The sequence below is a fragment of the Juglans microcarpa x Juglans regia genome, chromosome 8D, assembly GCF_004785595.1.
Source record: "Juglans microcarpa x Juglans regia isolate MS1-56 chromosome 8D, Jm3101_v1.0, whole genome shotgun sequence".
NCBI lineage: Eukaryota > Viridiplantae > Streptophyta > Magnoliopsida > Fagales > Juglandaceae > Juglans > Juglans microcarpa x Juglans regia.
In genome coordinates this window covers 12,813,000-12,883,602 of record NC_054608.1, presented here as the reverse complement: position 1 = coordinate 12,883,602, position 70,603 = coordinate 12,813,000, and the positions used below count along the sequence as shown (strand labels likewise).

The following is a 70,603-nucleotide window of genomic DNA, read 5'->3' as shown; positions in this document are numbered from 1 at the left end:
TTTTTTTTTTTTGAAATTTTAGTCAATTTAAGAGCATTTAAGTCAACCCAAATCTAAACTCTTAAGATCAACTTCTTTAAATAAGTGACAACAAATTATGTAGTTAGACAATTTCATGTCATTTGAAATGTTTATCTCTAAGTAAAAATACACTCTTCCAACCAGGAGTTTTCGGGGATCTGTCTCCGCCCTCCTCAATGTCTTTGCCTTTTTTTAGAGACAAATTTGAGGGTAAAAGTCTAAGAAAAATGATATTTTCAAAATAATTATACGGCTCTTAAATACTTCGTAACTATATATATTATTGCTCAGAGCCTAAAAGTCCCTAAAGAGGAAAAGAATTGCCAACCGGTGGCCAGTTAGAAGCAGAAGACCTAAAAAGGAGGTTAAGATCTAATTGGGATGGCAGCACGTGGTGGGCATGCGTACCGAAGAGGGTGTGTGGAGACGATGTGCTAGACAAAAGGGGTAGCTGGTCATGGTGGATTGATGAAGAAGGGGCGGCACACCAATGGCAAGGTGGTATAGTGATTTGGTGGGTCAAAAGCTCAAGATCTGGCCTTTAATAGCTTAAAATTGAGACTTTAAAGAATAAGAGAAAAAACAATTAAAACTAAGATAAAAAACAAGAAAAAAAGACAAAAGAATGAAGGAACTGAGAGGATCATTAGAAGGAGATGAAAGGTGAACGGGAACAGGGGTTATAAGGGTTTGAAGGGAAGGGCGGGAGAGAGTGCAACGGAGGTCTAACCACTATTTTAAATACTGTACCGTACCGGCCGGAATATGCCATACTGGTCGGTATGACTAGAATATGCCGTACCGGCCACTGGTCCGATATAGGTATTATATATATTTCGTATCGCTCAAATACCAGCCTATATTTCAACTTGTACTGACCTGTATTTCAGTTTGTACCGGCCAATATTTCAGCTTTTAATTTTTTTTTAATTTTTTTAAACTACAATCTCATTTTTTGACCATAAATTCAGACTAGATTATTTATAATTTATATAAATGTATTTATATATAATTTATTCATATATAGACTATTATTTTAGAATATAATTTTTATATATTTTTATATATAATTTATTCATATATCGACTATTCCGAAACGGTACACGAAACGGTATCGGTATCGAAATATTTTGTTCCAGTACTTTGACCGGTAAGACATCCAGTACGGTATTCAAAACATTGGGTCTAACCGCTCACATCGATCCCATGCATTTACCATACAAATGAACTACACGTGCCGAACAGAGTAATTAGGTATCTTTCAAAACAAAGAAAGAAAAAGACTTTTGGGATTGATTTTGATTGAAAGTGGTTTATAAAAATGCACATGTGAACTACGTGCTTGATATATTCATTAATATCCTAATTTTGTATGAATGCAATTGCTTTTATAAAAGGAAGTGTTGTATAGTGGAATTTCATGTATTGGAATCAATGATTGTAAAGTTGTTTGTGTATCTTTCGAGACATAATAGATGTTGGATAAAGAACATGATAGACGAAAAATGGATAGAAGTATATTAGAATAAAAAATAGGAAAATTTTATTTATTATCATTTACTCGATATTTCTTGACATGGCATCAAATGATTAGTTTAATAATAAAACATAATAAATAGTGTCTAATCTTTTTTTATTTAAATCAACATCATAACATTTCATTCATAAAATAGGATCCATACAAAGTTTGTCCTTAATTACATCATTACAAATACAATCTAGTCCTTCCTCCATCCATATCTTCTCTGCATCATCAAGCAGTGCATATTTTGCCAATTTGTAAGCAATCATGTTAGCTTCTCTATATACAAATTAGACTTTCCATGTTGTATTGCAGCAAAGAATCCTTCTTATATCTTCATAAACCAGTCCATTCTAAGCCCAGCTCTTATCTATTGTAGTTACAGCTTTAACTACAGCTTGTGCATCACCTTCATAAAGTACATTTCTGAAAACCAACTTAGCACACACTTCCATAGCTCTTCAAGCGCCATAGCCTCTACTATAACAGCCTCTAAAACATGCTCCAACCTTGCAACAAAGACACATGAATTTCCCCTTCGAAATCCCTAGCCATAACTCCAATCCCAATTCTTTTAGATTGTGAATCCATAGCTGCATCCTAGTTAACCTTGATTACATGCTCCTCTGGTCTACACCAACTGCTAATACTTCTGTTAGTTCTTTGTACCATCTGGTCTCCTGAGATGTTAACTTGTGCATTCTTAAAGTCTTCTAGTCCTTGTTGAGCAGTAGAGAACACTTGCTAAGGTGCTTCAAATTTATTCCCAAAGAGAAACACATGTCTTCTATACTAGATTATCTTCATAACAGCAACCATCAAATCCAATTGGTCATCTTGCAAGCTAATTAACAGTTTCTTCCATAACTCTAGGAAGTCACTGAAATGCCCAGACCACTTATGCACATGACTTTGATTTACAAACCACACATCAACGGTTGCTAGGCAGTTCCATAGCACATGACAAACTGTCTCTTCCTCCAACTCACATATGGGGCATAATTGTGAAGTGATAATCTGTTTCTTCATCAAATTCCATCTAGTAGGAAGGTTCTCTTAACAGGCTTTCCACATGAACATTTTAGCACTACCCAAGACATGTAAGCTCCACACTTTATTCCAACAGTTCTCTCCATCTGGTGGATCTGAAGTTTCACCTCTACATGATCTCTTTGTTGAGTGAGACAAATGATATACACTCTTAACTAAAACCCCAAACCATCTTATCCTCCACTCCCATTTTACTAATAGGAATGCTAAATATGGCTTCTGCTTCCCTTTGTGTGAACACCTCTTCAATGACAGATCTGTTCCAGCGGCTCCTATCCTCTTGTATTATCTTCTACTCTTGCCTCACTGCCTAACCTCTTAACAAGTGATTGGATTTTGTAAGTAGATGGGATTGGTATCCATCTATCTTTCCACATCTTGATCTTCTTTCCATCACCTACCCTCCAAAGTAACCCTTTCTTCAACAATTTCATAACAGACCAAATGCTTTTCCATATTTGAGATGCCCCAAATCCTATCTTGGAATCCAAAAACTCAAAAACTCAAAAAATCTATAATATTTATCTTTCATAACTTGAGCAACCATGGAGGATGGATTATAGAGAAGCCTCCAAGCCTGTTTAGCTAACATAGCTTTGTTAAAGCATTCGAGGTCTCTAAAACCCAGGCCCCCATTTTGTTTAGCAACTCCCATTTTGTACCAACTCCTCCACTGAATATTGGCTTCCTTTTGCTTATAGCCCTATCAGAGTTTACCCATTAGGGCTAAGATTTCCTTACACAACTTTCGTAGAAGCAAAAATACACTCATTGTAAATGTAGAAATAGCCTGAATAAAAGCCTTTAACAGCACCTCTTTCCCTACTTGTAATAAGAACTTGTTCTTCCAACTGTTAATTTTAACCCAAACCTTCTCTTTGATGCCTCTAAATGTGTAACGCCAGTCCTTGTGGTAGGTCTTTTTATAAAATATTTTGAGAAAGGACAACGGAAATTACCATCCAAATTAAAACTTTTTGCTTTCTTCCCAGGGTGTAAGACTCTACATTTATAAAATAAAAATGTGTTTTTACAATAAAAAAGGTTTACAGCCGAAAACATCAATTTTAATAATAAAAGACCTCTCTTACATTTAAATGCTCGTGCCTAGACTTCCGTGCTCTTCCCCATGGGCCGTGTCCATCCCGTGCTTCATTTCCTTCCCTGTGGGGGGAGGGACATGCATAAAAACTAAAATGAGTCGAAGACTCGTAAGCATTACTTCATGCAGTTAAAATATAATAACGTAGGTTTTTATTCATGCATTCATCATTCGTATATACTATACATACATGCATGTGTGCATACGTGCATTCGTTTGAAAGCGTCACTGGACGGGATTTTCCTTTTTTTTCGTAAAACGTGTCACCCGTCAGTGCCTTCATTTCTTAAAGTGCGTTTGTGCATGCGTACATACGTACATACATACATTCTTTCTTTTCACTTTCATAGGCCGGTACACACTGTTACGCCTCGTGTGTTAGGATTAGCGACCCTTTGACCTGGATTCCGCCCGTGGGCACAGGTTGGAAATCCCTTTTCATAGGGGGCAGCACTAGGTGCACTACCAGTACTACTTACTCGGCATTGCAATCTGCCCATTCATTGGTACCCTTTCATTTATTCATATGGCCGTTACATATCTTCATACATTTCATGCTTTCATTCATTCTTTCATTTCATTCTTTCATTCTTTCATTCTTTCATGCTAGCTCTGAAGAGCTGGAGCTTTCATTTAGTTCTTTCTTTCATTTAACATGAGAAAACATTTCTTTTCATGAGAAAACATCATTTTGTGAGCATGGGCTCGAACGTCCTCTTTCATGACGTCCACGAGCATCACCTCGCGGCATTCACAAAAGTATCAGTTCGCACCGTCCATAAAACATAAAGCACAAGCTCAAACTTCGCCTTCCGCGGCATCCGCAAGCATCACCTCGCGGCGCTCGCGACAGCGTCGGTCCGTCGGATCCACGAAGGCGTCGGCTCAAGCTCATCTTTCGTGCATTTACATCAGTTCGTTTTCTTTGAAAATACGTACAATAGATACATCTTATAGTCATCCATTCGCATGCGTACAATTAATAACTTTGGGTGCGTAAAAAGGGGCTTTCATGGAGGGGTCGTACGTACATATACGTTTAAAAGCATGGCATCTTCTTTCATAAACGTAATTTCTAGAAAACTCTAGAAGGGCATGAACGTAATACTTACCTGGACTCCATGTTATTTGCATATCATGCAGTCCATTCATGCGCTTGTCAGCTGGCAACCTACATGCATACATAACCTTAACATCATTCTCTATCTAGTGCATAAGCAACTTAAACTAGAAACAGAACTATACATTACTTAGAACACTCTCCTTCTATCCCGTGCACTTACGTGCCCTTCACTACGTTAAAACCTTCAGGGATCACTTACGGTCACCACATCTTCCAACTCAGGTCTTGCCTCGAGTGCTCATTCACTAAAGTGAACCCATGATTCACCTTAGGATTAAGACACTAAGACCTTTGTCTCATTCTTCTCATTAACCACGTTCTGACGCATGACTCAGACCAACTAAGTCACGCATCCCTTCCTTAGACAATACACTCGTCACTATTGCATCTTAGCCCATACTAATCCTCATTCCCATCCATACAAGATACACGGTTCTACGCCAACTCAGAGGCTTAAGCACCGTGTAACTATACTGTGGACAAATTACCCATTACATATGGTGAATCCGTCCGGCACATGTGTCTAACCAGATTACACATGTACCCTACCCCTCACCTAAGATCAACATATAACATGTTGATCATCTGCTCGTAGGGATGAGGGCCATACTCCGATACCAACATTCTCTTAACCCGGCCAGCACGACTCTTCATGCTAGCCGTCCCTTCGACAGTTCATCCCAACACTTAATATGACAAGGCTCCATTCACCATTACACCTTATGTCACGTCACATAGCTCGAGACTACTCTCAAGCTACAACGTGACCTTGTCACGTCACCTGATATCCTGTTACGTCACTTTTACGCCAACTTCTAACTCATCACGAGTATGGTTCCTCACGTACTCCCTTCACATTGTGACATCTCGTCACGTTCCCGTTACGCCATTTCTACAATAACTCTTCACCCATCATAAGCACGACTGTAAGTAACCACGTCACTCCGTGACGTTGCCCAATCATGCTTCCGCTGCGCACTCTTACACTTATTTTGCTACTACACCCATACTCTTAGCCATAAGTCCATCACGATGACACTTGCCACCATAGACTACAGGCTACACCATAACTATTTCGGGACATTGTTCCACAATTCCCGACACTATTCACCACGTTCTACGCCCATCAACTGCACAACCATCCTTATCTTTGCGACACACCACACAGATTGTCGCTGCCTCGTGGAGTACACTCTACGTATACTCCTTTTCCACACGCTACAACCTATCATCAATATAGCATACCCGCCATACGATGCATCATTCTACCATATGGAATACAACTCCCTTCACATGCACTACGCCACATCACCCTTATGATATATTTGCCATATGGTGCATCAATCCACCATATTGAGTACATTTCACAAGTACTCCCTTCATACCCATCACGCCACATCACCATTATGGCATATCCGCCACATGGTGCATTACTCCACCATATGGAGTACATTCCACATGTACTCCCTTCATACACATTACTCCACATCACCATTATAGCATATCTGCCACATGGTGCATTACTCCACCATATGGAGTACATTCCACATGTACTCCCTTCATACACATCACTCCACATCACCATTATGGCATATCCGCCACATGGTGCATTACTCTACCATTTAGAGTACACTTCACATGTACTCCATTCACACACCACGCCATACAGAGTACACTTTACGTGTACTCTTCCCAATCTACAATACACCAAGAAAGTATATTTCTACATACACTCTCTTTATGTCACACTACACCACACACAAAGTACACTCAGCGTGTACTGTTCCCACTCCACACAACGTCACCAATACAGCACATGCCCCATAACTACATTACACGACACAACCACGCCATAATTACAGCACAAACTCCACAATCATACTTCACCGCACACTTCACAACACAGAATGCCCAACACTTCACAACGCACTACACAATAAGCCCAACACTTCATATACACGGCACATCACATCACCACACTACACAGATATGCCCAACACTTCACATACACGGTACATCACATCACCACACTACACAGATATGCCCAACACTTCACAGTGCACTACATAGCGTATCTCAATACAACCTAGTCATTCCCCTAATACTAACAGCACAGTCTACAACCTAATCAACTAATCAATATCTAACATAATTAACGAGGGATAGAGAGTTATACCATAGACGGGATAACCCATGTGTTGCTCGCTGATCGTCACAGCCGATGACGTCGGAGAGGTCGTGCGTGGCGGCTAACCCATGTACGTTGATTGTTTGGGCGTTTGGATAGCTAAGTGTGGTCTTGGAAGGGCTCGTGAAGGCCTCGTGATGGTGGCTATTAAGGGCAGTACACAGCGTACCTAACCGTGTACAGTGGCAGTTAGTCACATGCAGTGACTGTCCATCACGTGCCGTGATTACCCACCACGTAAAGTGATGGTTTGGACCTAGGGCTTGGCTAAGGAAATGCGATGGATCTGGTGATGGCGTCGAGGTGGTGCCACGGTGACTCACGGCGGCGGATCTAGCTGCACAGTGGAGGAGAAGTCGTAGGAGAGTGAGAGAGAGTGTGCGTGCATGGATGACAGATCGGGGCTGTGGGTGGTTGGCTTGGCTTGGTGGTGGCCTGAGGAGGTTGAAGGTGGCGGTCATCTGCCGTGGGTGGCGGTGCACGGCGGTGGAGGAGTGCAAGGTCGTGCGTGCGTGAGGAGTGTCCGTGCATGGAGGAGAGGCTATGTGCCTCGGGTCCAAGGGAGGAGGAAGGGGGAGGTAAGGGGAGGTTCACGGTGGCCGTGGGTGGCCGTGGGAGTCACGCACGGCAGCGCTAAAGGTCGTGCACGGTGAAGCCGTGCGTGGGTCTCTTGTGCGTGCATGCTACAGGGAAGGTGGCTGCATGGGAGGTGCTGGTTTTGCTGGAGGGTGGTGGCCGGTGGCAGAGGAAGCTGACGTGGGAGTGGTGGCGCCGTTGGGCGGTGCACGGCGGCGTTACGTGCATCAAGCCCATTCGAGCTTTGCACTTCCAGCAGAAAGGAAGAGAGAGCGTCAGGGAGAGGGGTTGTCGTGGATGGACTCGCCGGAGGGAGAGGAGTACGACGGTGCCTGCAGTGAGAGCTGTCAACGCACGGCGGTGCCGGGCTGAGGCATGGAGTAGTTCGGGCGTAGGAGCTGCGTACAGCGTACGCCAAAGGAGAGAGGGAGGAGAGAGAGAGGGCTGGGGAAAAGTGAGGGAAAGAGATAGGGGTCTGGGTATTTAACCCAGTCCTTTCGTCTGGGGATCCTCAAAATGATCTAACGTTGAGATATTAAACTACTGATTTGAAAATGCATAAACGTTAACTTAATTAAAAGCACTCAGAGGAATTAAGGTAAATATTATTTTAAACTAACTTTAGTTTATAAAATAATATTTCTTCATCATTAATAAATGATGAAGTCTTATTTAATATATTTAAGAGAATAAAATCATTAAATTAATTAAAGCTTTCAACATAATTTAATCCCTTAATATTTCAAATAACGGGAATCATTTTAATAATTAATATTAAAATGATCTCTGACAATTATAATATTTTGGAGCTCTTCAAAATATTATAATTGTCTCATTTAAAAACAAGTTTAACTCAACGATACTGGAAATACCTCATATAAATATTTTCAGTACATTTAAAACACTGGGCATACCTTAAAAGTCACATAATATCTCGAGAGGCACGTCTCATGGTTCGGCACACATGATGATACTCGCAGTCGCCAGAAAGAATGGTAGACTGTTGCATAATTCCGTCATCGAAATTTGCTTACGTCAGAAAGGAGGAGCCTTACGTAAGAAAGAGAGAAGTTTACGTAAGAAGAAATGAGCGGGGGTTACAGAATGTGTTGTACTTGAATCTGCCCACAAAGGTGGGCAACCCCAAGTATTTCTCACAGTTGCTACTTGGATTTACACCAGCTTCTTGTACAATCAGGTCCTTGTCTCTTTGTGTAGTATTAGAGCTGAAGAAAATGGATTTTTTTGCTTGTTAAGACATTGTCCTAAGACTGCCTCATATGTGTCCAGTAATTTTTGCACATGTCTCCACTCCTGGATTGTAGCTCTACATAAAAGAATACAGTCATCAGTAAAAAGTAAATGGCTAATCCTCAGTCCCCCTCTCACTACTACCACCTCTTTGGTTTCTCCTTTCTTGTTTGATTCTTCCATTAGAGCACTTAAACCCTCTACATAGATGATAAATAGATAAGAAGATAGTGGATCCCCTTATCTAATTCCCCTCAAGGGCAAGATTTTTTACCTGGTTGTCCATTACATTAACAAGGACAACATACTGGACTGTTTCTACACATTCCATCACCATTCTTATCCATCTCTCAGCAAACCCCAACTTTCTCATAATAGTTTCTAAGAAGGGCAACTTAATCCTGTGATAAGCCTTAGCCATGTCCAACTTCAATTTCATGCTCCCATATTTAGCTTTCTGTCTAATCCTCATTGAGTGAAGTAATTCATAAGCTACCATCACATTGTCTGTGAGGAGCCTGCCTGAGATTAAGACACTTTGGTTACAAGAAATGATGACAGGTAGAACTCTCTTTAGCCTATTTGCAAGCACTTTAGAAACAATTTTATAAAGCACATCACAAAGACTAATAGGTCTATAATCACTTCCATACTTTGGGCCTTTGACTTTTGGGATCAATGAGATGTTAGTAAAATTCAGAAATGGGTCTAAACCATCACATGTTAGCACACTAAGCACTGCACTACACACATCTTGCCCTACTATATTCCACTGATTTTGAAAAAAATTAGCCCCATATCCATCTAGCCCGGGAGATTTAAGGGGGGCCATTTGGTTCAAGGCCTCCTCAACTTCTACACTTGTAAACTCCTTCAACAGTCCATCATTCATCTCAGTTGTCACTCGAGTATCTACAACTACCAAGCATGCCTCTATATCTTCTTTAGCTGGTTGGGAAGTGCTAAAAATATTCTTAAAATAACTCCAGAAATCTGATTCAATATCATTAGGTTCCCTAAAAAGATCACCTTCATTATCTACAATCTGTGAGATTCTATTCTTCCTCCTCCTCCTCTGAGAAGCACATGCATAAAAATATTGCATATTTCTATCACCCCACTAATATCAATTAGTTTTTGCCCTTTGCTTCCATTTTATGTCTTCTTGGTCCAGCAACTAATTCAATTCTTCTTGCATCTGCTTAATCTCAGCAACATTATAACTATTTTCATTTGCTTGCATGATTTTCAACCTAGCAGCCCTTTCAGCTATGGCCTTTTCCCACACTAAATTCTGGTATGACTCCATTTGGTTAAAGCCCCACCGCACACCTTTAGGTTCTCTTGTATTCCTTTCATAGAATTTTGAGGATCTAAACTTGCACTCCATACTCTTTTGATAACCTTTTCACATTTCTCATCTGCCTCATATCTAAACATTTTCCTTCTAAATATGTTTTTGTGAATAGATCTATCCACCCTCATCAACAGAGGCTTATGATCAGAACATCTAGCAGCTAGCACATCAATTATAGCCTCTATGAAAATTGAAATCCAAACTGCATTAGCCACTACCCTATGCAATCTCTCCTTGGTAAACGTATCATCTTCATGTTTATTACTCCAAGTGTATTTGTCACCTCTCCACCCTAAGTCAAAAAGGTCATTTTCCTCCAGCACCTGTCTAAAACTACTCATATGAGACCCAGCTCTTGGTTGTCCTCCTAACTTCTCATCATGATAGAATATCTCATTAAAGTCTCCAATTATACACCAAGGTTTATACTCCTTAGGTTTTAATGCTGAAATGATCCCCCTTACTTCTTTTCGTTTACACAATTTAGTATGACCATAGAAGCCAGTGAATTATAAACCAAGGCTTATCCTTCATAGCACGTTATGCAGCGATAGGAGGATGACAGTAAAAAAGATGGTGAATAATATTAATCTAAAAGATATTCCAATGGTGGAGCAAGGATTTCAAAACTAAAGGAAGTGAAAACTTGATATATTACCATCTAAAATCTAAATTTTTCACCTCAAACAAACAAATCATTCCAAGAGTACAAAAGTCTCTATCCAATATTTTTAAAATAGACATTTAGATAATGAAGCAAAATGCTTGCATTAATTGATTGTAAAATAAATTATACAACATTTGTGATAAAATTGCATATGTATCATTTCCCTTTTATCAAATTATTTAACGGTGATCGATTTTCTTCTTCTTAGGTGCATCGGCACAGTCAAAATATCTTAATTTTATTTTAACAAATGTCTTGTATATTCATTATTTTCACTTCAATCTCTTTTTAGCTAGTAAACTTGCTTAAACCTTACTTCTTGTCTCTTTTTCTCGATCGCATTGTTTTATACAAGACTCGTACTTGTTGCACTGGTACTACGTTTTGAGTGTTGCAAATTAACCTAGTGGAAGCTCTGGGACAATTTGAGGATGAAAGTTGTTCAACTATAATTAGTACCAACCTCTTTTTCCTTGGATGCCCCTTCTTCAAAGTCCTTTTGAAATGGGTAAAAATATCTCAAGCCCAGCATGACATTCCAAGCCGAGTCCAAGGGAGGAGTATCATCAAAAAGGAAGAGAGAAATAGAAAAGGAAATGAGGGGACACAAGTTGAGGAAGGAAAAATGTATCGGGGGAAAATAGATGAAATGATGGGGAAATGGGGGAAAAGAGAGGAAATGAAAGTTAGGCACGCAAAGGGGACAACGAAGTGACATAAAACAACCACTGACAGGAGAATAAAAGGGATCTAAGATCAAAGACTTTGGGACCGAGAGCTTCTTCTTCTCCTTCCAGACTTCGAGGCGACTAGAGAGAGAGAGAGAGAGCTTTTTCAACCTCCAAACGGGAAACTTCATATCTGTCATTTGTACTGTGAGCCAGGGGAGTCCATGAGAAACAGTAAAATACTCTCATTTATAGTGAATTTGCACCCCCAAACGACTCGTGCACGTAGTCCCTATGCTGAACCACGTAAATCTGTATATCTTACTCTCCATTTATATTTGATATATTTAGCTTCTATTTACTGCAATGGATGTACGTACAAACACCATACCGCAACTCCGGACCACTATCGTGGGCCCCAAGCCACACCGATCAAGCTCCAAACCGTCACCGTGGACCAAAGATTACTCTTTCTCCCTCTTCAACTTGTTCTTAAAAAACAGGCTTCAACACCTTTATCATTTATACAAGGTCTCAAGTTTGTGTATCAAGGCTTAGTCACATCTATCAGCTGCCCTTTCTACTTAGATATATATAATTTTTGGGACTCTCGAAAGAATATTTGAAGAGTAGGCAGTTCTTGGTAGCTTTGAAGTGTTTTATGTTACATTAACTTCCCATTCCACTAAATTACATTTAGTTGCGTTCTAGATGTGCAATTCTCTAGTTGGAAATGAGGTTCTTCTATCTAGGAAGGTGCATGAGGCAAGGTGGATGCTCAATCAAAAGAAAGGGCTAGACTTGCTCGGTTAATGGCAAGGTACATGTTTGGCAACACTTGCTCCACTAAAGGACGAGGTGGGCAACCTGCTTGGGAGGAGATGCTCTTTAAGGACTTCCTCATCAAAGAGGTTAAGTACTTGCTCATTTTCAGAATAAGTCACTCCAATGAGACCCTCGATGAGGTTAAAGGTTTCGTTTGGGAACACAACTATTCTTTTTAGAATATTTCACTACTATTCACTATTATTTCATTACTATTTTTAAATTATTTCACTACTATTCACAAACTGTTTCATTATTGGTCACAAATATTATGAGATATTCTTAATATCCAAACGAGCCCTAAATATCTCCATCGGTGCTCATAGAAGATGATTGGAGTGGGAATACAAGAAGCTAATCTTTATCATCTCATTTATAGATCTATTTGCCCAAGTTATGGTGTATCTTTCCTAGTACTTTTATATAGATTTTCTCAGCCATTTCAATCTAATTTTATAGAGTCCTCTTTTCATGAAGACTATTGATTTTGCTTTTATTACCTTTTTAATTCGCATCAGATGATAATTTTAGATTTTGCTTCTTTGTGTCACATCTACCTCTTTTGTGTTAAAGGAAAACTTGATGGGAGATTCTTTTACAAGGGCATAGCAAGGATGGGTTATATCCCATTTACTTGAAGCATCTCTTATCAAATAAAGCATCTCCAAAATCATTCACTGCCATTGTTGGAGTCAAGTCCCCCTTTCAAGTTTGGCATCAATGATTGAGTTATTCATTGATTACGCTTAAACTATTATGCGGTGTTATAGTATAGTTTAAGGTGTCAATTCATAAGGAGACGAAAGAAACAATACAAGACGCAAGCTTAAAGGAAAAGATCAAATGACAAGATGACAAGAACCTGAAAAGTATTTTCAATTCTACCTAGAACACATAATTAAAATGAGATTAGGGCACAGATAAAAAGGCAATTAAAGTTTCGAGTTTCCATCAACCGGATCCAACACTTTGACTTTTCTAATCCAAACTATACACACAATTAAGAATTATAACACCAAATTTCTAATTGGAAGATATGACAATACGCTCATCTAATTTCACAAATTTTACTCTAGAATCTTTTCTCCCATTTACAAACCACAATTTTTATGTATAAAAATGAATATCAGATCTAAAAATGACACTATGTTCACAAATAATAGTGTAGTAAAAGATCACATCAATAGCATAAAAAACCTATTCAAGTCGCAATCATATATTCATAATCCAATACCTCAACAAAATCAAGTCATAGCAAGATTTAATATAATTATCTCCAACTTATAATATCTAAAACAAATAGAGAATTCAATCACAGAATGTTAAACAATAAAGCTTAATTTATGAATTGAAATATAGCTAAAGCATTTTCACCAATCAATTTCTACCCTAGGCTTTACCTAAGTTTTCATTCTCCATGGGAGCACCAAAAAAATACATTATTTTTTTACTCTTTTAGTCATGTACGTCCTCCCTTCAAAACCCTCCTATCTTATTTGAAAAGTTGTCCATTTAACTTGGCTGAGAATCTACTTGTTGAAAAGTCTATCCGTTGGTTTGAAAAGCTTCCTCACCGTTTGCAATTGAAGAGTCCTAATTAAGTAAAATTCTCTCACATTTATCTACCAACCAACCTCAAAAACTGATTAGTCCAAGTTGAAAATGATGATCACCTACCAACCCATCATATTTGTAAAGTCCCTTGTACGTCCCCACCAATTACCAACCTACCCATATCTCTATACTTGCAAAGTTATCCTTTGTTTGACATTTTCCAAAAAAACTTTCACCCGAACAATCCTCACCTACCACCTTATTTGGAGTTATCATTTATTTGATATTTTGGAAAGTTATCACAACGTTGAAGTCTTCTCATGTTGAAGTATCATTGCTTTGCTGAAAGTTCACACATCTATCTACATTGAAAGTTAGCCCACATTGAAAATGAAGAGTCCTTATTATTTGAAAGTCTTGCTCAATTCAAAAGTCATACCTCGTTGAAAACTATTGGGAATTATTTCAATTCAAAAACTCCTTTGAATTTGACTGGGTTTTAGCTCTCTCTTTTATGGATTATGAAATTGAATATAAAAATGTGTTAGAAATAACTAAAATAAATAGAACTTAAGTTCAAAAATACAAATTAATTTCTATGATTTCTATTAATATTTTAGCATTTTAGTCCAATAACAGGGTATTTACAGTTTACTTTCGTACACTCATCACACCTCCCCCCAACTTGCTTATTACTAGTCCCTAGCAATTTCTATACAAAATATATGAAAGAGACTAAATTACTAAAATAGGCCACCAATTAATACTTTCCAGATTCACATATCAAACAATCTAAGAAATCCAATAATCCATCAAGATCAATCCCCCTATAGCAATTCACAGAGTGTGTGTGTTCTCCAAGCCATAACCATCTTACCACTAACCTTAACACATGAAACATTAAGAACGTCTCAAGCAAAAGGTTCAACTTCATAACTCACGGGTATAATAATGTTTCGTGTAAAGGCTCTCTCTATGGAGTTGACAAGTGGTGTACACATAATCAGATGGAGATTTAGGTAATTATGAATAAGCAACAAGCAAGTATTAATCTTATAATAAAAACACTAACAAATGAGAATTCAATCATTCTTTCCACAAACTTACTTGGGATCAGATCGGTCAAAAAAAAAGGTTGCAATGTGGCTTAGGTTAGGCTATATGAAAAAGGAGGAAGAAAGAAAATGATTCAAAAATTTCAAGTACATACCTAAGGAATCTTATTAAACATCTCAATAAACCATATTTCTCACTTGATGTGCTCTTCAGCCTTTCAAATCACTGAATAATGCTTCCCTTGTTTCTTTTTCAACAATTTCATGAACAAGTATATGTCACTCTAGTATTCTGCTATTTCTACCCAGCCTTGGTATTTCTGTCTTTGAAGCTAACTCACTTGAACAACTAGTAACTTATATTCTTCCCTTTGCTTTTATTCTTTGCAAAGAAAAAAATTTCATCTAGTACACACTTGGAAGTAAAAAAGATAGGAAAAATCAGTGTACAAGTTATATTCTAATGTGGAGAGGTATTGATAATGTAAGTATATGAAAAAAAAAAAACTATATGTTTCTTGGCTCAAAATTGGCTACTAGGGGTCTATAATTGAAAGGGTTGCTCAAACGTTAATCATAAGTTGACATTCATCATATCCAAAGTATATTCATCATCACACCAAAAAATATGCAATGATATTCTCAAAAGAAGTGCCCAATTGAAAAAAAAAAAATCAATGAATGTTTATCACAATTTTCAACATTTGTTGGCTCTCAATCCTCTCCAAAACGCACACATAAAGTCTTAAGTAAAAGAGTTATCTAGATACATGTGTCAAACCACCATCTTACCACAAAACTTGAATGAGTGCATTAGATATCCTATGAACACCTTAACATAATGATCAAGATGGGTTTGTTGAATTCACTAAGATAGTTATGTATGAGAATGAGCAGACATGTGAAAGGATATAAGTGTGATGCTAATTAAAAAAAAAAATTATATCACATGTAAAAGTGCAACAGAGTTTCAACAAGTATTTGTAAATGCATAATTTGCATCACCTCCCAACTTAAACGAAACATTGTCCTCAATGTTTAAGTATCAAAACTGAATGGATAGTAACTGAAGATGTAGAATACACCTGATGTGTGACGTAGCCAACCCAGTAAGCATAAGAGATGGCAAACTGAAATGGCAAAATGAAACTATCTTGCAAACAGAAAACAAAGAAAACAACAACAAACAAAAAGAAAGAAAATGAACAGAAAGAAAAAAAAAATTAAAATGCATGGTGGGTCAAGGTTGATAGACCGGGTCTGCAAGTAGAATGCCTTCCACTTCAGAAACTTGTCTATCAATAAGTATTTTTAAGTGTTAACCATTTACTTTAAAGACCCAATCATCCTTAGGGTGCTCTATTTCTACCGCCCCATTTTCAAAAACATATTTAACTACAAAGGGGTCAGTCCACCTAGACCAAAGGTTTTCTGGGTGCTTGTGAAGTCCAGAATCATATAAGTATACTCGGTCATTAGGCTTAAACGTCTTCTTAATAATATTTTTATCATGAAACGCTTTCATTTTGGCCTTATAGATTTTAGAGTTCTCATAAGCATCATTTCTTAATTCCTCTAACTCGGTCAACTGAAATTTTCTAAACTTATCCACCTCTCTTAGACCAAAATTAAAATGTTTGATGACCCAATAAACTCGATACTCGAGCTCTACAGATAGGTGTCAAGACTTTCTAAAAACAATCCTATAAGGTGGCATACTTTAGGGAGTTTTGAAAGTTGTAAGGTAGGCCCAAAGTGCATCAACTAGTCTTAAAGATCATTATTTGCGATAAGAATTTATTGTTTTCTCTAGGATTTGCTTGATTTTTCTATTGACAAGTTCTACTTGTCCACTTATCTAAGGATAATAGGCAATAAAAATTTTATGAACAACCTCATATTTTTTCATTAAAGGCTCAAATGAACAATTGCAAAAATGTGTGTCCCGGTCACTAATGATAGCACGTGGTGTACCAAACCGAGACAACACATTTTTTTTTAGAAATTTGATTACTGTCTTATTATCATTGCTCCTACAAGCTGCTACCACATAATCTACTGTCACAATAGTATATTGGTATCCGAAAAAGGAGGGAACAACCCCATGAAATCAATACCCAGCAATAAAAAATTTCAATCACTAAGATCGAGTTTAAGGGCATCATATTATGACCCTATCTTTTGACTCCTTTCGCATGAGCGACAATAGCTGTTTGCATCCTTAAACAAAGTGAGCCAATAAAATTCACACTGCATAATTTTTGCTATAGTTTTTTTCATTGAAAAATTACCCCCACAAGCTTGCTTATAACGAAATTTTAAGACACCAACAATCTCCTCATTAGGGATACAATGCCTTATAATTTGATCAGGACAATATTTGAAAAGAAAAAATCCATCCCAATAGAAATTACGTACCTCAGCCATGAACTTCCTCTTGTCTTGCGCTCCAATCTGTCGGTATCTCATCTGCAACCAAATAATTCACAATATAAGCAAACCATGGTAAAGAGGAAATAGACAATAAATGCTTATCTAAAAAATCATCCCTAATTGGCATATGGTCGGTAGTATCCTCAAATGTGAGCCTCGAGAGATGGTCAGCCACTACATTTTTAGCTCATTTTTTATCTTTGATGGTAATGTCAAATTCCTGCAAAAGTAAAATCCACCGTATTAATCGTGTTTTAGCATCCTTCTTTTTTAGAAGATATTTAAGAGTTGCATGATCTGTGAAAATTGTAATTGGAAAACCAATCAAGTAAGCATAAAACTTGTTCAAAGCAAAAACTACAACTAGCAACTCTTTTTCAGTGGTTAAGTATTTTATTTGATCATTATTTAGAGTTCTACTAGCATAGTAAATGACACAGAACTTTCCTTCCCTTCGCTGTTCAAAGACAGCACCTACAGCATAATCACTAGAATCCCAGATAATCTCAAAAGATAAAGCCCAATCAAGTGGTTACATTATGGATGCTGAAGGAAGTTTGCCAATCAGTGTTTTAAAGACCTCTTGACAGGCTTGTGTCCACACAAATGGGGTATCTTTAGCTAGAAGGTTGCATAGCGGTCTATATATGGCAAAAAAATTATGTATGAATCTCTTATAAAAACCCGTATGACAAAGAAAGGATCTAACATCCTTTACTGTCTTAGGTGTAGGTAATTTAGAAATTAATTCAATTTTAGATTGATCAACCTCTATCCCCTTGGAAGAAACAATATGTCCTAGGATAATACCTAGAGGTATCATAAAGTGGTATTTTTTTCAATTCAAAACCAGTTCTTTTTTCTTACAACAAATCAACACTCTCTTTAAATTCAGCAAGCATACAAAAAAAAAATGTTCCAAAAATAGTTTAATTATCCATAAAAACTTCCATGTAATTTTCAATCATATTACTAAAAATGATCATCATGTAGCATTGAAAAATAGCAGGAGTATTACACAATCCAAATGACAATTTACGGAAAGTATAAGTATCAAAAAGGCAAGTGAAAGTAGTTTTATCCTTGTCTTCTATTGCAATTTCAATTTGATAATAACCAAAATAACCATCCAAAAAATAATAAAATGGGTGACCAGCCACACACTCAAAGATTTGATCAATAAAATGGAAGGAAAAATGGTCTTTTCGGGTGGCGACATTCAATTTTCTGTAATCAATACACATTCACCACCCAGTCACAAGCTTTGTAGGTACTAAATCTCCCAATTCATTCTTCACCATAGTAACGCCTGACTTCTTGGAGACAACTTGCTTAGGAATAACCCATTTACTGTCAGCAATAGAATGTATAATTCTAGCATCTGCAATAGGATATATAATTCCTACATCTAACAGTTTTAACACTTCATTTTTTACCATTTCTTTCATGGTAGAATTAAGTTTGCATTGAGAGTCTCTACGAGGACTAGTTCCTTTCTCTAAATTAATTTTATGAAAGCAGACTAAGGAGCTAACACCTTTGATATCTGCAATGCTCCAACCTATGGCTGACTTGTGCTCATTTAAGGTTCGAAGTAATTGCTCACCATGAGACTTAGACAATTTAGATGAGACAATAACATGAAAGTATCATCTGGACCAAGGAAATCATATTTTAAACCCTTAGGCAAAGGTTTCAATTCAACTATTAGTGCTTCCATACTTGAAGGAATCTGTTTTTCACTTTTCTTAGGCAACTTTTCAAATTTTGGTTACCAAACCCATGTGCCATGATCCTGTGTTTCATAAAAAATAGCACAAATATCAACAACATCAAATGAATCACTAATAGTATCAAATTCAGAATTAATAAGTAAATAATATTCAAGTGGATCAAAATCATGAGTTGTGTGAACTCTCTTGTCTATAAGTGTGTCAATCATATACGTTTGGTAGCACTTGTTATCCTCTTTTGGTTGTTTTCTAATATGAAAAATATTCACCTCGAGAGTTATATTCCTAAAAAAGAGTTTCATTAGACCATTCCTGCAATTAATAAGAGCATTAGCAGTAGCAATGAAAGATCTACCTAAAATTAAAGAGATTTTAGAACTAGAGTCAACAACAAAACTAATGTCAAGGATTAAGAAATCAATAAGATAATAAAACTTATTAATTTGAATCAAAACATCCTCTACCACACCCCATAGAATTTTGACTAAACGGTCAGCCAATTGTAATACCACAGTAGTTGGTTTGATTTCTCTCAACCCTAACTGCAAATAAATGGAATAAGGTATCAAATTTACACTAGCTCCTAAATCAAGCAACTTTTGCCCAAACTCATGATTTCTAATATTACATTCAATGGTTGGACAACCATAATCCTTGTACTTAGAAGGAATTGGCTACTCAATTAGAGCACTAACTTGCTCTGTCAAGAATATTGTCTTCTTAGCATGATGTTTCCTCTTAACTGTACACAAATATTTGAGAACTTTTTTATAAGTAGAAACTTATTTAATAACATGCAACAGAGGGAAGTTAATTTTTACCTACTTAAGGTTCTCCAGGATTCCATTGCTAGGAGCTAAAGTTCACATATTCAATTTTAAAGCTTGAGAAAATGGTACCTTAACTGGACTTTTTATTACCTCAACTTCCTTGGGCAATTTGACACCACTATTACTTTGATCCTCTTCAACATCCTCTGACTTATGAGTTGTTGGGATGTGTAAGGATTTACCACTTCGTGTCACAATAGCATTGACATCTTTCAAATTTTATTGTGTCATATGTTGACCATGGGATGTGGATTGAACTTGAGAATGGAACTTGCCACGCTCATTCGCACTCAAGGAGCTCTTCAACTTGGATACATGGCTCTTTATCTCCTTGTTTCTTTAACAACCTGAGTAATCAAAGGCTCAAACTTTTGATTGGTTTTACTTTGTGCCTCAATAAAAGTATGTAAAGTATCTTCTAAAGGGTTCCTAGAAGAAGAAGAAGAAGAAGATGCATGATACGATGCAATGTAAGCTCTAGGTGGCTATGCAGGCTGCTGGTTTTCAAATTTTCAGTTAAAATTGGGGTGATTACAGCACCTCGAATTGTAGGTATCGAAGAAAGGTGCAAAAGGTTTATTGTACATACCTAGGGCATTACATTGTTCCTCATATATTCCTCTCATTTCAGCAAATGTGGGGCACTCTTGAGCTTGGTAATCTACCCCACCATGCACAAAATACAGTCCAAAGGACTCTACACAAGTAACCATGTGTGTTGGCTTTAAATTCTTACTTTTTAACACCTCTAACTCCCTAATAAGCATCTCAACTTTAACTTTTAGGTTATCATCTTCCCTAAAATGGTAAATTCCACCACCATTTAGATTTCCAGCAGGCCGTGACCTATATGTATTCTCAGTAGTACTAGGTCTAGTCCAAGTATGAGCTTTTTCAGCAAGCTCATTGAGATATTTTATAGCCTCATCTGAATTTTTCTGTAAAAATTCACTATTACACATCATCTTTATGATTTAGCGCTCTCAGCAACTCCTTAAACCTCTCCCAACTCCTTAAATCTCTATGGAAAGTCACAACTACTTCCTCAAACTCCCTAATGTACAAATAAGGATTTTCATTCTCTAAACCATGAAAGGTGGGAAGTAATTGTATCATACTTGGTTTAAAATCAAGTTGGTGAGTGTTGGCTGGAAACATGATGCATAATAGTATGGGTGTACGTGTAGGATGGAGGTAATCCTGAAAAATTTCAGTAGGTTGATCTTTGTGTTCACTAATTTTTTTTAGACTAGATAGATTGTCAAATAAAGGATTAAAAAAATTGATTATAACTCTAGCACAGACCTACGAGCAAACCTACATAAGACGTCTCTATATATATACATGCAAAGTAAAGAAAAAATAAAAACTAAAAAAAATACTACGAAAATAAAACGAAAAAAAAAAATAATGCAGCAAGCTAAAACAAAGAATGAAGTCACTGCCTTTACACGCTGCTAGAGTAAATTATACCTTGTATCGATTCTTGCACCGTACTCCTCGGCAACGGCGTCAAAATTTTATTATGCCTAAACTACTACACGATGTTATAGTATAGTTCAAGATGTCGATTCACAGCGAGACGAAATAAACACTATAAGATGCAACCTTAAAGGAAAAGATCAAATGACAAGATGACAAGAATCTAAAAAGTATTTTGAATTCTACCAAGAACACGTAATTAAAATGAGATTAGGGCACGGATAAAAAAACAAGTAAAACTTTGGGTTTCCATCAATCGAATCCAACATTTTGACTTTTCCAATCCAAACTATACACATAATTAAGAATTATAACGCTAAATTCTTAATTGGAAGATATGATGATACGTAACAAATTTTACTCTAAAATTCGTTCCCCTGTTTCGAACCACAATTTTCATGTATAAAAATGAATATCAAATCTAAAGACGACACTATATTCACAAACAATAGTATAGTAAAAGATCACATCAATGGCATGAAAAACCTGTTTAAGTCACAATCATATATTCATAATCCTATAACTCAACAAAATCAAATCATAGTAAGATTTAATATAATTGTCTCAAACTTATAATATCCAAAAAAAATAGAGAATTCAATTCTAGAATCTTAAACAAGAAAGCTTAATCTATGAATTGAAATATGGTCAAATTATTTTCACTAATCAATTTATGTCCTAGGTTTTTCTTAAGGTTTAGTTCTCTATTGGAGCACCAAAAACATATATTAATCTTTCCTCCTCCATCCTTGTATGTCCTCCCTTCAAAACTCTCATATCTTATTTGAAAAGTTGCATGTTTAACCTGGTTGAAAATCTGCTTGTTGAAAAGTCTATCTGTTGGTTTGAAAAACTTCCTCACCGTTTGCAATTGAAGAGTCCTAATTCAGTAAAATTATATCCCATTTATCTACCAACCAACCTCAAAACCTACTGATCATCTACCAACCCATCATATTTATAAAGTCCCTTGTACGTCCCCACCAACCAACCTATCCATATCTCTATACTTGCAAAGTTATCATTTATTTGACATTTTCCAAAAATAACTATCACCCGGACAATCCTCACGTACCACCTTATTTGAAGTTATCCTATATTTGATATTTTGGAAAGTTATCTCAACGTTGAAATCTTCTCATGTTAAAACATCATTGTTTTGCTGAAAGTCCACACTTCTATCCACATTACAAGTCAGCCCACGTTGAAAATGAAGAGTCTCTATTATTTGAAAGTCTTGCTCAATTCAAAAGTCATGTTTCGTTAAAAACTCTTGAGAATTATTCCAATTCAAAAATTCCTTTGAATTTGACTGGGATTTAGTTATCTCTTTTATGGATTCTGAAATTGAATATAAAAATGTGCTAGAAATATCTAAAATAAATAGAGCCTAAGTTCAAAAATACAAATTAATTTATATGATTTTTATTCACATTTTAGCATTTTTAGTCTAATAATAGGGTATTTACAATGCACTTTCATACACTCATCATTCATCTTCTTCCATTGTTCAGTTGATGTTCAAAAATATTAAGATTCTCATGACTGGTTCTATTGATCAAACATTTGTTCATGAATGTTGTCAAGTATCCAAAAATAAACAACTTCTCTTTATTGAGTGTTCTAGTGTGTCCACTTGTCTCCTTGAATTTGTCCACATTAATGTATGGTGCTCTCCTTTTTCTTACATTAGTGGATGTATCTATTACATAACATTTGTGAATGATTATTCAAGATTTTGTTAGCTATTTCCATTACGTGCAAAATCTGAATTTTTTTTTTCTATCTTTGTTAAATTTACTTATCTTGTTTAAAATTAACTCTCTTGCTAGATTAAGATATTGCAATCTGGTGGTAGGGCAAATACACCTCCAATTAGCTTAAGAGTTTTCTTTCTCAAAAATGTATTTTTTATAGAATCTCTTGTCCCCATTATGAGGATCACGCTAGCGCAAGGGGACATACTACTAATAAAGTATGAGTGGAAGGAAAAGATGAGAAGCCACTTCATTGGTATGGTGGAAAATAGTTGTGGGTGTAGCAAAGTACAGCTAGTCTAGCATATGAGTGAGCAACACTATGTAGAAACCCTAACTGACATGTCCGGATGCAAGGTGACAAAGTACTTTTCACTTTATGGTAGGCGAGCTAGAAAAGCTATCCAACATACAAAGACAAAGAACGAGCTTAAGACAAGCAATGGTCAAGGACAATACCCTTACTAATACATACGAGCTTTTCAGGATTTCACACAAGCGCTCATAAGGTGGTAGTGTCGTACAAAGAAACCCATACTCCATCTGAAGAGTCACATCCAAAGTGGGTCTATGGAAAGGATTATGATTTGGAAGATCATATCGTCTGAACCCAGAGGTATGACCTAACACTACATGGGAGACCCTCACTCGAAGAGAGACTGAGGATTGGACTCAAGGTAGGCCGTAAAGATATACGAACCATGTCCTGCCAATCTGTCTCCACCATCCTGCAGTGGAACGATCGAGACTAAATGACTCCTATCTAAGCACGTTTGAATTTAGAAGGAGTAAGAAGGACACTTGATGAAGCTGTTCTATAAAATGCTTGAGGTAAAAGTCAAAATCTCACTTTTGAGATTGTAAACACGAGAGCCATTGGAGTCAGATTCTTTGAAGAAAATAAGTAACTTCAAATGAGACAAAAAAAATGAGCAGCATAGCGCCACCGTAACTCTAAAGCAGTGAGATAGGTTAATTTCTAAGATAATACCGAGGAATGAGGGTAAATGTTGTGTGAGGATGTTATGCAATTTTGGAATATGCATACTCTGTAATCTCTCCCTTTTTTATCTTGAAATAATAAATATTTTTGCCATTATGTTTACGAGTATTGTTACTTCGTGATTTATAATATTTGAATGCATTTGTTTTCGGTAATTTTTCTGTGTGAGTATTTGTATCTCTGTGTGACTAAGTGTAGCGTGTACCGATCATCATGGGACGAGACGGAGAATTCCCCGGATGTGTCACATGTTGGTGTCTTCCAGTTGGTTGGCCTAGTAGACATTCCCCGATGCAGCATATATATCTTTGTGTGAGAGTCAACCTGTGTTAGGGACATGTGAGTTGACTTGCACCATATTGATCAGGTGAGAGAGATTCCTCAGTTTCGAATGGTGGAGCGGCTCACCCTCTGTTGGTCCATCAGACGGTGAATGTCTGTGTGACGAATATCTGTGTGATAACTGTGAATTGATATGTGATTGGTGTTACGAGTTTTACGTGCTGGAGAAAATGGTGATTTCTCGCCTTGACGACATGTACAATTATATATATATATATAGTTTTGCGTAGAGGATAATTTCTCTGGGGGGAATTTTTTGCAAGGTATTTTACCAAGGAGCGGGGCGCCACACCCATACTGCTGGACAAAACGGCCTAACTGAACATAAGCATAAGCATATTGTTGACATAGGTTTAACACTCTTAGCTCAGTCTGGTCTTGCTTCCAAATACTAGGTTGCTTACTGTTGTTTATCTAATAAATAGGTTACCTACACCTACCTTAAGTCATTCTAATCCATACACCAAGTTGTTTCACTATGAACTAGACTACTCATTCCTAAAATCCTTTGGTTGTACATGTTATTTTTTGTTTCGGCCATATAAAGCTCATAAACCGATATTTTGCAGTAAAAAGTGTATATTCTTGGGATATAGTACCAATTATAAGGATTATAGCTACCTTGAACCTCAGTCTAATCGAGTCTACAATCTCGAAATGTTATATTTGATAAAAGATGCTTCTCTGCTCAACTGCAACACCCTTCTGCACTTCTTCCTTGTGATAGAACCAGTATCCCCAAGTTGTACTTCCACCCCGTATCTTATCCTTACCAAGTCCTCAAACTAATCCCCCTTCACCTAAGCAATTTTCTTACTTGAGCAATTATTTTCCTACCTCACCTACTACTACATCACATTTAGACCAAGATCAATCTATATATATTACAACCTCACATTCTCCTACTTCTGACCAATCTGAATTGTCTTCCTCTATCTCCCCTTTTGTCTATCTCTTCACTTAACCCTCTAACTGGTCACCCTATGATTACTTAACCATGCATATCACTTAACCATTTACATCTTCATCTATGTTGATGATATTCTTATTACAAGAAATAATCCTCAAGTAGTGCAGCTCCTTATTTCAACACTACAGAAGAATATCCACTCAAAGATCTCGGGTGCCTCTTTTACTTCCTGGGAATCCAAGTTCATCGTGATCTTCAAGGCATGCACCTTTCACAAACAAAATATGCTACATATTTACTACATATTTACTACATAAAGCCAGATGCTTGGTGCCAAACCTTATTCCAATCCCATAGCATCTGCGGGTCGACTTTCTCAATATAATGAAGAACCTTTTTTCTGAAGCAAGTTTATATCGAAAAATTGTAGGAGCCCTATTATATTGCACATTGACCAGACCTGACATATCCTTTGCAGTTAGCCAACTTTGCTAATTTTTGCACTCTCCTATAAATAATCATTGGGCAACTACTAAAAGAATGTTGAGATATCTTAAGAATACACTTAATCATGGTTTTTATTTTACTCATAGCTTGGTTCAACTTAGTGTCTAACCGTGACTCTGATTGGGATGGAGAACTAGACACACGCAGGTCTACTATTGGCTATCGTATTTTTCTTGGATCTAGCTTGATCTCTTGGAGTGCAAAGAAGCAATCCTCTGTCTCCCGATCAAATATTGAAGTTGAGTATCGTTCTTTAGCTCTTGTTACTGCAAAATTGTTTTGGATTAGATTGCTTCTCAAGCAGCTACATGTTCCCTTAATCAAGCCTCCATTATTAGGGTGTGACAATCTTGGAGCTATGGCCCTTACTTCTAATCCTTTTTCATACTCACACAAAACATATTAAACTTTATTATCATTTTCTTCATGAAAAAATACAAAATGGTGATGTCAAACTTGCCTACATTCCCACTACTGATCAGCATTAAAGGCCTCACATAGCTTGTTTTGAACTTCTTTGTGACAAGCTCCTTGTGATTTCCCTCCCCATTTGCTCAAGGGGGCTGTTAGACAAGAAAATTAGACAAACTTCAACATCATTGATCTCACTCAACAGCCAAATCTTCATAGCTCACAACCAAATCAAGTTCAAATTGTTGATCCTGTTTTATAGGACTGATCTCATATTATCTTATCTTTTTCATATTTGAGTTGTAATCTTGCATTTGAATTATTTATTTCTCGCTAGTGTATGAATTCTTGTACTTATCATCAACCATACTCAAGTGTAATTACTATATATTATGCTTTTGATTGCCTTATTTTTCTGTTTTTATAAATCTTTTATAATATCAAATTAGAGGTCATGAGTTTAAATCATGACTCTACACTCTACCATCATTTAATTAGGTATTCTACGTGTTGGACCACTTAATCGACTTGTGAATAAAATTTCCGTGTATGTGTGTGTGTCTATATATATATATATATATATATATACACACACACACTAAGAAGATGAACACATTATATTCCCATTTCGTAAGTGTCCCTCTCTGGATCAAGTCACGTGCTTTAAGAAAAATACAGAAAAAAAAAAATTACAATCTAATTTATTTATTTATCTTTTTAGCGTTTGTCCAAAAAGAAAATCCATTTCCTCGCCATAAATCACAAATAAATAAATAACTAAATTGTGGATAAATAGGAAAAGACCTCTGGAATTGACCAAATTAATGGCCGAGTTATCCTGCGTTTATCACATTTGTCCCAAAGTTGAGGAACTCCTATCAGAATAATGGGGGGTTTCGGGGTGAATCTCGTTTATTATACAAAATAAAAATTAAAAATTAAAAAATATATTATTAGAATATAATTTTTTAATATGATTTTTATTTTAAAATTTAAAAAAGTTAAATTATTTATTATAATTTATGTGAGAGTTTGAAAAAGTTACAAAGTCAAGCCAAATTATTTTTCTATCATTTTATTTTCATAAATAATAAAAAATTATTATGTTTTCCTTGATATCCATTTTCTAAATTATATTTAAAAAATAATTATATTATAATAATATTATTTTAAAAATTATTTTTTTTCTTTTTATTCTTATTCATTAATATAATCATACGCACAGTCTTCTACTCAAGACTATAAATAGAATTTCAAATTTTGTTTTAACGTTCTCATGCTTCAAGTTCATCATGTCTTATTCATTAAATAATTTGTGTGGTCATTTCCCGTATTTATTATCCTATTCCTAAAGCTTCATTCTTTACTACTCTAAAATTAACTAGTTCTTTAACTTTTTTATCAGATATTTATTTAATTATTATAAACTTTTTAAACTTTTAAATAAATACATAAAATAATTCAATTTTTTTAAATATAAAAAAAATAATATTTAAAAAATATATTTAAAAAAACTTTTAAACTTTTAATACTTTTATTCAATTGATAAAAAATATTAATTCAAATCATTTCATTTCACTTTATCGCATGCCTAGCCAGTTGATCCGGATTTTGCGAGAGAGGAAAGGTTACAGACACGTGCACTAGGTGAGGTGGCGGGCATCGGTCCTTGGCAAGGTGGCAGGCATGACATCTGTATTATCTTCAACGAGATGGTAGTTAATGTCTGTTAATACAATGACAAAAATGATCTTAGAGAGCGCTCAATGAAGAATCGAGAAAGATTAGAAATTATTAAATTTTTAATATGAGAAATTATATATTTACAGTCATGACTTTTAAATTTTAGAGAATTTTGAGAGCCAAAAGTTTTTAAAGAAAATTTCATTTTCTTTTTTTTTTTTTTTGGATAAAATTTGGAGTTAAGTTGTGAATGTTAACAAAACGTATATATTCTTAATACTTCTTAGAGCAGAGAATAACTTTTTTTTATATATAAATTTTTAAGATTAAACAAAGAAAATAAATTAAATCTGTCGTTTTGATAATGAGATAAGATGTTTTGATTTTAGATAAGTTAAATAAAATATTATTAGAATATTATTTTTTAATATTATTATTATTTTAAAATTTAAAAAAATTAAATTATTTATTATATTTTATATAAAAATTTAAAAATATTATAATAATAAAATAAAATGAGATAATTTCTGTATACAAACGAGTCTTTCACCAACATTATTCACGAGATCGTGGCTGCATTTAAATTATCTAAATTATGGAAAGTGTTTGGAAGAAAAGATTGGTTTGTCATTTTATCCTGGATAAGGATGGCCAAAACCGGACATGATCATGGTCTGCCCGCGCGTGGAGTGGCCGTTTAATCAACCTCGACCGGCCCAACTATTTTCTGATCATCTGCATGCATTCATGCATCCATCTCTTTAATTAATTTCATCTTTCTTAAATTATTCTTCTTGCTTCTTTTTGCGGGCTCAGTCATTGAATTCGAAAACGTTAATGTTAATTTCGCCGTTCACAATTCCCGGCGACCGGTTATCGCAGTGCTCCAGATTATTCCTGATCTTTATAATTCCCAAGTTCTGGCGCCCCAATTATTCATTCCAGCTTTTGATTAACTCCATGCATGCAAGTGCAACCTCACTCTTACATCTTATAGATATTGCATGCAACTCTTGTAAAATTAATTACATTTATTCTTTGCGCATTTTATTAAAGAGATTAGTCAAAACAGTTATTTTATATTAAAAAAAATGATACAGTCAATTACGTCAGTAGAATGTACAAGAAGTATGTAAAAGTGACTATATATGGAGTTTTTGTATATATATATAGAGAAATGATTTGTACAAATTCCAAATTGACAAACTACATACAAGTCCTTGCAAAAAAGTGAATCAAACTTAAAAAAAGTGTAAAAAAACTATTTTTATTAGTGTGACCTACATTTTTATAAAAGCTTTGTATAAAATTTATCTATTTGAACTTGTACATTATATTATATATACACACACTAGGGAACGGTCTCAGGTGCGTTAGTCCCAAAGTGCACTTGATATAATAATTTAAATAAAAAAAATAAAAAATTCAATAGTTTATTTGTCTGGGAAAAGAAAATACAAGATTAAAGAAAGACAAAAAATAAAGATTAAAAAAAAATTTAAACTTCAACAAAGTATGAGCATTTGTCTGTATCTATATTGGATTATCTATTCACTCTCTATATAATAATAAAATATTATTATTTTAATAATTTTTTTAATTTTAATTTTTATCACATTTTATAGTTCTACTAATTAAAATATTAATAATTATTATATTCTATTAAGGGTCTTTTAGTAAAACATTATCTTTTATTAAATTAAGAGAGCTACATGTCAAATGGTCAAGGGTCTTAAGGGCTTTTTGATAAAACAATATACTTCATTAAATTCTACAATAGAGCTATACGTTAAATGGTCAAAAATTTTAAGGGTCTTTTGATAAAATAGGATTTAACAGACATAACGGAAAAATAAAAAAAGTTAATTAAAAAATAATAAAATTATTATTTACAATTAGATAATTACTTATTATAATAGAGTAGATATATATATATTATATATATATATATATATGTTTGTGATATTTGTGGTTGGGGAGGTTTTCTCATCTCAGGTCTCAAAGCAATACTTGACTATTGGTCCGGGCTTGGCATAATATTAAAAAGCTTATTGTCTAAACTAATCATGGGCCCATTATGTATGTAAAGCCCACCTAGAGAAGTGAAAGAAAGAAGAGACAAAAATCAGCCGAATGATAAAATAGTCAGTTACTGACATACACAAGACGATAATTGACAGAGTATTGCTATTTCCACACACACTACATATTATAATTTTTTTTTTAAATTTTAATTGACGTTGTCGCACTTTATAATTATATATAAAATTATTCATTTATCAATTTAATAAAGAGTATGAGAGGACATGAGAGCTTGTATAATCACCATACAATTTCGGGCATAGGCTTTCCTCTAAACATCACCGTAAGTTATCATTCATATATCATATATTTAGTAAGAAAAAAAAAATTAAAAAAATTATAAAAATCATAATGTGTGGTGTATGAGACTTATAAGTAGAATTTTTCATTGACTTAAGCTGGTCAAAGAACCTAAGGAAGTAACGTAAAGCAAAGTGTATAGCTAGATTAAGGGGAGAACATGCCATTAAAAAAAAGGAAAATATTAGTGGAGTGTCTCAGATTTATTGTTCAATCTTATTGTTCATGCATTTTAATTTTTTTAATTTTTAATATTTTACTTAATGGATTAAAAAATGATTTTTAATAAAATTATATATATTTTTTATTTTTTAATAATTAAGAATATTAAAAAAATACTTAAAAAAATAACAACAAATTTATAATATGCCCAACAATAAATGTTGGACCGCCCTCTAACACCATCTTTAAAAAAAGGTGAAAACAATAGTTGAGTCAAGTTGGACAAGGAAATGACATAAAGCAAATGTGTAGCTAGGCTAGGGGGACGACACGCGACTAAAAAGGAGGAAACATCTTCCATAATTTCAACCTTTCTTTTTTTAAAGAAAATACATTTACAACTGTAATATATATAATCGTTATGTAATTATTTAAAATAAATAAATATAATATAATATTTATATAAAAATTAATTAATTTTTTAATAATAAACTATACTCATTTTTAAAATGATTATATTATGATTAGATAATTTATAATTATATATAGAATTACTCTTTTATTAATTTAATAAAGAGCATGAGAGGACGTGAGAGCTTGTATAATCACCATACAATTTCGGGCATAGGCTTTCCTCTATACATCACCTTAAGTCATTCAATCGTACTGTTGGCTTAATGAAAACATAATCAACAATACTGAATGTGAAAAAAAGTGGAGCTCCAAGCATGAAAGTGGTGGGATCATTGAGATTGTGGTTCATCGATGGGCAATAAACTTCATCCACTTTAAAAGTGACGATGGAGAGATGGTGTAGTTGAGTACTCTGAAAAATTTATTCGCAATGATGGCCAAACAAACAAGGTGAGCATCATCCGATAAGGGATACTCTTGTAGTTAAATCGGAGATGAAATTACTTCTCTTATTCAATAATAAATGAGTTTCTAGTACGTATCTGATAGCCTATTTATAAAAAATGATGTGTTCTACTATGATATGTCTAAGAGTGTTCATCCGGTTCCAGACCGAATTTTTGAGTATACCCGGCTTGGAATCCAGGCTTCAAACCCGGGCCGGAACCCGGATTAATCCGGGTTTCTACAACTCAGAAATCCTAATTCCGGTTTCAACCTGGTTTTTTTTTTTTTTTTAATTTCATGACAATTTAAGTTTTTTAATTATCTGAACAAATTAGTTTCATACCGAGAAATAGGAAAATAAAATAAAGTTGAAGAAATAGGGAATACCCAGAGACGGAAAAAGAAAAGCTTTATGCTTAATTCGGATTGAAAAGAATCTCTAACGATAAAAGCAAAAAAATTATTACACGATCACAAACTCGGATGCTCCTAAAAAAATTATTACACGATCACTGCCATACAAACCCACATTATACATAATTTTGTTCAATGAACTCAACAATATAGAAATCAATCAGCACTACTTGAGCAGAAGAGGAAGCATCATCTATTAGACAACAAAAGATACTCAAATAATTTTCAACCCAAACCCAGATTAGACTCACGGAGAAATCCAAAAATCCAAATCCAAACCCAAACCCAGATCTATTCGATACTTTTATCTCTTGGAAAGCCAAACTCAGAAATCCAATGGAGAGAGAGAGAGAGGGAGATAGAGAGAGAGAGAGAGATAGCAGACTCACGGGATCACGATGGAGGTAGGGACTTAGGGAAAGGCCGACGGAAATGCGGCGACGAAGATGTGGCGGCGACAATGGAGTGGCAGCGACGAAGAGGCACGGACTTAGGGTTTGTAACTTGTATCCGAGCTGGAAAGGTCTGAATTTTTCAACCCGGGTTTAACCAGATCCCGATTTTCTAGGTTCCAGACCGGGTCGGGTTTTTTCCCGGCCCAGTTGAACAGTTTTAGATATGTCTTCAAAGGGGACACGATTCCTAGTGCTCGTTTTGGTATGTTACCTTATTGAGCACAATTATGTCGTTGATAGCGTCCATATTTGTCTGGATTTATCTCCATAGATCAATCTAGATATTATTGGAAGGAAAATTCTATATATCATACTACTATCTCACGTTCATCTCATTAAATATGATGTGACACATTTATCACTATTAAATGATTATTTATTACATTTTTTATATGTCACATGAATCTCATGTGACACTCGTCCTGATCAAATATGATGAACTTGAATGTATGTTTAAGCATTAATTATCTTCTATTTATAAAAAGAGAGGTGGAAATTATCTGATTGGAAGAAAACTTATCCATAATAAATGGTTTAAAAAAATGAAACTGCTGTTATTGGGGTCATTTCATATGTCTCTCTTGACGTGGCACCACCACGTAGTACAACGTGGTTTATTAAAAATATTAAAAAATTATATTCAAATAAAAAAGATATCTAAAAATGTAAAAAGATACAAAGATTAAGGGTCCGTTTGGAAACACAATTGATCTCATGTATTTTCATATATTCTCAAATATTTCATTTCCAAACATCACTTAAATACAAAATATTTTTCAATTTTAATTTTTTTAACTTTTTCATATAATTATTATTTAATTATTATATTGTTTTCAAACTTATAAACAAAACATAAAAAAATAATACAACTTTTTTAAATTTTATATTAAAAAATTATATTCAAACACTATATTAACTTAAAAAAAAATTTTCTTCAATTTTTTCTCTCATATTTTTTAAAATTTAATAAAATATTTTAATTTAAATTATTTGATATTTTTAATATCTAAATAGATTATAAAACTTTACTTTTAATTTTTTTTTAATAAAGCAGTGGATTTACTGTTTACATAGCGGTCATGTCAAGGCTCAAGAGTACAATCTAAAAAGTAAATTTTATATGGCTAAATAGTATAATTTAAAAAAATACAAAGAAAGAAACGTGTAGATATAGAGGTGGAGTGAGATTACAGTGGAAACGGAACACACTAGCATCAAACCATGACAGCAGCATTGCCTCTGCACCGACTCTCCGCCTTATCATCATCTCGAAGCTGCCATCATCCTCATCATACCACCACTCTCAACTGCCTCTCTTCCTTCCCTCCAAATTCAAAACAAGCTCTCTTTCCTAAACCCCGAGATCATCAACCTTTCCGAATCCATATCTCTCGCAGAGACGCTGCTTCCCTCTCCTTCCTTGCTCTAGTGCCTTTCTTCTCTCCGGTCGCGCCCCCTGCATCTGCCTTCTCCATCGGCATTTGTACGTATCCCCTTATTTGCATTCTCCGATTTCCTGTTTCCCGAGCCCCTAATTTCTTGATTGGTACACAGCAGGACCGAAGGATTGGTTGAAAGAGCAAAAGAGGAAGGCTTCCAAATTCCTTTTGGCCCCTATTGACGCCTCAAGAGAAAGCCTTCGCTCTGCCTATCTCTTACTCAGTATTACTCTGTCCCTCTCTTGCTCTCTCTCGAATTCATTGGTTTGGAAGGCTTTGTTATTTTCACTCAGTTTGGTTGGTTTGTGAACAGCGGCTGTGGGTTCTGAATATACCAATGAGGACTTAGAGAAAGTTCAAGGGCTGTTGCGGTCGGCCGCCAGGGATTGCGTTCCACAGGATAGGAATTCTATTGTTAGCTTTCAAGCCAGCACGGGAGTCGAGGTTCGATCTCCTCATTTTCTTTGTCGTGTTATAGTGTGTTAAGAGGTGGCTTGAATTCAAATTGAACAATGCATATGTCGTAGGTTCGTTCGAGCGGAGGTTTACTCAGCTCGAGCGAAGTCAGACAGAGAGCTTCGCTCGACATTCGCTCGACACTCAGCTCGAGCGAATTCAGACAGAGAGTTTCGCTCAAGTATCGCTCGACATTCAGCTCGAGCAATATCCAAGTCAGAGAGCTTCGCTCGACCCTCGCTCGACACCCGGCTCGAGCGAGTTCTGGCAGAGAGTTTCGCTCGACTCTCGCACAACTGTTGGCTTGAGCGAAGTGCAGAAAATCTACGCTCGCTCGACACTCGCTCGACGTTCGCTCGAGCCAATGTTCACAAAAGTGAATTCTCACTTTTCCTATAAATATCAAACGGCGCCTCTTCTTTTCAAGATAGACTTCAGAAATCATTTTGTTTGTTTTTAAGTGTTTTCTTGGGAGAGAAGTCTAGAGTGAGTTTGAGAGATAACTTCCTTGTGAAGTTTTGTTGTATTCATCTGTACTCCATCTCTGTTGATAGTGAAATCTTCGATACCGACCCCACCAGTGGACGTAGGCTCATTTTGAGTCGAACCACTTAATTCTTGGTGTTCTTTCTGTGTGATTGTCATCAATTTCTTTCGTTTAGTTCCGCTACTATACTTCGAGTTAGTCTTAGATCTACAGTTATTCCCAACAAACTGGTATCAGAGCTTGGCTCAAGGTGATCTGGAGGGATGGCTATGGCTAAGTTCGAAGTGGAGAAATTTGACGGTCAGAACAGTTTCAGTTTATGGCGCATCAAGATGAAGGCTTTACTGCGACAATAGGGCTTGTCAAAAGTATTAAAAGTGTCGGTATCTGACGATTCTCCGGCTCCTTCGAAAGAAGAAGAAGAAAAGGTACACAGTACTATTCTTTTGTCACTATCTGATGGAGTTTTAAGAGAGGTTGCTGACGAGGAGACTGCAATTGGTCTCTGGTCGGCACTTGAGAATCTGTACATGAAGAGATCTCTCACCAACCGGTTGTATTTGAAACAACGGTTATACACTCTCAAAATGAAGGAAGGTACTCTTATTTCTGAATACCTAGATGAATTTAATAAAATCATTATGGATCTGAGGAACATAGATATTAAGCTTGAAGAAGAAGATCAAGCGTTAATTATTTTATGTTCATTACCCACATCTTTTGAGAACTTTGTAAATTTCATGTTGTATGGTAGAAATACAATTTCCTTGGTAGATGTAAAGTCTGCTTTGAATTCTAAGGAGTTGAGGAATAAATTGAGTGTGAAGAACACTAATGAACAAGCTAGTGGCTTGTTTGTTAAGGGGCCCTCAAGCAGGGGTAGATCGAATGACAGGGGTTCAGAGAAGAATAAGGAGAAATCCAGGGGCAGTTCACAAACAACGGTTAGTAAGAAAAAGTCAAATGTCATTACTGCCATAAGTTTGGTCACTACAAGAACGAGTGTCCAAAACTGAAAAACAGAGAGGACGACACTAGTTCATCTAATGCCGTTAGTGTTGCTGATGATAGGCCTAACGACCCAGATCTTGTTCTAGCAATTAGAGACTCCAATAGTCGCTTTAGTGACAAGTAGGTCATGGACTCAGCTTGCACTTTCCATATGTGTCCCAAGAGGGACTGGTTCACTAACTATGAATCGGTCAACGGAGGCTCCGTTTTGTTAGGGAATGATATGGATTGCAAAATTGCTGGAATTGGTTCAGTCAGAATTAAGATGTTTGATGGAATTGTCTGGACATTGTCTAATGTTCGACACATTCCAGATTTGAAAAAGAATCTTATTTCTTTGGGTACTCTTGATTCTCTGGACTACAAGTACACTGGTGAAGGTGGAGCTATAAGAGTCAGTAAGGGCTCTATGGTTGTGATGAAAGGAGATAAGACAAATGGTCTTTATTTCCTTCAGGGCTCTACAGTGACAGGTGCAGCTGCAGTGTCAGTTTCAGATGATCCAGATTCAGATGTCACTCGTTTGTGGCATATGCGTTTGGGTCATATGAGTGAAAAGGGAATGTCAATTTTGAGTAAGCAGGGTTTGCTATGTAATCAGAAGATAGGGAAACTGGATTTCTGTGAACACTGTGTGTTTGGCAAACAGTGCAGGGTTCAGTTATCTACAGGGGTTCACAGAACCAAAAGTTCTGTGGACTATATTCATTCTGATCTTTGGGGCCCATCTTCCGTCCCGTCAAAAGGTGGAGCTCAATATTTGCTTACGTTCATTAATGATTTCTCACGGAAGGTTTGGGTTTACTTTTTGAAGTAGAAAAGTGATGTATTTGTTAACTTCAAACAGTGGAAAGCTTTGATTGAAAATCAGACGGGCAAGAAAATCAAGCGACTTCGCACTGACAATGGTATGGAGTTTTGCGGAGGTGAGTTTGATGAATTCTGCAGAAATGAGGGTATTGCCAGACATCGTACAGTTAGACATACTCCACAGCAAAATGGGGTAGCTGAACGGATGAACAAAACTCTCTTGGAGAGAGCTCGCAGCATGCTTTCTAATGCAGGCTTGGCTAAAGATTTCTGGGCTGAAGCAATCAACACAGCCTGTTACTTGGTCAATCGTTCTCCAGCCACAGCGATTGGTTTGAAGACTCCGAATGAGGTATGGTCTGATACTCCTGCTGATTATTCAAATTTGAAAGTTTTTGGTTGTCCTGCATATTTCTATGTTAATGATGGAAAACTTGAGCCAAGGGCAAAGACGGGCATATTCATTGGGTATGCCAGTGGGGTGAAGGGATTCAGGTTGTGGTGTACTGATCCTAAATCACCCAAGTTTGTGATCAGTAGGGATGTCACTTTTGATGAAAAATCCATGCTTAGTCCGAGAAAGGAGATTACTGAGTCTACAGGACAAGAACAGGATGTTAGAAAGCAGGTGGAGTTTCAGGTGGAAGCACCACAAGGGCTGCCCAGTGGGGCCCAAGATCATGCTATTGTAGATGAGCATGATTCTGATTCGAGTAGCGGCACACAAGGTGAGCAAGACTACAGTATAGCGACTGGTAGACAGAGGAGGCAGATTAGACCACCTCAGAGATATGCTCGCAGATATGGTGATGTATGCTCTTACTACGGCAAAGAATATTGTTGGTCAGGAGCCTTCCAGTTATTCAGAAGCTGTCAAGAGCGCAAAATCTGCACAGTGGTGCGCAGCTATGACTGAAGAGATTGAGTCTCTTCACAAAAACCAAACATGGGATTTGGTTCTATTGCCAAAGAAGGTGAAGACTGTTGGCTGCAAATGGGTCTTCAAAAGAAAAGAGGGAATCCAGGGTGATAAAGATGCAAGATACAAGGCACGCTTAGTTGCTAAGGGCTTCAGTCAGAGAGAAGGCATCGACTTCACTGAAGTCTTCTCTCCAGTGGTGAAACACAGTTCGATCAGATTACTACTTGCTTTAGTAGCATTGTATGACTTAGAGCTGCAGCAACTTGATGTTAAAACAGCGTTCCTACATGGTGAACTTGAAGAGACCATTTATATGCATCAGCCAGAGGGATTCATTGTTGAAAACAAGGAAGATCATGTGTGCAGATTGAAGAAGTCTTTATATGGTTTGAAGCAGTCGCCAAGGCAATGGTATAAGCGGTTTGATTCCTTCATGATTGATCATGGTTATTTGAGAAGTAACTATGATAGTTGTGTTTATCATAATGAATTATTTGATAAGTCTTTCATTTATTTGCTATTATATGTTGATGATATGCTTATTGCTGCTAGAAGCATATCTGACATAGGTTTGTTAAAGACCCAACTCAGAAATGAATTTGAAATGAAAGACTTAGGTGCTGCAAAGAAGATTTTGGGAATGGAAATCTTCAGAGATAGGAAAGCTGGAAAGTTGTACTTGTCCCAAGGAAAGTACATTGAGAAAGTGCTTCAGAGATTTGGAATGTTTGATTCCAAACCAGTAAGTACACCACTTGCTACGCACTTTAAGCTTTCAGCTTGCCTATCTCCTCAGATAGATGAAGAGGAATAGTCCATGGTTAGTATTCCTTATTCAAGTGCAGTTGGCAGCATCATGTATGCAATGGTTTGCACCCGCCCAGACATTTCACAGGCCGTGAGCGTAGTTAGCAGGTATATGGCTAATCCGGGTAAGATTCATTGACAGGCTGTGAAATGGATACTCAGGTATCTGAGGGGAACCCTGAACTTTGGGTTAATATTTGATAGAGATGTCGATCTCAGTTTCAAAGTTACTGGTTTTGTTGATTCTGATTATGCTGGAGACTTAGATAAGAGAAGATCATTGACAGGTTATGTTTTCACTCTGTGTGGGTCAGCTATTAGTTGGAAAGCAACACTGCAATCTACTGTTGCTTTATCAACTACCGAGGCAGAGTACATGGCAGCAGCAGAGGCTGTTAAGGAGGCCATTTGGTTGAAAGGCTTGGTCAATGATTTGGGTTTACAACAAGATGGAATCTCAGTATTCTGTGACAGTCAGAGTGCAATACATTTGACCAAAAATCAAATGTATCATGAGAGAACGAAGCACATTGATGTCAGGTACCATTTTCTCAGAGAGATTGTTATAGAGGGTGCTATACAGATTCTGAAGATTGCTACTACAGAGAATCCAGCAGATATGATGACTAAGCCAGTTGCAGTATACAAGTTCAAACTTTGTTTGGACTTGATTGGTGTTCGCATTTTGTTATTCCCGTAAGGGATTTGGTGGTGGGGATTGGTTTTGTGGTCGGAGGTTTTTTGTGTTTTGGCAGAGTTCAAGCCAAGGTGGAGATTTGTTAAGAGGTGGCTTAAATTCAGATTGAACAGTGCATGTGTCGTAGGTTCGCTCGAGCGGAGGTTTACTCAGCTCGAGCGAAGTCAGACAGAGAGCTTCGCTCGACACTCGCTCGACACTCAGCTCGAGCGAATTCAAACAGAGAGCTTCGCTCAAGCATCTCTCTACATTCAACTCGAGCAATATCCAAGTCAGAGAGCTTCGCTCGGCCCTCGCTCGACACCCAGCTTGAGCGAGTTCAGGCAGAGAGCTTCGCTCGACTCTTGCACAACTGTTGGCTTGAGCGAAGTGCAGAAAATCTACGCTCGCTCGACACTTGCTCGACGTTCGCTCGAGCCAATGTTCACAAAAGTGAATTCTCACTTTTCCTATAAATATCAAACGGCGCCTCTTCTTTTCAAGATAGACTTCAGAAATCATTTTGCTTGTTTTTAAGTGTTTTCTTGAGAGAGAAGTCTAGAGTGAGTTTGAGAGATAACTTACTTGTGAAGTTTTGTTGTATTCATCTGTACTCCATCTCTGTTGATAGTGAAATCTTCGATACCGACCCCACCAGTGGACGTAGGCTCATTTTGAGTCGAACCACTTAATTCTTGGTGTTCTTTCTGTGTGATTGTCATCAATTTCTTTTGTTTAGTTCCGCTACTATACTTCGAGTTAGTCTTAGCTACAGTTATTCCCAACATAGTGTGTGTTTATCTCTCTCTCTCTCTCTCTCTCACCCCTTCCCAAAAAAAAAAAAAAACAAAAAAGGGTTCATTCCGATTACTCTCGTTTAAACACTGCACTTTTTTTATAATTGTTTTCCTAATTTTAACTCGGGTTCATATCATGTTTGATTATTTCACATGGACTTGGAAGTTTCGAGTGTCATTGACATGACATTCCTGTTCGCTTTGAAATGTGGAGTTTTCAAGATATTGTTGAATTTTCATGTCCTATGCAAAAAACTTTGAACAAATGATTATATTTTCTGGATACAACGAAGAATGGAGAAGAAATAAGAATCTGAGGCCTCGAACGAGTTATGAAGAATGAATAATCTTAATATTCGTTCAAGTAACATTGAACAAGAGATAAGAATGTGAGCGACCGTTAAATAGTTATAATCGTTGTTAAGGTTTCAATGATGAACAGGTTTGTACATTCCGATTGGTTGTGAAAAATGCAGCCTCACTGCTTGATAACAAAGATCCTGTGAAGCTGGAGGCTGAAGCTATACTGAGTGATCTTATAAGGTAGCCACCATTCTTTTGCTCGGTGCGTATACCGCTGGCTAGTACGCCTTTTTTTTTTTCTTTTTTGGCTGAAGGCTAGTACACCTATTAGTGTGTAACATGTCCTGTAAAATGATTGCTAAAAATTTAATAATTTCTTTATGCAATATTAAGTAACCCTGCTGCTGCCAAGTTAGGCATAGCATATCAGGTTATTCAATCTCCCTTCTTCTGCATCTGAGAAAATGAGGGTAAAGCAACTGTAAGGACCAATTTGCTTGACAAACAATCCAGCTCTAAGGATTGTAAAACATGGACCTCCTTTTCCTCAATCTCCTCAATGCCCAAGAGAAGTGTCTGGACATTGATTTTGTTTTATTTTTGGGTATGATAGTTGACAGAATATATGATTTTTGTTGCAGATCTTTCACTTCGCTGAATGGTCTAGCAGGTGAAGCGGATATTCAAGTTGCTTCCAATAGGTACACCTTTCATGCCTAGCTTACAAGAAAGATGGTATAAGATGCAACGACAGAAATTTTATTCAATAAGATGCCTAACTGCATTTATATAACTGCCAAGACAAATGATTGCTTTCATTAAAGGTGCTCAGTTGCTACTGAGGTGGCAATTGCATGGCATGCACAGATCACCTAACAATTAAAGAATGTGACTGAGATGCATTGCTCATGGATACATTTTGGTAAAGACATCTAGTGCCAAAATGGCATTTAAATTCCATGCGTAGGAAGCATTCTAGAGGGAGCTTGCCTAGCTAAGGCAGGATTCAAGATTTCAATGGGGTATGGAGGTCATGATCCTCCTGAGGGAACACTTCAAGGTTTATGGGATGCGTTTTTTAAGCAAAGATATCACTGTGAAGGTGATACTAATACCTTATGGCAAATGGCTTGGTGCAAGGTAATGCTTAAGCTAACACCTTGTGGTAAATTGCTTGGTCACATCCTTTCATATGTTGATATCATCATGCTGTTAGTCTTAGTGACGCACATGACCTCATTCACCAACAATGTTAGATTGTGACATTTTTTCACAACTGCAAGATGCCTCTCACATAAGTACATAGGTCACATATCAACTTCCCCTAAAATGCACAATCCTAATCAAGGGAACTAGTACAAGAAGATGTATTACAAGAAGATGAACCAATTGGTTTGTCTTTGGGATCCCCACCATCTGGACCCTCATTGGTCCACAGAAACCTTACCTTCTTCAGGATAAACTTAATTGCACTTGACAAAGCTTATTTCATTTCACAAGTAACTTCCATTTGCAAATACAGTAACAACGAAAGAAAGTCCAAGCCACATATGAGTTTATACTCCAAAATGACTAGTTATTTGTTACATTTGGAGCCCTTTGAAATCATTGTAGAGGGCAAGAACATCTCATTCCCAAGCAATATAGGATCTCATTCATTACCTTCCTATACTAAATTCTGGGTATTACCATCTCCCCCATTAAATACTTGACATCCTTGTCAGGACTTGGGTTATTTCATCATTTGTGACACACCACACTTCTTGGTGGAATTGTCTCTAATACCATAGCCACATCTGTACGTAGGGGTGAAAATGAACCAGTCTGTTCGATAGGCCACTCGGTACTCGCTCGATTAAACTCGAATCGAACTTGACTCGTGAAAAAAAAAAGCTCGTTCGTGAAAGCAGATACCTGCTCGATTTGTAAATGATACATACCCGATAAAACTCGACTTGACTCGTCTAAAACTTGTTAAAGCCCGCTCGTTTATGTTCGAATCTACTCGTTAGCTCGATTCGATTAAAACACATTCATATATTGATAAATATATATATACACCTATGTATATATACACATATATATATGTATTAGCTAATAATATAAGCATACCACTTTTATAATTAAATATATAATAAGTAATCTAGTTACTTATGTCTATATAGTGAATATACTTCATAGGTATATTTTATAATTTGTATGATAATTAGTCAATAAAATTTAATAATTTCATGTACTCGTATGTGGGAACCATATATGAAATAGATATATGCTATCATATTAAGTGTATGTATTAATAATATATGTAGACATATAATATATTATTATTTTGGATAAATATCAACTAGTTAGATATTTAATTATTTATAAATTTTTTAAAATTTTATAATTCAATAGAGGTTCTACTTGTTAGTTGTATAAATTCAATATTAGATCTTTTTTTTGTTTAATTTATAGATTATTAAATCTTATTCAAAAAATTAAAAAATAAACAATTCAAGCTCGACTCGACTCGACTTGAACTCATTTGTGGGACAAGCTCGAGCTCGAACTCGAGTTAAGAGTTTAGCTTATCAAGTCGAGCTCGAACAGAGAATAAAAAAAAATCTCGAGCTCGAGCTCGAGTATTTTGAATCGAGCCAAGCTCGGCAAGCCAAAGACCGGCTCAACTCGGCTCGATTACAGCCTATCTGTACTATAATCATAAAAAGGCCAGTCAATTTGAAACTTCCCTAGAATCACCGATCACGTATAAAACCCAGTTTCACTTAGTGCGTAGCCAATGTGGGACGAATTGCTCATGACTATTTGATACCCTATCCATTCTATGTTGATTATTCATATTCCCAATGTAGGACTGGGGTGTTACATATACTAATGCATGATTGCCTTGCTTCTCTCCTCCTTGCTATAGTCTAAAATGTTGTTCAGTTATGTGATTGATGCACTTTTCTCAACTAAGTAGGAATGTGTGGTGGTTACTCCCCTCCAAGCGGGTAATTTCTTTCTCAACCAAAAGTCTAACAAAACTTCAATCTCAGAAATGCTAATAGTGAAAGGGAACTTTTCAAGGAATTAAAGGTCTTCTTGGAACATGTTTCCAAGCTATTAACTTCTATAATTATATTTGACAATTTGTCCCTGATTTAATAAAAAACTAAAGTGATTGTTCCATTAGTAAAACTTGCGGAGATTCATCAACCTGAGCTAGGTGTATAAAATAATGTATCATGTTTTGGAAATACTAAGCAATAAGTACTAAAGAGTTATAAAAATCTATTTTCTTTCTAGATCAATCAGCTAATAGTTATTGGCAACTGCAGAATAGGGCAGCTGAGACTGTTGGTTATATGACAACAGAGTGGCATTGAGTTCTGCTTTCTCTGCTCAAGTGTTCACCCAATGCCTGGCAATAAGCTTGATTCTCGATTCTAGTTTTATTGTATAAATCGTTGTTAATTGATGTAGGGTTAAACACTGTGATACTTGATTCTGCTTGTGAGCCATTGCTAAATTGTTGCCATAACTGCTCTGATTCTTGCCCATTTTACCTTTCTATTTTTAACTGCAGACAAAACGTAGCAGCTGCACTCATGGATACAATATCTTGTCTTGACAAGTTTGAGCAGGGTATTAAAGAATGCCTTGAAGTTTGACCATCATTTTAATGATTAAAGTAATCAAGTGTATATTGTGCTGGAAGGTTTTACGCTTCTGACTGTTGGACATGGAAGATGGTGGAAGTATGTCTATATTGAATTGTTCTCGATGTCCTGTAGTTCTCTTTCTAATGTCTCCTTTCCCATTTATCTCATTATTTTTAGTTGATGACTCCTTTTTCCTATGAGGCAAGATATTTGTAATTGAATGTTGTTATTGGAAGGGAGTTGATGTCAGTTTTCTTACTTGCTTGACCTAAAGTTCTCTGGAATAATTATAGTCAATGCACTCACTTATCTCCACTCCATGCGTTCTGACACACAGTTGCACACGCATGCACAAAATACACTTTTGTGTTCATCACTTCATTGTACTTGAAGCTTTTCGTGATGCTTCTATCTGTTGGAGTTAGAAGGTTGTGGGATTGTGGGATTGTGGATTTAAAATGTTCTTTGCGGTAAAAAATTAGTTGTTTTTTTCTCTTATCCTCGTCCCAGTCCCTGCCCTTTATTTTTGCATTTGTTTCTAGCTCATTCTTTAGTAGTGGCGAGATATTTGTTTTCTGATATAATTATTCTGAAAGATTTTTGGTGTTGGCCGTGGTTAGTGTACTTGGGATAAGCCTTTGTGCTCTTCGATAAAAGTTCCTATGTTGCCTGTTGTGCTTAATATCTCTCAATGTTTACTACCGAATTATGATAAGGGCACATCCCTCTATCTCAACCAAAACTGCAGAAAGAAATTAATTTTATTACATGTTTCTGTATGAGTGTGTGGATTGTCAAATCCTTCCCTATCTCTGTCCTGTTCTGCAAATTAAACGTGACATAGTATAGGGAATTGACGTGTTTTTGAGAATATTGAGGCTGCTTGAGGTTTGACCCTGGAGAAAATCTCATATGCTACTAGGATTCCCTGCGTCCATGATGAAGTCAACAAGTTTTTGTTTTGGGAATTGAGTATGAAACAAAAGGCTTGTATAATCTAAACCATGTCGGAGATATAAATTCGTTTTGGCAGTAACAAAGGTGAGGAGGTATAACCTGGTAAGAAACAAATGATCAGTACTGTTGGGAAGCAGATCTCACCATTAATGTCAGGCAGTTTGTGGTGATGCAGTTTTCTTCCATTCACTATGAAATAAGTGCTCACAATGCATTAATTTTGCCAAGTTGAAGTATGATGCGTATACTTCATCTGAAATTGGGTTGCATATCAAGTGTGACTAACAAAAGTTATAAACCCACATGTTTGAAATGACATTGCTTTCGGTCCCAACTTTCTTGCAAAAGCATTGTTGTCGTCGTTGTCGTCGTCGTCGTCGCTGTCATTTTTTGTCAATCTTCCATCCACCAGACTTGGGTTCTTCTCTTTGTGGTGAAGGGCACAGAACTATGTGAGTATAGAACAGATCCTTTTAAGGTTTGGTCATAAATCTGCATCCTTGGAGACAAAATGGTGACAGAAATCCAACCCTCAGTGCTAAGCATCTTGGTATAGTTATAAGTCAATTATTTCGTTTTAGCTATATTTAAAGACAATTTTGAGCTCTCCTTTACTCTGCTTTCTGTGCATACAAAAGGTTTACCAATGGTTAGTGGCGCAATGGGACGATGAGAATCTTGGCCGAACCTTCTAACCCTCATCCAAACAATCTGCTGTAGTTGTCCTCTTAATTGAGGCAATAATGAAGAACCTTCATCAGATGAATCAGTTATGAATAATTTTTCCCCATCAATTTCACCTTTTATTTAGACTATTCCAGCTAAACCAGATTGCAGCAAGCAATAGAAGTAATTAGAATTTACTATTAATATGAATTGATAAATACAGAACTATTAGAAAGTTTCTTCTCTAAGGAAGTCTTTATGCTCCATTTTTTTCTTGGAGAAAATTGGAACTACTTGAGAGCTTTGCTAGTTTATATACCTGCACAATTGCAGGAGAACCATCTTACGGCTATCATGTTTTCCTTCTGATTATCTTCAGGTGTAGTACTTTACATACATTTTAGAGCAGTACTACAAACAATGATGCCTAAATCTATGCTATAACTGCTAGCTGTCGTCTTATATTATTACAGATCTCTTGGCTCTCTATGGAAGAATGGTTTGGTTGGGTGAACCAGAAGCCTGCACCAAATATAAGCGACAGCATGGTGTTCCATCATCTGGGTGGTTTTGTAGAGATCTAGGCAAGCTGCGAAGCCTGTTGAACAGATTTAGGGGATCATGCATTAACCCAAAATGAGCATCTGGATCACCAATTTGAGAAAGCTTAACATGAGAAAACCCAAGAGATGGCAGAAGATGATCAGGCCAATCACTGTAAAAGTGGAAGATGGAACTTGAAAGTGTGATTGATGATTTGTTCATGAAGTCTGCTAATAGGACTGTGCTGGTTAGGGCACACTTCTCAGCTATGGTCTTCAGTACCTGCATCGCCTGGGGCTGTGACAGGTAGTAAAGTATACCTTCAAGAACCCATATTGTGTTCTTCTCTGGCACAAAACCTGATATTTGAAGCTTTTCAAGCCAGTCAATATCTCTGATGTCAGCTGCCACCCTGGTCAGTGATTTGGATTTCAGTGTTAGATGCTGGTGTTCATTTGTGGTTTCCATTGCTGCCTGCAGAAGAGTGGTTTTCACTTGCAAAACTTTGGGAAAATCAACTTCAAAAACATCACTGTCCTTCAAACAGCTTAAACGGTATGCCCTTGCATCCATTCCTACAGGACAAAAGACCAAAGACATGTAATCTCAAAATAATAACGAATGCAGCTGACAATTTAGCTGGAGTTAACCACAAGGGAACGGCTCAAGTGGTACGGACTTTGGTCTTGAGGGTATGCTACCCAGGTCTAAGGATCGAACCTTGGGTGCAAACAAACAATTTCTATGGGCACACGTGCATAAGTAGAAAAACCGATGATTAACCTAATCTGTGCGGTGTGGGTGCGAGACACGGGTCCGGGTTTAACTGGATAAAAAAAACATGTAGCGTTTGCACGGTCTCTAGAGTTCCTCATCATCAAATAACATTTATCCAGAGTTAAAGAGGATTCCTCATTTGAACTGGGAATGAGAGCATATCTCATGCTTCTCAAACACTACCCATCTTGGATGCAAGTTATTGACATGGCAACTGGTGAATGATCAAGTGTATATGCTAACTACTTTATAAATTGGCCATTGTTCATAACTTGATCGATTGAATTATCTTGGCTTTCTGTAGTGTGCATATGTATCTGCCAGCTATCATTAAAGATTTGTAAATCATGGTTCTGCTTTCTAGTTTAGTACAGAAACAATTTGCAAGAAGCTCTGGACCTATCATTTTCTTTAAAGTCGGGGTGTGGTTTTAATCAGCTGGTTTACTTCAGAGCAGGGTTGAGAAAGCAGCATATGACAACGTTTTTTATGATGAGAATCCCCAAGACTATACAAACGCAACATATCAAACATATGACAAGGTAACATAACTAAATCACTTGTCTGGAATGATGGATAATCCTAGTTATGATTTGAGGCATTGGTCATCCAAAATTAGAATCTCTTTAGTTTCAACTGAATTCGTCCATATATAGTACAATGTAACATGATTGCTGGCTAAACATGAAATGCAAGAACTTGTGGTCAAGCAGAGTTACTAACCTGCACCGAGAATGACAACCTGCGCTTCTCTCCTACTGAAGGAATTCAGAGCAGCTTCAAGTTTGGAATCAAACCAGAGGGTTCGAACAGCAAGAATCACACCAGAAACTTCTCGTGCATTGTTGATACGGTCTTTCTTGATCTTCTCATACAGGCTTGTGAGGTAAGTTTCTCCTGCAAGCAAGTCTGCAAGAGGGTCATGGATCAAATGCTTCCAAAGTGCTCTTCCTGCAGCTGTTTGACACGCTGAGCGCAGGAGGGGATCCCATTCATTTTCAATGGTGGCATGGACTTCTCTAACCGTGTCTGTAAATAGCAGTTCTGGGAGCTTAAGCTCAGGCCAAGTTGGGTTTGTAGGCAAGGCATTTTCTTGGTCTGACATGCCTGCGAATAACACCCCCAGAAGTTCGAGAAAGCTAATAAAAGAGAGCCAAGGAGATAATGCATGATATATAAGAGTGGAGAGAGATCACTCAGGGAGAAGAAATTTATAGGGATAAGAAAAAGAGAGCCACACACAAAACCAACGCTGGAGAAAAGATCTTATATATCGTATCTCCAGCCTTCCTTGCCTTGCTCTTGTTGAAAAGGAGGGTGAAAATGTTGTCCACGACTGCCACAAATTCCACATGCCCCATTCTTTCCCAAAAAAGTAAAGCCCCAGAAATTGGCTCCACCAGAGATGGGTGACATGTTATCAGAGGCGAGTGGCTGGCCCCTAAGCAGAGCAATATATTAAACTCTTTTGAGTGTTTTGTCCATTAACGGGTAGTTTTTTTGGCTGAATACGACCGGCTTGTCTGTAATGATCTGTATATCTCATGCCGAGAGAGAGAGAAAGAAAGAGAGAGAGAGAGAGAGAGAGAGCTCTGGGCACGTCATCCACGTCGCCAACTGGTTGGCAGGGTTTTGGTGGGGAGTAGTTGACTAGTTGGGAGGGGTCTTAAAGGCAGTGCCTTTTCAGTTTTCACTTTGGGATGTTTACAACTTGAATAGAATTTAGCCCCTCCTTGCGCTATTTTGGTCCCTCTCAATTGTTCGTCCCTCCATACCTTTTTTTTTTTTTTTTTCTCCTTGCTTTTATTAATAGGAAAAAATTTATCCATCATCTACACATTACGCATAATTTTTTATTTTATCAAATATGTAATGGATGGATAGATGATAAATAGAAAAACTAATTTGTTTAATAAGAATAAAACTAAACAAAATTTTAAAAAAAATTATAAAAAAATAAAAATAAGTGTGATTTGTGATGTGTGGAAATGATGAGTAGCAAAACTCTGATGTTTTGTAACCGAAAAAATTTACTCAGCATCCACGCACCACACACTACACATAATTTTTTAATTTTTTTCTTTTACTAAATGTGCGATGAATGAATGATGAGTAGAAAAATTTAATTAGTTTAGGAAGAATAAAACTAAACAAAATTTTTAAAAAAATAATAAAAAGAAATGTGATGTATGGTGTATGGGGATGATGAATAGCAAAACTCTAAAAAAAACATAAAAAAAAGTAAAAGAAAAAAAGAAAAAGAAAAAGAACATTGCACATCTTGGGAGGAATCATTGGTGAGTATAGTATTGCCCTTCTGTGATTATCTTGTTACAAGACATCGCAACCCATAATTTGGGACTTTATAACTAGCAAAATTGTGTGTGATTGAAATGAAGAAAAACTGAATAAATAAATTCACGAGTTCCATCTTTTATTTACAGAGAATGACGTGCCACATTGTGAAAAATCACAATACATAATTTATAATTTTTCAACTGAAAAAATTATGTATGTGATAATGTGACTAAAATGAAGAAAAAATGAATGAATAAATTTATGGGTTACATCCTTTATTTATAGAGAATGAAGTGGCACACTGTGAAAATCGACTTTTCAACTTAAAGTTATTAGTTTAAAATATATAACTTTCATTTTAAGACAAATAACTATACTTGGTCAAGTGGATAACTAGTTTGCACCTCTTAAGAGATGGCATCGGTTCGAGTCACTTAAACTTAAACCAAAACTTCATATGTTAAGAACAAAAATATCGAATACATGATTCCATCCAATTTTAGCAAAATAACTAATAAATTAATTTGCACTAATCCATATTTCATGAACATTTACCACTGAGTCATGCATAGCCAAATATTGATATTCTCATGCATACGAGAAGATATCTTTCGACTTAAGATAGCATAAGTATCTCAAACGCCTAACAAAGTCAATGGTGACCTAATCTTAAACCAAAACTTTATATGTTAAGGAATGAAAATACAAAACACATGATTCCATCCAATTTTAGCAAAACAACTCACAAATTAATTTGCACTAATCCATGTTTCATGAACATTTACAAAAGTAAACCTTAAACTTTTGCTGGAAGTTGGCTTCATTTCTTATGTTCATATAGGTAAAGTTCTTTTTGTGTCTCTTTTACTTTAAACACTTACTATTGAGAATCATTAAGAATATAATATTCATCCTTCATTTATCATAATAGTTAGCATTGAGCATCCTGGAATGAGTTTCTCAGATTAAATTAAAATCTCAGTTTTATTTCAGCCACATAACTGGAACTTGTTGTTACCTTCTAAATCTTAAACTAACTATTTATTAATAGTGCAAGCTTGAGTTCCTATTACAGGTGACTTTTAGAAAAGAAAAATGTTTCAAAGGCATTCCACTAGATTATTGATCTCCAAATCTCTCTAGAGTCATTTTGTGAAAGGATCTGCCAGGTTTTTACTTAATCACACATATATAATAATGATAATACCATCACTTATTAATTGCTTAATATGTATAGATCAGAGCATTATAGACTTTACTATAAGATCTAAACATAGTAGCTTTACTATCATAGCGCAAAGAAATGGCTGATATCAGTTGTAGCTACAAATTTATATCAAATAACAAATTTCTCAATCATTTGCCTATTTCCCCGTTGTCGCCAAAACTATAAATTCAGATTCCATTGTATAATGTTATATACTCATCTATTTCTTAGAAATTCTTGAAATAACTCCACTACCAAGGGCGACAACCCCGCTAGACATAGCATCATTATCACTTACACTAGTAATCCAACTATTATTACAATACCCTTCTAGTACACTTGGAAAATTGATGTAATACAATCTTAACGAACTAGTTCTTTTAAACTACCCAAGGACTCTATTAATTGCTTTCAAATGTTTTGTACTATGATTATTTGTATATCTAGAAAGTTTGCATACTACAAAAGAAATATCTACTCTAGTGCAGTGCATTGCATACATTAAGCTACCAATTGCATTCTCGATTAATTTAAATGAAAAATTATATAGGGTGTTTTTTTTTTTTTAATTCCAAGTGTTAAAATTTAAGAAGCATTTTTTTAACGTAATGAAGTTTACATAAAATATATCTCCCCCTATATTTTTTTACTTTGAAACCTAAAATGGTGTCAATTTCATTAAGATCCTTCATTTTAAACTTTGACATTCATCAAAGTTCAAAATACATTTATCAACATTATTAAGCCTACATCTATGAGATAAAATTGCCGAATCAAATTTTCCATACCATTGTTTTGGTGTCAATTATAAGCCATACAATGATTTAATTAATTTGCAAACTCTATTTTCTTGTTGGGACATGGCAAACCTTTCTAGTTGTTCGGGTACATCTCTTCATCCAGTTCATTATTTAGAAAAGCAGTTTTAATATCCATTTGGTGTACATATAAGTTTTATATTGAAGTCAGTGTCATAAGCACTGCAATGAATCTAAATCTAGCCACTAATGCATACATATCAAAATAGTCTATGCCTTATGTTTGGTTAAAGCCTTTAGTTACTAATCTGGTCTTAGAGACACATTTATATTGTATTTTCTCCTCAATACTCGTTCACAACTAATATGTTTTAATCTAGGATACAAATCAACTAAGATTTAAGTATTCCTTAACAATAGTCCATTCATCATTGATTGTCTTTTTTCAAAATGCAACATCTCTGAAAGTCATAAATTCTTTAAATTTTTTTTTAATATTCTTTTATATTTAACAAAATGCATGGGTATCGTATTTAAAACATATCTTCGTTTCTTTTTGAAAAGGAAATAATAACTTGAGATGATACAAAATCTGAATCCAGGTTTTTCTCTTTTCTGACTTATTGAATTCTTCTCGATTTAGTCAATGTGTCAAAAATTATATGATTCCTTTTTCAATTTGAGTCAATTTCTGGTATTTGAGTAGGATTTGACACTATTTTAGAATCATCAGAGCATCCCCATTGGACTCCTTATATGAGATCTATCCCTATAATTTGGGGATAAATTTAGGGTTTTAGAGAAAAATCCATCCCAATGGATTCCCCATTTTGTAGTTTACATTTACGGGTGTCGTTCCCCATATATGGGGAACGACTGTAGATCCCCATCGCATTCAGAGGCCTTCCGTCCCGCGTCTTCTTCTCTTTCAGCTCCAACCCCTCCCTCAAAACACCAACGATCGCAGCCCCTCTCCATCGGTAGATTTTGTAAGTTTTGATTTCGGTTTCTCCAAAATTTTGTGAGTTTGATTTTGCAACACCAAATTTCGCCCCCACCCCCCTCTCCCTCATTTTCGAAAATTTTTTCTGCAAATCATACCTCTCTCCTTCTCTGTTTCTCTCTTCACCTTTTTGCTTCCTCTCGAGGCCATGGTCAAGGTAAGTATGCGATGAAGAGCCTACAATTTGGTGCTCTGCGTCGGTGATCTCTTCGTTGTTTGGCTGCCGAGAATGTTTCAGTGCTTGCAGATTGATTCAATTTTTTTATTTTTTTTATTTTTTTGGTCACTCTCGTTTAATCATTCTCATTTTGGATTTTGTTTGAGGAAACCGGTTATCATTTTAACCTTGCGTTGCTATTGATTTGTCTGCATTTTGGTTGGTTGTGTTGAGTGTTTGGCTGCCGAGAAAGTGATGATGTTTTGTAGATTTTTTTTTTAAATTACTCTGTATTGATTTTTTTCTTTCACTTTCTATGAGATGTGAATTTCGGACTTATTGGTTGTGAAATTTGTTTTGTGTTGCAGTGGAAGCTGATATTTCCAATTTTGTTTATGTTTTCTCACTGTTGTTTGGTTGTTGTGAAAATCAAGTTATATTTATGGAATTAAAATTGTGTTTTATGTTGTGCTTGTGTGGGATCGTTTTGATTTTGCTCTCATTTTCCTTCATGGGTTGTTTACTTACTGTGGAAATCTCCAGTTGCAGAAAGAAGAAGAAACTGAATATGAGACCTATTGTTTTCGAATTATCTCTTTTTTATTGTGTGATTCAACTTGTGGTTTATCTTCTTTCAACATGTACTATGTAATTATTTGTGGTGTTTGATTTCATGGGAGGAACTATTTGTGGTGTTTGATTTCATGGGTTTTTGCTATTTGTTAGTTTATGCAGAACTATTTGGAGGGTAATGTAGTGCTCGTGATCTTTTTCTGAGTTCAACTTTCTTATTACACTCTGTGCTTCGGAAGTTATTGTAGTATGTGTGTGTGTGTCTATAACAGTTATGTGTCCAAAAGTTAATGTATATGTGTGTGTGTGTCCGGAACTTATAGTATATGTGTGTGTGTGTCCAAAGCTATATATATTTATAGTATATGTGTGTGTGTGTGTCTATAGCAGTTATAGGTCATGAATGAATTACAAATAGTATTAATTTTTTCTCTTCAACCAAGAACTTAATATTTCCTAATCAAAATATTAAGTGGAAAATGGAAAAGAATAAGAAATAATGGGTAAATTTCATGGGTTCCTTAAACCAATTATGTAAATTTCATGCTATCCTCCTAAATGTAATTTTAGGTTCCTTAAACCAAGTATGTTTTATTGCTCTTTTCATGGGTAATTTGTTTTGTGTTGTTGGGTTTCTTTGCAGTGTTTCGTATCGCTCGGGAGAGGGGGCTGTTATTAGGCTGTGATGATGGTGTTATAGTGCGAGTTAATTTACAAGTGTTAATAGGGCCCCATTGATATGGCAGGGTAATCCTCACCCGAATTGCCATATTGCAGTTTGTGGTACTTTTCAGAAAAGGCAATCGACGTTCAGGTGGGGTTTTGCAGCCATTCGATGTGAATGGCTCCTTGCTTATACATGCTGTCAATATTTCCACCATTCTGAGCCCTATTTAATTCTTTATTTTCAAAACTTTATGGGGAATCCAATGAGAATGCTCTTATTTAGTATTATTGTGATTTACATGTTGTTTGGTTGTTGTTTTGTGTGAATATGTGAATTGGTCAGTTCTGTACAGTTGCTTTTTGCTGTGTCATTGTTTTGTGTTATTTTGTGATAGAAAAATAATATATTAAACCCCTCATCATTAAGAAAAGTATTGTTTTGTATTATTTTGTGATAGAAAAGTATGTGAATTGGTCAGTTCTGTGCAGTTCGGCCTCGTCATTAAGAACAACATCTAACTTATCTTCAGATGATAAGTATGCGAGCAATTTGCGAAAGAATGTACGAGCTATTTGATGAAGGGAGTGAGATATCATGGGAGACTGTTGAATTTCAGTTCTTTAAATCAAATGAGACTTGAGTTTGTGAGAATGTGAATGCAAGCAGAATGCGTATTTATAGAGGAAAAAGTTACCGTTGCATATAGGAAAAAAAATGTTACCGTTTGAGAGAAAACAAAAAAGATTACCGTTAGAGAAAAGACAAAAAATATTACCGTTAGAAGCAGGAGTTAAAGATGCCGTTGGAGGTAGGAGTTCAAAATCTTACCGTTAGAAAATGCACATATTAAAAAAATTACTATTTTTATAATACGGATTTCGGTTTGAAAAATAATACTTTATTCAGTAGTCAAAATCGTATAAGCATTTTAAAGAATGTGATATTTGAAAAGAAGATAATAAGACAAAAGAGTTAGTAGTTAAGATTGTAAATGGAAGTGAGAAAAAAATAATAAAGAAAAAATAGAGAAATATTATTTAATAGAATAGAGATATGGATGGGGAATGAGATGTAGAAGGTTTTTGAAAGATGAGTAAAATTTAGAGAAAAAGTTTAGAGAATATACTTTTTAGTTAAATTATAGGAAAAATTATGGGGAATCCAATGGAGATGCTCTTATAGAGCCTATTTTTACTAAACTCTATAATCTATATCCTTTGGGTCTACTATAACATTGGAATCCAAATACAAAAGCCTGTAGACTTTTGAACTTATAGCATATCCTACAAAAAGAAACTCTTCATTGAACTTAGATCTATTTTTGTTTTTTGTTTTTTGTTTTGTTTTGTTTTTTTTTTTTTTTTTTTTTTTTTTTTTACCTAGAACTCTATAAAAGGCTAAATAGCCTTATACCCTTAGGTATTATAGTTTTGATTTTCTGTCTTTTCATAATTCATATGGTGAAACTTTAAATTTTGTAGAATATATTTTATTATGCGAATGGCATTTTATAAGCAAGTATTTCCCCACAAATTAAAAGAGAATTTTGCATTCAAAATTGTATTAGCATTTAACATATCAATTAGTTTCCTATTTTTCCTTTTTGTTATGCCATATTTTTGTAGGGTATAGGATGTGCTAGTTTGATGAATAATGACATTCTCTTCCCAATATAAAGAAAAGCCAATGGGAAAATATTCTCTATCATTATGAAGTATCTTAATTTTTCTTTTCTTAATTTTCAATAGCAGAATTATAACATTTGAACATATTAAAGGCCTTATATTTACTTTTTATTAAATATATATATATATATCTTGAAAAGTCATCAATAAAAGTAATAAAATATTTATTGCATCATCTAGTTAAAATACCATTAAGTTTACAAATATCATAATGCACAAATTCTAATAATTGTGTATTTATGATTGTTTTCGGGAGATGTTTCTTTGTTATTTTCTATTAAATGCAAATCTCACATTTAGCACTATGGTCATGATTATATGAAATTAAACTATGCTTTGACATAAACTTTAAAAATTTAAAATTTAAATGTGTTAAATGATTGTGCCACACAAGTGTACCATTTTCCAACAAACACTCATTTTGAAATAATCACATTATCATACTTAATTACAGTTTTGATATCTTTCTTACAAAGCAAATTTGCAAATACAAATTTTTCTTTATTTCTTGGACATAAAGAATATTAATAAGGATAAGTTTCTTCCCAAAAGTAAACTGAGCTTCTACAGTTCATTTCCCCGCAAATTTTGCGGAGTTGTGGTTTCCCTTTAGTATTATATATCCATCCGTTGCATCTTTATAATGCTATTGAGATTGCCATCTTCTTTGATTTATTTCTTTTTGTACTTGCATTCCCACTGAAGATGCCCATTTTTTTCACAATTGTAACAAGTTTTTATTTTTCTTGTATTTGACACCATTGTTGGGAAAGTAATTATATTTTCTCTTGTTTCCTTTAAAATTATTTAAAAAACTATTCCCCTTATCAACAAAATTCACTTTAGAGCTATTTGTAGAAAATAATTTCTTATAATGAATTCAAGGTTCCCCTTCATATTGTAAATATTTTTGAATTTGCTCTATTGTGAAATCATCTATTGTGTGTGAGATGAACCCGTGGAAATAGAATCCATTAAACCTACAATCAATTTGAAAACTCACCCAAAAAAGTCAAAATCAAGCCAATGAAAAATTTAAATCCATTGAGGAACTTGTTTAAAAAACTTAGATTATATGAAAATCTAGATTCGTTGAAGAATCTGCCTCAAGAACCTAAATTATAAGGAAGAATGCCATAAAGGTTGTGATTTGCTTTTAATAAGTTCAAAAGTTCATTCATGAATAAGATGAGATAAACTCAACTCACAAGGAATAAATTTATCAAATTTGATAAACTAATTAAAATGAGGCTACAAAGAGTATTTAAATCAAAACTTAATTAAAACTCTAGCCAAAATAAAGCCATTTATTTCAAAAATACCCTTGAATGAATAGTACTGCGACTATAGTAACTTCTTGAAACTCTAGTCTAACAAAATAAAATATATGTGGACCAAACATCCTCATGCCCAATTATTCTAAACTAATAAAATAAATTCTTTAAATGATTTAAATAAATTGAAAGCATTCAATAACAATAGGCCCAAATAATAATTCTAAATCATGTCTTCCATAGCTTGTATCAAATGGATTAAAACTGATTCTTCTTCTTTAAAGCACATCTTGTGTGTTGGGCTTTTGCTAGCTTCATCTTAAGTGGATTGTACCAATACTTGCATTGCTTCTTTGATCTTATTAGCTATTGATCTTGTAATTGATCCATCTAAAATTTGAAAAAAGATCTTTAAGACTAAGTCAATGTTGGTACCCATCATTTCCCCTCTCCTCAGAAGGATTCGACCTCGAATCTTCGCCTACATCAAAAGGAGAAAGGTCACAAACATTGAAAGTAGTATACACTTTGTACACTCTTGAAAGATCCACTTTATATGCATTTTCATTAATTTTCACAAGAATTTGAAACGGTCAATCTCTTCGAGGATGCAACTTAATTCGTCTATGGGTTGTGAATCTTTCTTTGCGCATGTGAACCCAAACCCAATCTCCTGATTCAAAGATGACACGTCATCGCCCTTTATTGACTTGTAAAGTAAACCTCTCATTTTTTTTGGGCAATTTGAAGTCGTACTCTCTCATGAAGTGACTTCACTAACTCCGTCTTCTTTTGTTCATCCAAGCTATTTGATTACGCCCAAAGAATAATGTGGTAGTTACAACACAACTTAGGGGTGTCGATTCCACAAAGGGATAAATTAAAAGAATAGCAGAAGAAACAAAGAAACTAAAGAAAAATATAAAATGATTAATGGAGAACAAAGATTAATTTTAAATGCAAATTAAAGTGAAGCAAATTGTCTAACGGAAAAAGTACTCAAATTTGACAAACAGTAAAGAGTCGAGAATCCCTTACACAAATCTGATATTTTAATTATTCTTAATCCATTAAATGACTCAATTGGGAACTCAATTCTCAAAATTCTCAATTGGAAAGTATAGATTTATAAACCAAGATTAAACCAAATGTAACCCTTTAAAAAATCATTCTCTACTTTTAAAATACGTAAATTATTATCACTATTGAGAAAATTCAACGATAACAATATACTCAGGAAGCGATATTGCAACAAAGAATTAAATCAATATAGATAAATAATTAATCCAAACATAATCAAAGAGCTAATCCATTCAATAGAAAAAACACGACTAATTCATAAACAGAATAAATTCTATGATTATTCAGAAAAGAAAACATCTACAATGAATTGAGAATGATAAAAAGAAAGAGTTTTAGTAATTGAAAATCAAATACATAAATTAAAAATAAATAAAAATATCATCTACTGTGCAAGTTCATCCCTAACCCTACTTGAGAATTTAGTTACCCATAAATATAATGGACAACAAAAATTTCATGAGAAATATAGAGCAAACGACTGCCATGAGAATTTTATTTCCGATCTATTCTTTAGTCCATATTCTCCTCTTTCTTTCGTCTAGTTCTCTCTATAGCACTGTGGTTCTTTTTCTTCCCATTACATATGAGGTGTCATGTGATACATGAAGATATGGCTTCAATTGTGTGGGCCCCCTCTTGTGTCTTGCTCCTCCATGTAAAAATATAAAAAAAAAACAAAACATATTCCGTAAAACCAAAAAGTAAGACTCAAAATGGCCCCCACATGGATGCTTTAAAAAGACCTGCATATGGGAGTTCTCTCTTTAGAAAAACCCTCTCTCTTCTCTCTAAAGTTTCCAAAACTCCAGATCCATCGAAAGGGGGAGAGGAGCCCCCCTCTTCATTGTCTTCTTTGTCCATTTTATCTCTGTGTAGTGTTTTTATTTTATTTTTGTATTTTTTAGACCAAATAAGGGAGGATCGTCGTTCGAGTCTTTCCAGCCGTCTCATTTCTACACGCGCCCCACCAGCATGACGCCCAGCCGCCGATCTTCAAGACCTCCAAATCCGGCGTCCATCGGAGTGGAGTGTAGCCCGCACGCGTGGGACGAAGTTCTGAATATTGTTGGCACGTGGCCTTCACGCGCCACTGTGGAGCCCTCTCCCGATGCCACGCTCGGTTTCTATGGAACCTCTGACTCCGGGACTTCCAAGTCTGACCACCGGCTTTCTTCCCAGAGTGAACAGTTTTCTGCACGAGCCACTACCTACCCATTGTGCACTATTCATCCATTTTTATTTTCTCTGTTTCTTTCTTATTTCCGTTTTAGTGTTTTGTAGTTGTTTTGTTTTTCTATTTTTGTTGTTGTTTTTTGTTGACCCGAGTGAGGTTTGGGCCTTTGGATTGGACGTAATTCGGGGCAAGAGTCTTTTAAGAGTGATGGCGATGGCGATGCTACGGCTGGTGGTCGTACGGCCGGGCTGTTGTGGTCAGTGCGTGAGCTGGGTGCTCGTTTCATCAGGCCTCGAGATGATGATGCTTGCGGTAGGCATGACGTCCGGGGTCTCACCAATGCTTGTGGTCTTGTAGTTGTTAAAGTGTTTATTTGTAGTTGTTTGTTAGTTTAGTTTTTAATAAAATAGGAATAGGCTATTGGATTTGATGTCTATAGTAGTGTCCCATATTCATCTTCCTTGGGAGGATAGAAAGGGCCTTTGAGTTCTATTTTACAGAGCGCTTTCTCTGTTATGAGAGAGTTTGTTTAGAAGTTAAGATAATATCCGCCACAAAAGAATTTGTGTGTAGGAAAGTCCCAGAGCTGATGCGTAGTTTGGCTTATAGACTGGATTTTTTATGTATTGGATTTTTCTTGTATTGATAAGTCACATTTGTAACTTCGGTTCATTAATGAAATGAGTATGTTTCGATAAAAAAAAAAAATGGCCCCCACGTGTTGCATGTCATCTATTCCTTCCAAGACCCTTCCATTGGTCAACTACCCAAAAACTTATCTCCAAAATGTGATAATCTCACGTCTAAAAGAAAAGAGCCCACTTGCTGCACGCATAGGTTAATTGAAGTTGAGCCAATGTAAGTGTAAACCAGTGATATACAGCTGTTCCAATTCTTTTCACCTATATATATATATATGTTGCCATGTATTTTACTCCATGCAGCTGCCATCAAAATAAAACTAAATGTAAAAATTAAAATAGTAAAGTTCCAAAAATGTTAAGTATAAAGCCCAATTGCAAATTATCTCTCACAACCAATAATGCAATATTTGAGATTTAAAATATTATAAAATCATGCTCAAATATATCTCAGCGTGAATAGATATTAAATTCAATAATATAAACTATATCTAATAATTTCTATTTACATTTTAATCCAAGAATAGGATATTTAGAGTACACTTTTGCATACTTATCACATTAAATGCTCAATATATTCATTTAAATCCTTATTGTACACTAGGATATCATCAAAGTACACAACTATAAACTTGCCTATGAATGCACGTAGAACATGGTTCATTAATCTCATGAAAGTACTAGGTGCATTTGTAAGTCCAAATGACGTAATCAACCATTCATAAACCCCATACTTTATCTTAAAACTAGTTTTCCATTCATCACCCTCTTTCATTTTAATTTGATGGTACTCACTTTTAAGATTAATTTTACTAAAAATACATGAGCCATGCAATTCATCAAGCATATCATCTAATCTAAGAATGGGATAACGATACTTTATTGTGCTATTGTTGACCACCTTGTAATCAACGAACATCCTCCACATCCTATCCTTCTTTGGCACTAGTAGCACTGGTACTGCACATGGGCGCATGCTTTCCTTCACGTACCCCTTACTCATCAAATCCCCAACTTGCAAATGAAGCTCCTTTGTCTCCTCTGGATTACTCTTATAGGCTGATCGGTTTGGAATAGCAACTACGGGTACAAAAAAAATATGATGCTCAATGCCTCTAATGGGTGGCAACTCATTTGGAATTTCCTCTGGGAATGCATTCTCAAACTTCTGCAACAAACAAACAACCAAATTAGGAAGAGACTGGTTAGTTTCATCAAGATTAAGATAAGACTCTTTCTAGACAAGAAAAATCATAGTGCGATATGCTAAGAAAGCCCTTTTAACCTCACTCTCTTTTGCATATAAACTCACTTTTGTCTTTCCTTTTCTCTCTATAGGTTGTCTTTGTTTTTTTTTTCTCTCGTGGCTCCACTATTTTTTCTTTACTCTCAGCCACCTCTCTATTTTTTCTTTCACTCTTTCTTTTTTACTCATTTTCACCCTCACTCTTTATTTTTTACTCAATCTTTTTTTCATTCTTTCTTTTTTGAGTAACTTCACTTTTCAGTTTCAGTTAGTTCTCATAGACCTGTCTTGGAGTTAAATGAGCAAATTTGATTGTTTTACCCTCATTTACAAAGTTGTACATATTCTTGAACCTATCATGAGTCACCCTTCTATCATCTCCTATCATACTGTCACGGCCTCACCAACAAAATGTGGCCAGCAAGCATAGACACAATATCACAAAGCACCTCATCCTGATACTTCTCGTTTGAAAAAGTAACTAACACTTGTCTATCCACCTTAACCTCCCCAATCATTCAATCGCTGGAACTTGTATGGTCTAGAATGTTTCAAAGTATGTAAATTCAATTTCTCAACTAAAGTAGTGCTAGCCACATTAGTACAACTCCTACCATCAATGATCATACTACATACTTTGCTATTGATATGGCATCTAGTATGAAAAATGTTCTCCCTCTATTGCTCAGCATCATCCATCTTAATATGTGTATTAAGAGCACGCCTAGCAACAAGAGATTTACCTGTCACGGCGTATTCTACTCCATCATTATCACTAGCATCAACCAACTCGAGAATCTCATCACTATCATCCTCATTTTCAATTATCACCTCCACATTGTCAAGCATAATCATCACCCGCTTGTTTGGATATTGAGAAGCGATGTGCTTTGAACCCAAACACTTAAAATATTTAATATCTCTATTCCTTGAAGGTTGGATGTCTACGTTGGGTTTGTTCTTGTTAGTTCTCTCATCTTTTTCCTTAGGTGATTCAGTCTTTCTCTTTGCTACAACTTGATCATTCTTATATCATTTTGATTTCCAAGGAGTGCTAGAAACAGAAGTGTACTTTTCTGTCCCATTTCTTTTTAATTGTCTCTCTACCTTCATAGCCATGTGCACCATGTCATGTATCTCCATATAATGCTGCAATTTTACTACATTGACTATTTCCTTATTCAAACCATTTAAAAATCTAGTCATAGTGGCCTCCCGGTCCTCCTTTACATTAACCAGGATCATCGCCACCTCCATCTCCTTATGGTAATCCTCCACACTCCTAGACTTCTATGTAAGATTTTATAATTTCTGGTAAAGGTCTCTAAGTAATGGCTAGGTACAAATCCTCGCCTCATGAGAGCTTTCAACTCTCCCCATGTCTCTACATGCCTCTCATAATTCCTCATCCTATTGGTCACTAATTGATCCCACCAAATAATAGTATAATTAGTGAACTCAATTACTGCCAACTTCACTTTCTTCTCCTTTGAATAATTATGACAAAAAAAAATCAACTCTATCTTTTTCTCTCACTCTAAATAAGTTTCAGGGTCAGTTTTACCTTGAAAAAATGATATTTTTATTTTGATGCTCCTAAGGTTTCTATCTACTCCAATCCGATCCCCTGGGTTCCCTCTAAGTCCTCTCTTTCATGCCTAGCTCCTCTATGTCTACCCATTCCACCCATCCTAACTTCTGATGTTACATCTTCCTCATCATCATCATATTCTTCATTCTCATACCCATTTTCAATACTAGACTCACGTCGCCTCCTATCTCTCCTACCCTGTAGATTTCTAATTATCACTTCATAATGATCCATTTTATCCCTCACTTCACCCAACACCAAGTTCAAATGCTCAAACTGTTGTTGCATGACTTGCAACACAAGAGATGAGTTATTTGCCATCCTCTTTGGTGATGAGTTACTCCTATGAGATATCGTAATGTGCTACACAAAAAGAATGTTAGTGTAAAACCTCACACACTCTCTTACGTGTTTACACTCGAATAATGACACTCCACTCGTGTTATACTCTTAATTATTTTTTCTCTGATAATAGTCTCACTCTCTTGCCTTTTACCTCAATAATTTTTCAGCCCAAGTTCTTTAAGAAGTAGTTGAACTAAATTAAGATAATACAATCTTGTATTACTCCAACCAACAATAGGTTCAAGAAACAAGATCAATAAATAAGAAAGGAATAAAATGACATAAGGCTCAAGAAATTTATAAAACAATATATCAACTAGAAATATGTATTCAGCCCATTTGATGATAAAACTCAATCAATAAATGTGTTTCTTTTTTTTTTTTTTTTTTTTGTAACTATGTAGCAACCTTTGGATATGCTATCTTTTTTTTTTTTTTTTTTGAATTTTCTTTTCTTTTCTGTTTTTTTCTCTAATTCAATCACAAACAACAATATTCAATTGTGATAATCAAGCAATTGAATTCAACCACACAACAATTGACAATGAAGTAGAAGAGAATCAATGGAACGACACTCCAACTAATTGACAAACTTAGAGATGCAAGAAACCCTAGAATTTTGAAACCCTAGGTGATGCAAATTTCAGCCAAACAAAAAACCCTAAGAATTTCGGTAGCCTATTTTTTTTTTTTTTGTAACCCTAGAACAATGAAACCGTAAAATTAAATTTAAAGCTGTAAGAATTAAAAGATAGAATCATACCTAATTAGAAACAGAGCTCTGAATACCAAATGATATGAACTCGTAGAAATGGAATCCATTGAACCCACAATCAATTTGAAAACTCACACAAGAAAACCAAAGTCAAGCTAATGGAAAATTTAGACCCGTTGAGGAAGTCGTTTCAAGAACTTAGATTATATGAAAATCTAGATCCGTTGAAGAACCTATCTCAAGAACCTAAAGTATAAGGAAAAACGCTGCAAAGATTATGATTTGCATTTGATAAATTCAAAAGTTCATTCATGAATAAGATGAGATAAACTCAACTCATAATGAATAAATTCATCAAATTTCATAAATTAATTAAAATGAGACTACAAAGAGTATTTAAACCAAAACATATAAAATCCTAGCTAAAATAAAGCATTTTCTTCCAAAAATACCTCTAAATGAATAATGTCGTCACTACAGTAACTCAGCTACAGTAACTTCTTGATACCCTAGTTCAACAAAATAAAATATATATGGACTAAATATCACCAAGTCCAATTATTCTAAACTAATAAAATAAATCTTTTAAATGATTTAAACAAATTGAAAGCTTTCAATAACAATAGGCTCAAACAATAACTTTAAGTCATGTCTTTCACAACTTGTATCATGTAGATCAAAACTAGTTCTTCTTCTTTAAAGCTCATCTTATGTATTGGGCTCTTGCTAGTTTCATTCCAAGTGGATTGTATCAATTCTTGCATTGTTTCCTTGATCTTCTTAGCTTTTGATCTTGTAATTGACTCATCTGAAACTTACAAATGATCTTTAAGACTAGGTCCATGTTAGTGCCCATCAGTGTGCACAAGTTTCTTTCTATAATTGTTCTAACTTGGAAGAATTTCAGCACTTATAGCCCCAACTTGCAAAGGTTCAAAAAAATTAACCTTAAGGTCTTGAAGTTTATTCACCATAACTCGCAACTCATGGACTTGATCTATCAGAAAAATATTATCATTCATTGTAAAATTCAAAATATTTTTTAATAAGGAATTTATCCATATCTTGTTTTTCAATTCTATACTTGAATTTCAATGTCTACCAAATCTCTTTTCGAGACTTGATTGACGTAAAAGTTCGTAGAGACGATCGGTAAATGTGTTTAGAATGTGTCTCCTCTATATACTACATCTTCTTCTCCACGTTTCTTGCATTTTGCCTTGATTTATTCATTGTCACCAGATTTGGATTCCAGAAGTATTGGCAAGTTTAGATGTAAAATGTATGAAATTTTCAATGAGTAAAAAAGAATATCAACTTGTCGACATATCAAATTTTAATTCCATTACGATTATCACCTTAAATGTATTAAAGAAGATTGAGTAAAATACAATAATATGAAAATAAATGCAACTTTGAGGTGTATAGAATACTATCTTTAAAGTAATAATTACCTCCACTCGAAAGATTTTGCTGTCGGGTTACAAGTAATTCATCTCCAAGATACAACAAAATCAACAATTCTAGACAACGATTTTGAAGTTTTTTCTTTAGAGTTTCTATACAAAATTGTATATGTGATTAAAATGTCAAAAAGATGAATGAATAAAATTGTAGGTTACATCCTCTATTTATAGAGATTAAAGTGACACCTTGCGAAACTCGAACTCATCCCCTCGATACTAACATGTTCTTAACACTGGGCCATGCATCCAACATGTGCCATTAATTCATAAGAATTGCTTATAACTTTAGCATGCCACATTCTACCAAACCTACCTATTTAGTCTCACAATCTACAATAAATTTAACACGAACAAGAGTTTTGACAATAGACCAATTCTATCCCAAAGCCACCAGATTACTATCAGTTGTAAATTTGTTTCAGCCTCCACATTCATCAGGTTCAACTTAGATCCTATTTGGATTAAAAAATAAGTTGAGATGGTTTTAGATGAGTAGAATAAAATATTGTTAAAATATTATTTTTTAATATTATTATTGTCTTGAGATTTAAAAAATTGAATTGTTTATTATATTTTATGTGAAAATTTGAAAAAATTGTAATGATGAGACAAGATAAATTGAGATGAGTTTCTAATTCAAATCGGGGCTTTAACTCCATCTAATGAAACTTTTTGTACCCACTCCATGATAAATAAAAAAACCCCAATCAAATCGCCTCCTATATCCCAAAATGTCCCTCCACCATATTCTCCTGGATTGCCCATATTATATTCATTAATATTTATCTTAATAAAAGCCGACTAATGAATTAAGGTCACCTATAAATTTCATTCGTCCCGATAGGGGTATTGATAGCGGTGTAATCAGTTTGGTTTTGAACAAATTGTAGAACCGAACCGATATACATTAGTTTTGAAATTTAAAAATCAATACGGGCTGATTCATCACTGAAACTGAAACTTTCAATTTTTTTTACTTTGGTCCAGTCCATTCTGAGTTTTCTAATTTCTCATTTACAGGTGTGGCACTACAGAAGTTGAGACTTAAGGGCTGGTTCCTCTAATGTTTGGTTTTTTCAAAATTAGATTTATATTAATAACTTAATGTTACTATCCATGTTTAAGATTAAAATCTCATGTAATATTAATTTTATATTATAAGATTAATAAAAATGAATAATAAGATAAAACTTCATGTATTAATTAGCAATTTAGCATATAACATAATAATATAATATAAAAAATTATATAAAAAATATTTTATATATAATATAAAAAATTAAAAGATGTATACATGATATATACCGGTCTGTTTCAAATCGGTTTTCAAAATATGAAAATCGATACTGAACCGATTTCAGTTCTTAAGAAACTGTATTGAACCAAACTAGTTATGAACCGGACCGAATCCATCGTTTGGTCGGTTCAATCAATTTTTCTTTTTTTTTTTTTTTACATCCCTTGGTACTGGTCCCACAATCCCAGCCAGATGAGCAGCTGCCCTGGTCACTTGTCCAGAGGTTGTGTGACCCACAACTCCCTCTCTTAAACTCTTGCCCGATTGCTTGCAATCCTGACAAAAAAGAGAAGTGCTCAACCACTAAGAGATCTCATTAAAATAAACCCACAAACTGACATAATTTCAATGATATGTTAGATTTATTTTACAATAAAAGTAATTTTACAATATAACGTACCACATCAATTCATGGATTTATTTTTCTAGAATCTCTTTGTAGTTAAAACATTTTTTGATAAAAAATTATTAGAGATCTGGATTGATATACCACTACGCCTAAGAGTGATCAAGATACAAAAGAATTTATTCAATGTAGCAATTGTTTTGATCAAAACATGGACCAAAAAACAGTTGTTGCCTTCAAATTTCGAACAAACAAACATTAGTTTTCATTTGCTAAAGGACACAAAAGAATAAGGGTGTTGCTATTGTGCGTGTGAGGAGTGATAATCACTCCTCTCAGGCATATTAGCATTAAGTAATAATATACACATAATACATTACACAACATATTATATAACAATATTATAAAATGAAAATATTTTTATAAAATGATGTTACTTTTATAAGATGTTTTATAAAAATACTCTTCATTTAAAATATAATTATATAAAGTGTAAAAATATTGTGTTTAAATCATTTTCCAAAGAATAATAGCCAATTGCGGATCCAATGAACATAATTCGGGGAATCCCACATTTTCTTTCATACACTAAAAGTAAATTTACTTCTTGGGGACCACTTGCTGGGAGCGACCCCACATGAGGCATATAATGCAACATTCTAAAGATATTCCCAGTCACTCATAATTATTATTAAAAATAAATAAACACATTATTCAATAAACATTTTACTCGTGCGTTTCTTTCAACTTTTTTTTTTTTTTTTAAATTATATGAAAAATATTATTTTATTTTTCACTTCCAATGCCTAATGCGCAACATGATTAATATTTGAGTAATGTTATATATAATTATAGAATGCGCAAGCATCGTATAATCGTTTTAAAAAAAAATAAAATCTATGATTAAAAAATTAATTTTTTCAAAGAAATTGTTAGGCACTTACGTACTCTATAATTGTAAATATCATTTCTCTATTTTTAATGTTAAAAAAACATAAAAAAAAGGCTAATAATAACTTTAAAATGTATAATTGAGAGGATTAGATAACATTTTTCTTATAATAATTATAAAGCTTTTATCTACTATTTATTTCTCTTGAAACAACTTTTTAATTATTTTTAAAGAAAAAAGAAAAGAAAATAATAGACGACAAGGAAAATAATACAAGAACAATAATTTGTTTACAACTAATTATAAAAAAAATTATTATTTTATTTACTTTGAACTGTTGCAAGTACATAAATTTTGAATTAAAGTAGAAAATATTAAAATCTTAATGTATAATAGTAGTTAAGTTGTAAAAAAAATTTATTTTTTATTTTTTATCATCTTTTCATTATCTTACGATATGACATTAGATAATAGATTCATAATTAAAATATAGTAAATAATTTTTAATTATTTAATTTCAATTTATAAAATAATAAGATAATAATAAAAATAATAAATAATAAATAATATTATTCTAAATTGTGGTTCGACGTAAAAAGAGTAGGCTGTGTTGGCATTGGAATGGAATTATTAAAAAAATATATAATTTTACTAATATTTACTTTTTTAATCATTAAATAAAAAAAAAAATCGAATATAAATTAGATAGCAAAAGAAGAGAGTAAAGAAGGAGTATTAGGTATCCTATCATTATTTTTGTCGGAAAGTCGGGCTACTCTCTTTTATCATTATTCTAAAGAGTCGGCCAGAGTAGCCGCTCATTTGACCGCTAGTTATTTTTATAAATTTTTATTTTATTTTTTTATTTATATTTTTAAATATATTTAAAACCACTTTCTTTTTTCGAGCGATCAAGAGCGGTAAGAAATGGTCGACAAAAATAAGTTGTTCCTTGTCTGAAAGAGAAACAGAGGAAATAATAGGCAAAAGTTGGAGAAAAGTGAAACATTGAAGAAAGTGTCGAACCCGCACGGTTGCAGATCTTTCTTCCACTGAAAGAGAGAGGGAGAGAGATGGCGGACCTGGCGTGCTGTGGGACGGAGTTCTCGTTGTACGTGCTGGCGATTATAGGTTTGGTTTGCTTTGCTGGGCTTATGGCTGGACTCACCCTTGGACTCATGTCTCTCGGTCTCGTCGACCTCGAGGTCCTTATCAAGTCCGGTCGTCCTCAGGATCGCGCACACGCCGGTATTTCTTTCTCAAGTTTCATCCTCTTTCCTTTCCCTTTGTGTATGAGTTTTTAAGCTGGAAATAAAAAGGCTTGTCTGGAAGTTAGTGTAAAGAAAACTGTGAATCTCGACGACTTCGTCCGTTCATTTCCATTTTTACGGCCATCAGTTGGCTTCTGAAGTAATTTTGGGACTGGTGATGAAGGTAAATAGATTTTGGTGCTGATAATTCACGCCATTTGCTTTCTTGAGCTTCTGAACTTGGAAGAATTAATATGGGTTATTTGTGGAGGTTTTTGTAGGACCCTTATGCAATCAAGCGGAGAACTTGCTGCTTTTCCATTGGTTTGTACGGATTCTATTTCAACTTATATAATTCCTCTTTTAAACAACTTGGGGATACTGGATTTTCGGTAGGAAATGCCTTCCCGGAGAGAGAAAGAAGGTTAAGGCTGTTCTTTCATCGTAAAAAATATCTACCAGAAAAGATATTATGGAAAAGTACTGCATTTTAAGTCATTTGGTCGGAATCCTGAAGATAATATAAAATCATTTTCTGATGTTCGGTTACCACTTGAAACTATTTTTTTATTTTTTTAAAGTATAAATCAATCAAAACTCCCATTATCACTTGAAACTATTTTTTATAACAAGGAATCCTAGAGACCGTCCAAACACAACATGTTTTTTACTTGATTAAATCCCGGACCCGTGTAATGGACGCAGCCCCTAGAGTTGTTTGCACCCAAGGCTTCAAATCTTAAGGAGTGGTTTGGATTCAGAGATGAGTTGAGATGAGTTGAGATGGTTTGTGAATAGTAGAATAAAAGTTAAATTATTTATTATATTTTGTATGGGAATTTGGGAAAGTTGTTTTGAGATTTGAAAAAGTTGAATTGTTTATTATATTTTATGTGCAAATTTGAAAAAATTGTAATGATGAGTTGAGATGAGTTGATGTGTGTTTTGAATGCAAACAAGGCCTAAACCTGGATGGAGCATACCTCCAAAACCAAAATTCTTACTACCAAAAATTATTATCCTTTAATCTGACCAGAAACGATCTGAAACAAAAACTATAGCATCTCTTAGCCACTTGCCTCACCCAAATCATCGCACTCGAAATTGTCATAAATCTCTTCTCTTTAGATTGTGCAGGCAGATTAATTAAAGTGTAATACCACCGTATTAGTTATAGGATGATGTTGAATAGGATCTGGTTTTATAATGATTCCGAATTGTTACCTTGATTAGTCCTTTTAGAGAATAGGGTCGGATTTGGATTTTCATCAAGTTTGTTACAGTATCAGAGCCAATCTCTAGTTAGAAGCATGGGACTTGAGTTGTGCCACCTATAATGAACTGACCTGACGAGAGGATCTCTAGAATTTAAGGGGGAACATGTAATGCTCCATATTGTGTGGGAAGGTGGTAATGGGATCCCACAATGCTTGTGAAGGAAAATTTATTGCCTTTTAGAGTATTCCAAGGGGCTCCAATTGTTAACTTTACTAGTCCTTTTGGAGTATAGATCTACATGTGGCTTGAGCTTTTCTGGGGTCATTACATAAATGGACCTTCTTTGTCCATGAGAATTTTGGTGCATACAGGATTGTTGAGGATCTATGGTAAGGCGAAATCTCAGCAACGAGATAACTGCTGTTTTATTAGAGAGAGAAGCAGGAACAATTATTAATTATATAAAAGTTTATACATAATATTGAATTCTAATTTTCATTATATGCTCTCTTTTTTCTCTGTGTGGATATAGGAATATAAGATTTTTGTTTACATCTTTATCAACTATTTTTTTATAAGTAAATGACAATATTTTGTTTTTGTTTCTTCTTATGCTTGAGTTTCATCAAGATCAAAATTGCCACTCTCAGGTGCTCTTACGGTGATTCTAGAAATTTGTATTTTAAAGCTAACCTTCTCAATAGATAATGTGTTTTGTGTGGGAGCAAATATTAGTCGTTATTAGAAAAATAAGAAAAGAAAACTCAAGACTTATAGCTTACTTGTAAAATAAAATAAAATAACTTGGGAAATAAACAGGCTGATTGGTTGATTGGGTCCCTCGCTCCCCATTGAGTAGATAGAGAGGAGTGAGGCGAGACTGAGTAAGGCAAATAATCAAATAATCGTTCCCTCTTTGCAATAGCAGAAGTCATTTTCTGCCCATAACAGAGTTTTTCTTTGATCTCGGGGACATTTTTCCTTGGGTCGCATCTCTCAGTTCCACCAAACACCAGAAATTGTAGGAAATACTTTCCATCATGTGTTTTACATACACGTAAACATAGCCTATGTTACATATCTTTTTGTATATTC

General features: G+C 35.1%; 3 protein-coding genes across 3 annotated transcripts in view; 2 read left to right on the top strand and 1 right to left on the bottom strand.

Annotated features, from left to right (window-relative positions):
* Positions 1-33,500: 33,500 nt before the first annotated feature.
* On the top strand, positions 33,501-43,937 carry LOC121242993. The gene is made up of 6 exons (XM_041141037.1): positions 33,501-33,807; positions 33,879-33,986; positions 34,077-34,207; positions 40,172-40,272; positions 40,674-40,733; positions 43,604-43,937. The coding sequence occupies exons 1-6, from the start codon at positions 33,546-33,548 to the stop codon at positions 43,686-43,688; spliced, it is 747 nt and encodes a 248-aa protein (XP_040996971.1). The 5' UTR covers positions 33,501-33,545; the 3' UTR covers positions 43,689-43,937.
* A 1,543-nt stretch (positions 43,938-45,480) lies between these two features.
* On the bottom strand, positions 45,481-47,988 carry LOC121242992 (putative S-adenosyl-L-methionine-dependent methyltransferase Mvan_0910). Its single transcript, XM_041141036.1, has 2 exons — positions 47,346-47,988; positions 45,481-46,420 (listed from the first exon to the last, which is right to left on the bottom strand). The coding sequence occupies exons 1-2, from the start codon at positions 47,725-47,727 to the stop codon at positions 45,789-45,791; spliced, it is 1,014 nt and encodes a 337-aa protein (XP_040996970.1). The 5' UTR covers positions 47,728-47,988; the 3' UTR covers positions 45,481-45,788.
* Positions 47,989-68,005: 20,017 nt separating this feature from the next.
* The window catches only part of LOC121242869 (DUF21 domain-containing protein At1g47330-like), a 9,926-nt gene continuing 7,328 nt past the window's right edge, over positions 68,006-70,603 (top strand). Inside the window, 1 exon segment of the mRNA XM_041140865.1 lies at positions 68,006-68,288. Coding sequence (XP_040996799.1) covers positions 68,114-68,288 — 175 coding nt within the window. The 5' untranslated portion in view covers positions 68,006-68,113.

What these genes read in the sequence shown, in the direction of transcription:
- LOC121242993 (XM_041141037.1), top strand. Translation starts at nt 33,546, where the DNA reads ATGACAGCAGCATTGCCTCTGCACCGACTCTCCGCCTTATCATCATCT. An exon ending in TGCCTTCTCCATCGGCATTT is followed by an intron (nt 33,808 to 33,878) that starts GTACGTATCCCC and finishes ATTGGTACACAG; the next exon opens with CAGGACCGAAGGATTGGTTG. An exon ending in ATACTGAGTGATCTTATAAG is followed by an intron (nt 40,273 to 40,673) that starts GTAGCCACCATT and finishes TTTTTGTTGCAG; the next exon opens with ATCTTTCACTTCGCTGAATG.
- LOC121242992 (XM_041141036.1), bottom strand. Translation starts at nt 47,727, where the DNA reads ATGTCAGACCAAGAAAATGCCTTGCCTACAAACCCAACTTGGCCTGAG. An exon ending in GGTTGTCATTCTCGGTGCAG is followed by an intron (nt 46,421 to 47,345) that starts GTTAGTAACTCT and finishes TTTGTCCTGTAG; the next exon opens with GAATGGATGCAAGGGCATAC.